The following is a 69,958-nucleotide window of genomic DNA, read 5'->3' as shown; positions in this document are numbered from 1 at the left end:
AAAGAAGGGCAGTTTTGAGCTTCGAGTACCAGCAAAGGACTGTTCAGGTCTTGATGGACTTCCTGTCTTTAACTGAATTTCTCCACACACTGAAGTCTGTCTGCAGTAAGAAGCAGAGGGCTTTGTGTAGAGGGCTGGGTGTTGGGGGTTTTGTTACACAGAATTGCTGCTCCTTATGCTTCCTTCACACTCCTGACTCTGATCTCTTAGGGCTCAGAACAACTCCACTCCTCAGAATGGGCTCCGAAGACATTGTTGTTGGTGTTGCCATCTGTTGACTTGTGTCCTGCTTTGGCAAAAGAACTTGTGTAAGAGTGAGGAAAGTGAAGTGTTTGAAATAAGGCAGGATTGCAGCTGGCCAGGAGGATCATGAGGTGGTGTGCATGCAGCCTCTCTGGGGACAAAGACTTCTTCAGTGCACAATTGCTGGGGGTGGGGGACTGTACCAAATCTATGAGATTTCTTAGCTATGTGTGAGCAGAGCTGACGTCTGCTGAGTTCTAGTGTGCTGCCTCCTCCTGTCCAGAGCACCAGAAAGCTGTTAACCTCCTGCTGGTCACGCTGCAGAGGGGAAGCATTGCAATCTGGTCTCTTAGTGGCTAGCACATTAGTGAGAGTGGATGGTAAACTGGGGTGCATGCTTTCTTTTTACTTTATTTTTAAGTAATGATTTTCCATGAAGTCTTCCTGAAAAGACAGTGACTTGGCTATGAGAAGTATGAGAAGCACTTGCACAAGTTGTTACAGGTTGGGGCTGAAAAATGCTCCAAGATGCTGCTGCATCTGCCTCATGGACTCATGTGGCTCTTCACAGCACTTAGATCCTAGCTGCCAGATTTAAAGCTCTGACAGTTGCAGCTGACTGGTTGTGGAGTTTAGGAGGCAGGGCAGTTTGGTTTTGTTTCCAAAACTGCTACAAGCAGATTCTGACTGGGAGGGACACTGTAATGAACTGCCCATGGAGCTGTCATTAGTGCATGTTAGTGTATGTCAGAAATGGATGGGAGTTCCACACTGCAGCAGGAATGTCCTGGAGAAGCAGGAGGGCTTAGCCACATCCCCCACCCATGCTGTGGGGACTCCCTCTGTCAGGGTGCGATGCAGATCATCTATCAAACGTGGCTTTTTGGGCCACTTGTGGGCTAGCTGGTGGGCCTTCAGTGGCCCATGTGGTGGTCAGCTCCATGCTGGTGAACATTGTCATAACATCTGGTAAAGGAGAGAGGGTAGGCATGTATTGGTGGTGCTATTGAAACAGTTCTTGTTTCTGCTTTGGACAAACAAAGCAATAGGGCTTAAATGTCAACCTTTTCCTCCTTGTGGAAAAAATACATCCTCCAGGGAAGCCTTGCAGTTAAAGCTATTTAAAAAGCCAACCAAACCAAAACCCATCAGCATTCCCCTCAGCAGATGTACTAGCAGATAACAGAGCATTGGACTGGTTGTGCCTTTCATTTTGTGTAACACTTTGTTATCTTCTGTAATTGAACTCTGAAAGGTCACCAGTTTTATTGGTCTCAATCTGTATGCCTTTCTGAAGCCACACCACCACCATGCAGAATCCAGCCACTCTAGGATGTCAGTGTGCTCTGAATCTTCAGGCTAACTTGAAAGGAGTGGGTTTTGTTTGCTTCTGCCAGTAAAAGAAGATACCTCCTGAAATAAAGAGACTGGTACAAACAGGAGAAGCTGAGTGTGTAGCCCAGGATAAATAACAGGGGAGAGCTGTCCTTCCAGCAATTTCACATGCCAGCTTTTAAGTGTTAATCTGCTTTCAGATTTCAGTGCTGCTGTTTATGAAGTATTTGGCTTAAATAATTTCCCCAAAGATGTGTGGCCTACCAGCCCTGCCTGTTGTTTCTGTAGAACAGAGTCTTGCATCAGATCTGAGCAAGCCAGCAGAGCAGTCTTGGAGTCGGAGCCTCTTTGCATACGTTTTCATGAATAGCTGCTCAAAGGGATTTTCTTCTTTAATCACTCTCCTGCATTTGACATGGGTTTAAAGCTTTTTCCAGTACAAGGTTTATGCATTGAGCTGCTGTTGCCCTCCTGCTATCTCTCTGATGAGGAAGACTTTCTCAACTGGTAATCTTTCCTCTTCTCTGTCTGCTTGTGCAATTCATCCATCCGCTTAGGCGCTTGCAAACAACTTTACCTCTCTTGTGACCTAACTGAAGTTTAAGTCTGGTATTTTGGTGCTGCTGGGGGAGTGAACAGAGCTGCACTTTTTAATCAAACAACCTTCTCTATGGATGATGAACAATTTCTATTTCTAGAGTCACAATATTTTAGTCTGACCAATTAATGGAGGGTACAGAAGGAGGGCAGCTCCCCATGGTGCCAGAAGAGTAGGTGCAGCCTGACACACCTGACTTAATTGCAGTCCTACAGAGCAAGGCTAATGAGGAGCCTTATTCTCAGGAGCTGGTAACCTTCAGTTGTTATTGAAGCCAGAGCTTCTTGGTGCTCATGAAGAATGTCATAGCTGTGGGTCTTGAAGCTCTCTATTGGTGAGAAAGTATACAGAGAGAGTGTATAGGAGATTCAGAGAGCTGAAGTGTGTGACCCATGTACCTTAAGCCTTCTGCTTCTCCTCATCTTCTCTGGGGCAGAAGGTGGCTCTGAGCCCTTCTCCTCACGCAGTGGTACACCCTCCAGAGGGGTGTCTTTGGCATGAGGCAGCTCAGCAGCCACATGTGACTGGTTCCACAAAAACCCCTCTGCCCTGCTTGTGTTGTGTTCCTTTTGTTGCTAGAAGGGTGTCTGCTCTCATTGGGGGGCAGCAAGGATGTGCAGTGCCTTTGCTTGTTTCCCTCTGTGGCTATAAAATGGAAGCTGTGCACTGAAAACCCCTGATAGTGAAGATGCTTGGATATGTGCCTTACATGATACTGAAACCAATGAAGGCCACTAATGGGCATCAGGTATAGCTGAACTTTGTCTGACTTTGGTTTGTCACCTGGGCTCTGGACCCCATCTGCCATAGCAGGTCACTTCATTTTGAAGGGTTTCTCCAAGGTAAATACTGATGATTTATATCAATGCATTAGCAGTACTTTAATTAAACCAAACCAACTTCTTCCTTCTGTGAGTTACACAATGCCAGCTGGCCTGTCAGCACAGCAGGCACCGTGGGTGCTACAGCAGGGTGGCTACAGCTGCCCATGTTCAGGGGGTGCCTGTCTCAGGAGCGTATCACATAGGATACCCTCTTAACCTGCAGTGTGCTGACTAGAGGACAGTACTGGAGAGCAGCTGTTATGCTGTGGGCTGGACCTGAATTTGGTTGTTCATCTCTGGTGTCATTGCAGATAGGAGGTAAAGAAAGTAAGGCAAAACTGAGAGGGCAGCCACCTACTCTGCATGGGAAAAGACACACAAGAATTGTTAGTAAAACCTCTTTTAAATTGTTTGCTGCACAGCCTTAGAAAAGTTTGTAACAGCTGCTGCTTTAATGGTGAGCGTTGCAGAGCACTTCTGTGCTCCTCCTGGCCTTGAAGTAGCTGCCTTTCCTGTCACAGTCTGGCTGTGAGTGCTTGGTGTCAGGGCCTTTGACAGCTTTGTGCCTTCATTTGACTAAATGTGTTGGAGCCAGTGATTTTTTTTTTTTTTTTTTTTAATTCTCTTTTTCCTTTTTTCATCATAATAGAGCTCTTGCTAAATTACACAACTGCCTCAGCTGGGAACTTGCTGTGTTAATTTAATAAGCAGCTAGAACAGTCTAGAAAAACCTGGTTTTAACTGGCAGCCCACAGGGAGAGTGGTGGAGTGACTGCAGAGAACTGCCTTTGCTTTGGAAGATGAAAGAAACGGCAGTTAGGGTAGCATCAAATCAAACGGGGTCACTGTCAGCAGAGCAGTCTGAAATGCAGCAGTCCAGGTTTACCTTGCTGGATTTGCTGGTCATGCCAGTACAGTGTTGCAGTTAGTGGAGCTGCTAACCAGGCTGATGTGCTGGCTGTGTATTGGGAGATGCTTTGGTCTCTGACTTAGTTCAGATCATTCTGTTACCTTCCTGGGATGCAGACTTGCTTCCATTGTTCATCCTCTGCCCAGCCTCTCAGTTACCTTACTTGTGTCAGGGTCTATCCTGTACTCTGCTAGATGACCACAGCCAGCTCCTCCCTGCTGAGTCCTGACCTGCAGCATTCCAGTGGTACCTAGGACTGTGCCCCAGCAGAGGCACTCAGCTGGCTGTGCCCTGGGGGATGTGAGGAACAGCAGTATGACCTGCAGCTCTGTGACTTTGAATGGGTTGTGATCTAGGTGAGCTCTTGGTTCAGCACACTGCGAGGGTCTGCATGTTCCTAACGCTGTGTTCTTTGTTTCCCTTGCAGTCTCTGTTGGAAAAGTTCCTGATCCCCAACGCTTCGCAAGCAGAGAGCAAAGTGTTCTATTTGAAAATGAAGGGAGACTACTACCGCTACCTGGCTGAGGTGGCTGCTGGTGATGACAAGAAAGGTATGGGCTGCCAGCTGCTGCCTGAGTGCTGCCAGGGCAGCCTGTGGGGAGCAGCAATGATCTGGGTGCAGACGTTTTATCAAGAGAGATGGTAGGCCATTGGCTTTCATATGAGTTACTGAAGCTTCCATTCACCTCTGCTGTCTGTGGGGTACAGATTTCAGTTATCAAATCTTGAAAGCAGCTCTGAGTTGTGCAAGCATGCATCTGGGTTATCAGCTGCTTCAGCTCTGGGGCTTTTGCATTATCTCCACACACACACAGCAGCCCAGTTTGCCCAGTGCTGCGTGAGGGGGAGCTGCATAGAGATACTAAGACATAGCACAGCAGGGCTTGATTTGACTTGCAGTGCTTGCTGCATGCAGACCGGCCCAGTCCTGGTGCCTGCAGAGTTTCAGGTGTAACCATCACTGCAGACCTTGCACTGGACAGAGTAATTACAGTTTCCTTTGCATCATCTCAGTTCATCTGCAGAGAAAGTACAATGTTTTGAGTCACAAAGTTGTTTGGGCTTTTTTGGGGTTTTTTTTTGTTGGGTTTTTTTGGTTGGTTAGTTGGTTGGTTTTTTTGAGGATTAAATTGCAGGTTCTAAAGTGTGAAGATCTTGGTTTAAAGTGGTTTTGAAGCTCATTTTTACTTTACCCAGTCTCCTGGCAGAGCAGTTTTTAGTGGGTTTCCAGGTGAAGAAGAAATTCTGAAAGCTCTTCTGGCTCGTAGTCACTACAGGTCCTAAACTTCAGATGGTTTTTATTACTATTTTTTATTTTCTTTATTCCCCCTTTTAAGTGTTTGATCCCACACGCTTTTCCTGTGTACTGTCTGTGACCTGGAAGAGCAGCTGATAATTATTGTTTAGGAAATAACGGCCATTTGGCTGGGCAGGAGCCTTTCAGCCTTTTGCAGTAAGTACAGCAAGAGTAGAAAGCTCCCAGCTCTATGAATTGGATTTTGATCTCCATCACTCAGATTGTTTGTTTTACTGGATGGTGCTTTCTTAGCAGCAGCCTAGAGAGCAAGAATACCAAGCAGCTACCTCACCCTGCTGTTTTGGGTTTGAACTTTGGAGCATTACAAAACTTTCTAAGGAATTAATAAAGATCTTGATTTAAAAAAAAAAAAAAAAAAAAACAAACAAACAAACAAAAAAAAACCAGAATACATCAAAGTCCCTTGAGTTACTGCTCAAAAGATAACTATTTTCTCAATAAGGAGAAGGGGTTTTTGGAGTCCTTTATGTTAAAGAGAAATGGTTCAAAACTAAAATACTCAGCTTCATTCTGTGAAGTTCCTTGTTTGTCCTGCTGCTTGGTGTGCCTCCCATAAAGACTGCCCTTTTCTGAGGCTTTTCTGTTGTGAGAAGAGTGAACCCTTCTCACCATTTCTGAGTTTAACTTAGGGCAAACTGGGATCTTCTCAACTGCAGTCTGCCAACTTCTGGTTCGTTCTAGGCACTTAAAAGGTCTGATTTTTCTTAAACACTCCCATTATCAGTGATGAGGGCAGAGGGAGCAGAATGAGTAATTGTTCAGGGAGTGTCCTCCCTCTTGCACGCAGAAGAGCACAACCTCATGCTTTGATGTTTCTGAGTCCATGAAGGCGAACAAACAGGTATCACACAGACATCCTGAGAAGAGGTGTTCAGGTGTGCTCAGACTTCAGTGCTGATGCATTGCTGGGTCCTTAGCCAGCATTGCTCTTCTGGTTTTGAATGCACGTGACTGGTGCTTTTGCAGAGGTCATGCTGGATGCATTTCTGCTTTGATCCAGAAATGTTAGGGCTGGAGTCCTTTTTTGCATCTGAACTGAGTGGCTTTCTGCCCACCTTTTTCTCAGATGCTGTTAACAGCCTTGGAGGCTGCAGGAACAATGGTCCCTTTGTGCTCACTGTCTAGCATGTCTCTTGCCTCCTGCAGTCAAGGACAGAGTGCAGTTTGTGGGCTGTGTTGAGCCATGATCTCTGACTTGTGCAGACATGGTCTGCCCATGAGCTGAAGTGAGAATGAAAACTGCCGAGCTCTGCAGTCCCAGGGCACACAATGGAGCTGCTTTTTGTCTCACAGGACTTTATAAGTTATACACTTGGACCAAGGAAGAGAATGGCAAGAGGATGATCTCTAAAAAAAATTAGGCCAAACTGTTAATTTTTCTTCCTTCAAAGTTTCTAGATAGTAAAGCACAGAGGTGAAAAGGTTTCTTGTAGCTGCACTGGAAATGGAGCTCTGCTGGAAGCTTTAAGAAATGTCTGTTTCAGTTTGGGCTGCGGGGTGCCTGTTACCTTTGCCAAGCAATTCCAGTAGTGATTCATGGGTGCCTGTGGGGTAGGTCAGCAGTGCTTTCTGTGACTCAAAGGTGGGTCTGCAAAGCTCCACAGTGTTCAAAGGCATTTGAAATTGTGGTACCCATCCAGCCTGGGGAGTTCGGGGGGGGTTCGAGCTTGCCTTTTGTACCTTTCCAGGTAGGTGCTGTGGTCATGTTCCCTCAGTGCTGCAGACCTCGTGTAATACAGGGCACAGGCTGGCAGGGAGAGGCTCAGACCTGGTCAATGACAACTTCCTTCTTTTGGTAATGATTGAAAAGTGTGATTTAGTTGAAAGTTCATGAACCAGGAATTTGTTAGGGAAAGCTGTTCACTGCTTTTGCTCCTACCATACTGTGCTCAGTGCTGAGTGTGTCTGAATGCAGTGTGGGAGTCACTTACTTGTGGTGGGTTTTGTGTGTGTGTTTTGTCCCTAAAGGGATAGTGGAGCAATCACAACAAGCATATCAAGAAGCCTTTGAAATCAGTAAAAAGGAGATGCAGCCAACACACCCCATCAGATTAGGTCTGGCTCTGAACTTCTCGGTGTTCTACTACGAGATCCTCAACTCCCCGGAGAAAGCCTGCTCCCTTGCCAAAACGGTGAGTGGGGGGCTCTGGAGGTGGCTGCATCCCCTTTGGGCATGTGGCCAACACACTGCTTTGTTTCTCTCCCCCCAGGCTTTTGATGAAGCAATTGCTGAGCTCGATACATTAAGTGAAGAGTCCTACAAAGACAGCACGCTAATAATGCAGCTACTGCGAGACAACTTGACAGTGAGTATGGCTGCAGCTCCCCGCAGGGCTGTACTCTGGGCTTAGCTGTGGGGCTGTCAGTTACCCACAAGGGAGTGTGCAGTGCATCATGTCTCTGAACTGTGCCTTTTTCTCCTGCCTGGGCTTTGGTCTGCATCCTAACACCATTTCCTGACAGGTGACAGAACAGATGTTTCAGGTGTTTTATTGCAGGGACTTAGCAAGATGAAGTGCCATGGCTTGGACTGTGACTAGCAGGCACATTTGCTTATTGCAAGCTCCTGTCAAGTTCAGTGTAGCTTGTTCTGTGTACTGGAGTGTGTGGAATGGATCCTGTGTGAAAGCCAAGCTAGCAAGTCCTGTGGTCTGGGTTTGGTGTGGTGTTTCAGTGCAGATGAAATTGGAATCAGTACCAGCCAGGCTGTGTCTGTGGCAGCTGTAGAACAACACTCTCGGTGCTCTCTTCCTTGGACTCTTTGCAGTGTAAGGTAGGGGTCAGGATTGTGTTGCTCTGTCAGACTAATCAACATCTTCATCTTGCACGTGGGGTTTTCTAACCTGCTCTGAACTTCAGAACTGGCAAAGATGAGCAGCCAAAGCAAATGAGCCAGCAAATGTGAGCAGCCATGCAGCAGTGTCATTAATGGTGTCCATTCTGGTCTGTGTGGCATGAAGAGCTCTAAACAAGAGGGAAAAATAAGAAGCACCTCTTGCCACCAGATGTAGCCCCTTGTTCTTGTGCTGTGCATCTGATCTCAGAGACAGTGAGAAAACAGCTGGATGTCTTCCAACAAAACTGGAAGGTGTACAGTCACACAAAATTGAGTTGCCATGGTTTCAGCTTTTGTTTCTAGCATTTTATTTCCCTCTTCCTTGGAACCTTTTCCACTGGAATGGCAACTTAACACAACTGAAAAACCTACTTGTGATTATTCCAGCTGTTGCTTACAAAACAAATGGAATAGATTTCTCAACCTCTGTAATGGAGACAGATACAGGCTTGGCTTTGCTCTCAATGTGCTGTCTGTGTGCTGTCCCCTTGAGTGAGATTGCTTAAGAGCTGTGCTCTGAATGAGTGCTGTTGCAGCACTGAATAGAAGCTGGCTTTTCATTGCTGGCTTCCCAGTAAAAATAATGCAAGGCTTGTCACAGCAGTTGGAAAGAAAATGGTTTCAGACAAGCAAAAGTTGGCCTGAGCTACCACAGTGTGTGAGTTGTGGTAGCAGGCTCATAGCTGATGTGAACTTCCCATTGTAAGGGAGAAGGCTGTGTGCAGCCTCAGGATTCCCTTGTCTTGGCTGAATGCTGTGTCTGGGCTGCAGTGCTTGGATGAGTGCATTGATCCTGTGCTTTTCCACAGCTGCTGATCGGTGTGACTGACACAGCCTGCAGTGGATTTCATAGTTGTGACAAAAGGTCTGTTTTGCTGCAAGTCTGTTGCAGCCTGCCAGGGAGGGCAGGCATTCAGCAGCACTGTTCAGTGGCCTGCAGGAGTGGCTTCCTCAGCTGTTGATTGTTTTGTGTGGAGGCTGGTGTGGGTAAAGAAGAGTCTGCTCATTCTCAGCAGGGACTGACACCAGGGCAGTGCTGGAGGGTTGCTCAACAGACCAAGTCAATGTCTGTTTTCCTGCCATCGCTGGATAATTCCTTCTTTGCTCTCTTAGGAAAATATTCTGTGTTCTTAAATACATTTTTTAAAGCATCCCTTGCTCCTAAAGGTGTGTGTTTGGTTTGGGTTTTTCTTTTCACTCACTAGATTCATCAAACTGCTTCAAATCTTTCTTTTGTAGCAGTCAGGCTAAAGGTGTGTGTCTGTCTACTTAGCTGCAGCTATGCTAGAGGTGGGGATTTGGGATAGAGGCCTCTGCTAATTATGTTCTTGGAAGCTGTTCCTCAAAAGAATTGACATTGAGATAATGTGGTATTACAGATGGAGGGTAGTGCAGGGCTAGAAACAGCCCAATGTGCTGTTGTCTCAGGTCAGTGAACTTGCTGCTTGATGCCTCTGGCCAGGAACATTTAGTGCAATTATGGTGCATCATGTTCAGAGCAAGAACAAGGCTGCTGGTCTTGCACAGGTTTCTCTCTTGTCTTGCACTCCTGGAAAGGATAAAATTTTTGTGGTGATGATGGATTTAAAACAACAACAAAGACCAAACAACTCAACCCAAACCTTCTTGTGAGATCTTAGTGGTATAACTGCAGGTGGAGAGAGAATTAGCTGTTGAGCTTTACCACCTTGTGCTGCAGAGCGTGAAGGGTGCAGTTAATGCTGCTGCAACTCCCAGGGAGAGCTTACAAATCACAGGGGGCTGCTAAGCACTCTGGAAGCAGCCAGCCTGGCAAAATACACAGTTCACAGAACAGTGTCTTGGTCCTGGCTATTGCTCTGCAACGGATGCTTTGTTTCCTTAGTTGGCCCTCAGTCTCGGTACATGGCTCCTTAGTATGATTTTGTGGAGCTGAAGATAAGATTTGGTTCATGCTGCATGTTCCCTCCTTGCCTTGCCCTCCAGTTGTGGAAGCTCTATGTTCCAGAGGTTGCTGAAGAGGGGCAGAACACAGAGCCAAGGACAGAGATTTGAGTGAAATGTTGTTTGTTTGTTTTTTATAAACAAACACACACTCGCAATGCCTGCTCTGCAGGAAAGGGAGTGCTCACTGTAAGGCTGGGTGTGCAGGAAGACCTCTGCTGAAGCTCTGCCTTCAGAAAGGTGCCTGAAGCTTGCCCTGAGGAGGAGGTACAACCAAGCAGTGCTAGTTCTTGGGTCCCACCTATCTGCTCTGTAGGTCTGAGTCTCGCCTGCTTGTGTTTGACTGAGCCTTGTGGATATGAGACTTTGGGTTTGACTGCTCAGGAACTTCCTCATTAACAGCAGAGCAGGGCTGGGTCACACAGGACTGGGTTCCCATGCTGTAAGAGCTAAGGAATAGATTTGTGCTCATGGTGCTCTGGGGCTTGCCATGGGGGGTAGTAGGACCTCATTAAAAAGTCATTAATTAAGCAGGCTTTCTTTCTAGTAATGGCTCATGGACTGTCTCTTGTAAACACTAATCCCTTGCATATTTCACTCTGTTTTCTTCCCCAAACAGTTGTGGACATCGGACACCCAAGGAGATGAAGCTGAAGCAGGAGAGGGAGGGGAGAATTAACCAGCCTTCCAACTTCGTCTGCCTCATTCTGAATTGACACAGTAGCCCATCTGTCATCCATGCTGTCCCACCAATAGTTTTTGTTTACCATTTGACAGGTTTATGTTACTTCTCTTTGGATTTCTATATTTCCCATGTGGTTTTGTTTGATATTAGGGAATAGAGCCAGTTAACATTGGGGGAGTTGATCTGTTTCCATCCGAGGTGGCCGTGCCGGGGTGTGACATTTTTATACACGTTTTCCATGTTTGGCATAGTACTCTTGGTACATGGTGGCTTCCCACAAGGCCAGTGTTAGAACAGCTTTCTGTGTCAGGCAAAGACAGCTGCTTGTGTGTTGGTCTGCCATGGGGAAAGGGATGGTCAGCTGCAGCCACAGGTGTGGTAGTCAGCACGGGTCCGAGCTGGAGCGCAGGTGGCTGTGGGCCAGCTGAGGTCCCATGGGTGGTGTGTGTCCAGCCAACGTGTGAAATGTGTGGAGTGTCCCAGCAGAGTGGACACCTCTGACTGCAGCTGAAGTGCTCCTTAAGGCAGTCTGATAGCCCAGCCAGCTTTCTCTAGAGGAGGACAGAGAAACGGTTCACATTCCATTCTTTGTAAAGTTTCCTGCTGTTGCTTTCATTCTTTTTGCTACACATTTTATTTGTATTTAAATGGTTTAAGCAACCTAAGAACAAATGTCCAAGATGCAGTAAACCCCAGCTGCTTGGTATCCATCATGACACTGTATATCGAGCACAGCAGCAAAACAAAATCCCATGTATTTAACTTTTTTAGGTTTTTTGCTTTTGTGATTATTTTTTTTTTGATACTTGCCTAACATGCATGTGCTGTAAAAATAGTTAACAGGGAAATAACTTGAGATGATGGCTAGCTTTGTTTAATGTCTATTGAGATTTTCATGAACAATCCAAGCATAACTGTTCAGAACATGTGTATTAAGTTGATGTAAGTGGAATAAAAGTTTTATGAATGGACTTTTCAACTACCTTTGGTGTACATTTCCTGTCCTCTGTCTTCCCACAGCCTTGAGAGCAATGGCAGTGTTGGACACAGGTTTCACAGGGAAGGGCTTTTACTGTGGAAAAATCCAAGGGCACATTTTGCACTGAGTCCATTTCAGGGCAGTCAAGAGTCAGTGCTTCATATCTGATCTTGAGATTGCTCTGATTAGTTTACAGCTTTCAGATGCCAACCCAGACCATTCTATGATTCTATGCCTGCAGCTTTCTGACTCTCTGGAGACACCTTAACAAACACAGGGTCCCCAGGCTTAGAACAGAAGGCATACAGAGTTCTTTAACAGCTGAGTTTTGGGAAGGGTGGAGTTAGACAGAACCCTGTGGCTTGCTGCTGTTGGCACTTGAGAGGAGACCCAAACAGAAGCCTCCAGAAGAGTTCAGAGGGTTCACTCGTTGCAGCTCAGTTTGTGGACAGCCTTGCCAGGGTCATGATACTGTTCTTTTCCTCCTCCCTCGTCAGGTCTGCACTGATGGTGTTCAGAGTAGCTCTGGCATCTGTCGATGCTTGGTTTGAAACAAATAATTGCTGGGAAACAGACTCCTTTTCAGATAACATCACAGCTCTCTGGAGCTGTGGCTCCTGGAGAAAGGAAGCTGGTAAAAACTTGTTCTGTTTGCATAGCCAACATGAGGGAGCCTTGAGTGGCCTTTTTCTTGACCCAACTGCACCTCTAGTTTTAGATACCATTTATTTGAGTGAAGAGTTACCTTTGTGTCCCCAGGTTAGTCTGGTCCCTGACAGAATAAGGTGAACCAAGGCCCTGGATGTGAACTGCTTTGCTTTACCCTTTGCATGTGTAGTGCACTTAGGCAAGTTACAGGTCTGACAGGAGTTCAGTGTAGACTTGTTCTGGGGTTTGGGGTTGGGGGGGGTTGTTTGGTGTTTTGTGGGGTTTTTGTTGTTGATGGTGGGAGGGGGGGTGGTTTTTAATAATTCAGAGTAGATGATTGCATTGCGGATGTGATGCCTCATTTCTGGAAGCAGCTGAACCCTTTGTCCCAGGATGTACAGAAGGTAGGTAGGATAACCTGAAGTCTGTTAAAAAAAAAAAAAAAAAAAAGCAGCTAAGGACACTATTCACCATTCCTAAACAGGAAAGAATCATCTGTTGGCATGGGTAATAAAAATTGCAGCCTGATTAAAACTGGCAGAAGGGCAGAATCTGGAGGGCAAAGCTTAATGAGGCTTTCTAAGGGAAAGCTTGGTCTGTCCCTCAGCACTGCAAACAGTAGCAGTTACTCTTTGAGCAGGTGGAGGCACTGGTCAAAAGGAAAAGCAGTCATCAAATACATTACAAAGCAAGGGGCTCCTTCCATTCAGGCAGGACAAGAGCTGGCACATTACAGCAAGCAGTAAAACCTGCCTTGCAGAGCATGACAGCAGTGCTACGTTGGTGGTGGAAACGCAAGAACTTCCCTGGTTACTTGAGGGCTACTGAGAGGGTCTGGCACCCACCTTTAGCTGCATCTCTGGTGGAGAGCCTGAGGAAAGACGGGCAGAAGTCTGCCTGTTAGGTAGCTAAGGAAGCAGCACTGAGAAGGGTTTGTTGCTTCTTAGAATTGTCAAAAGCACATGGAGTTGTCTGAGAGAAGACAGAAGTCTCTTGGGAGATGTTTGTGCTGTTGACAGTAGCAACCAGTGCTGTGCTGGGCCCTCCAGAGACACACAAAACAGCGCCCTTGGGGGGCCTGCACTCTCAGCTGCTGTTTGGTATATCTGCAGGACAACTCCAGAGGCTGGACGTGATGCTGGAGTTCAGCTGTCTGTGACTGCCTGGCAGCTCCATCTGCTGTGGAACCTCACTGAAGAACTGTCCAAAAGCCTAAGCGCTAAAGCCTTGTCACCTGCAGTCCACACTGAGACTCCTGAGCTGAAGTGAATGAGCCCCTCCCAGGAAGAGCAGCTTCTGCATGGCTGGGGCAATGACTTGAGGATCAGGGAGACCCTAAACATGTTGGTTCGTGTCCAGGTCCTCGCTGCCATTTAGCAGACAGCTCCTGCAACCCCCTCCAGCTTTTTCTCACTTCTGTGCTTGTGTGGCTGGGGCAAGAGGGCAGCAGAGCAGGGCAGCCACTCCTGATCTCAGCTGGTGCCTCTTCAGGGGCCCTGCCTTGCTCTCTGTGGTCACAGGTATCCTGAGGCCTCAAGAAGGCCAAAATCATCTTGCCAACGTCATAATCTCTGAATGAACAGGGGAGCTGTGCAAACAACAAACCTTTGATGTTTCAACCTGTGATACACAGGAAGCAGAACACTGAAGCCAAATGCCATGCAAAGCTGCTGAGAAGGCGGCTTCAAGCAGAAAAAGCACTCAGCAAATCTGCAGATGAGCCCTGGGCATGTTTTCCTTGTCATTAATGCAAAGCTGCCTGCAGCACTGGGTGGTACATGTCAGGACACTGACCTCATCTTAAGCGCAAAGGGAAGATTCACAGTCCTGCTGTGTTTTGTTCCCAAGGGGACTGGGCTCTCCTACACAGCTCTTCATGTGCTTTGATAACCAGAGAACTGATGCAGCTGCAGCCTATTTCTTATTTCCTGCTGGGTCTGGTCCCTGATCACAAGGACATGAGTGACACCAGTGTCAACACTACGAAAGCGCCAGACCTCCCTTTCTGATCACACCCATTATGAAACCACAGCCTGCATGTAGAGCCTGAGCCTGCAAAGAGCTGCATGCACTGCTGTGTTTCCTGTGAGCATCCATGACCTGAATTGGGCTGGTTCATCCAGGAGCCACCCCTGCGTGGCACAGAGGTGTCAGTGCTGAGTGCTGCCCTGCGCTTTCTGCCCCTGTGTGAGCTCTAAATACCAAGCCTAAACATGTTTGCAGTTTCTCCTGTTGCTGAGAAGAAACCAGGCTGGGCAGTGTAGAAGGCACATTCATGGCTTTGTGTTTCCCCCTAAGGAGAGAGGAAGGTGAACTGTCTATAGACAGCACACATGAGGGGCTTTCATCAGCGAGTTCCTCACCCTCCTGTTACTGCTCGATGGTGAAGGTTGTGCTGAGGAGATCCTGGAGCACTTGCTGCAAGGTTCTGGCTTTGGCAGTGTGCTGCTGTAACCATGATGAGCTGCAGACAGAAGCCAAGTGAGGGAGACAGCAGTAGGTTACCAAGCTGAAGTGGGCACAGCATTTCTTGGTGCACTTTCACTTGAGACTCTCTCATACAGGGCCACAACACAAGGGGAGGAAACGGTTCCTAGCATTTGCTGTCTCCTACCAGCTCAGTTGGAGGAGAGTGGATGGGAAACGGAGAGCAGGGAGTCCATTTGCTTTCCACCTCCCCATGATGGTTTTTTTTTAAACACTTCACCCACCACAACCCTGTTGCTGTGCCCAGACTCTTCCAGAAGCAGTCTGGGACTGTTCCCTTTGGCTCTAATAGATCTCCAACGCTTGCAGCAGTGCCAGCAGCTGTCTGCAAGTGAAGATACTGCTGCTTCTCAGGATGAACCATGGTAACTGGAGAGAAGAAAGGAGTCTCTGGGGGTTCTTAATACTCCACAGCTCTTGAAGTACTTATGCAGTAAGGTAAAAAAAAAAAAAAAGCCTAATTCATTTTGCATTTGAATAAGTCCTTGGCAAATGACTTTGATTCTCCAGATCAAGAAGACTGATGCCAGCTACTGAGACAGTTAAGTGTGGCAGAATTTAGTGGCCCCACTCACCTGAGCCCAAAGGCAGCCTGAGAAAATTGCCTTTGCAAGCACAGGGCTAGAGGGGAAAGTACAATCCAGGCACTGGGCTTTGTTCTTCTTAAATATGACCACATGGCAGCCATTGGACCTGACCACAGCAGTGAGCAGGATGCTCAGCATGCAGAGGCCCAGGGAAGCTGCTGGGATGTGCTGGCACTGCAGGGCCCTCCTTCCCCAGCCACAGCAGCAGCTGGCTTCCTCTGGAGATTTACTGACCCAGGCAAGTTCACTTGGAATCAAATCCAAGGTGCTTTGAAGGTGTTAGTGAGAACTCACTCTGCTGAGAAGAGCTCATGAGCTCAGCTGAAGCTGTCTTTAGTGCAGGTGAATGCAGCTCACAAAGACTGAGGAGAGCACCCAGGAGTTAGTGTGATTAAGATCATTTACTCCTTTTGTAATTGTAAGAAAGCTTTCAGGTTCATCAAGCAATCAGCTTCTGTTCCTTTTATCCTGAAATGGGTACACCTACTGGAGCTCAGCTGCATGTCACTTTGACAAAACACATTTTTCTGAGCCACATCTACATGAAAAAACTCCAGATGATTATAAACATTTCTATTCACATCAAAAACATTTATATTTGAAGTGTTTCTTTGTCTTTTCCTCCCTAGAGTTTGCTGCTAAATCACAGCTGCTGAGGGGGGAGCTGGCACTGGTGCTCAGTCTTCCCACCTAGCACAGCAGTACTAGTGGGGTTGCCATTCCTTTATGCCATTCCTGCTGGAGGCCTAAGGACTGTCTGAGCTCAAAGCTTCAGCCCCAGGAGAGTCAGGAAATGCTGCAGGCTCAGGTGTCCTGGCATTGCTGTGCCCAGGTTTGCCATGGGTGCACGGGGACATCATTCCTCCTGTTCTACCACAAGCCAGTGACTGGAAGTGAGAGACAGTCAACCAGCATCTCTGCAGGGAGCTGTGAGTAAAGTAAGAGCAGGCAGCACCCAGCTCCTGCTGAAACCTCAGCTGGCCTGGTGACACCCAGCCTCCTGTACCTGCTGGGCAGTGACCACAGCCAGGCAGAGGCTGCATGGGAGGTACTGCTGTGAACAGGCCCTGGGTGAGAAGACACCTTGCTGCTGGGCACTGTGCTGCTGGGCGAGGGCACCTGATGTGCCTGTAGAAATGGAGGAGACCTGAAGCTGTTTTTTCAAGCAGGGAGCCTGCTGGTGCTCTGGGAAGGATGACCTGTGGCTGCTGAGGCCACGCTGTGGCACACTGGTACAGGTGCTGCTATGAGACAACAAAGTGGCATCTGGCCTGGCAATGTTACCCCCAAGGTTAGCCATGGGATTGGTTTTTGGCAGCTCTGTGTTGTCCCACCAACAGTGTGCTCGTTCACAGCTGCTTCTGTGTGCAAACCCTGCAGCCACACGAGGTGTTATATAAAGCAGTGCCTGAAATCCCAGCCAGCCTCCGGAGCATCCCCACTAGAGCAGCAAAGCTGGCACGGGTGGGAGGGAGGACAGGAGACCTCCCCACAAGCCTGGCAGAACGTGGGCTGCAGGCAGTGGTGGAGGCTTAGCTGAGACAGTTTCCACCTGCTCAGGATGAGCCAGCAGAAGGAAAAATTAACCCATCCAGCACAGTTTCAGCATAGCTGAGAGCCTTCGGGGCAGCAGGCAGCCAGGCCAACACTGAGCTGCAGCACTCCTCCTGTGACCACTGAAGCCCTGCATGGCTCTTGCTGCAGTGGCCACAAACTCTTCCCTTCTCCAGATCTGAGGCAGGTAGGGTGCAACCTGCCCAGGCAGAGGCAACGCCTTCCCTTCTGTGTGGTTTCTGGGGTAAAGGGAAGCGTTTGATCGTGTCGCTGGCAGGGAGCTGATGCCCGGACAGGTCTGCTGCAGGCTCTGTCACAGAGTGCAGCCAGGGCTTCAGCTTCGCTCCATCAAGGCGATGACCTGCCCTGCATAAAGCACAGGAAGGTTCCCGTGGAAGTCAGCACACGCGGCCAGGGGCTCCGGATCAGGCCACCAGCAAAGCAGGAAGGAGGAGCCACCAAGTGGCAAAGGCTGTCACGGCTGGGTGTGGCTCTGCAGAGCCACGAAGTGGTGAGCCGTGGTCCGGTCCCAGCCAGACACCTCTGCCCTGTCTGTAACACTGCTTTTCACTGCAAACATTCCAATGTGTGCCTCACCCTTCTTAGTTATAGGAATTAGTGAGGAACTGCATGAAAAAAGGGCTTCCTATTAATGCAAGGAAGCAATGACAAGGCAAGAGATAGCAGTGGTTAAAATCAGACAGCTCGCCTAGCAAAACAGCTCTGCTCTTCCCTCATCACCATGGCACACACAGGAAGAATTATAAATAGCAGCAGAGTGCTAATGCCTGCAAGCTGCATCTTGGCAGCGCTGCCCCTGGCCACCTCTCTCTTGCTCCCGTTGCCAGTGACAGATGAGCGCAGGGACAGCAGCTGGGAGGAGAATCCCAGCCAGCAGGGCAGGCCCCAAGCCTGGCAGGGCAGGCTGCAATCCCCACGGGGCGGGCCCCGAGCCCAGCAGGGCAAGCCCTGAGCCCAGCACTCACCAGGGATGCATCAGGCAGAAGGGCCACTGCCACTGGATCCCCATCAGAAGAGCAGAGGAGAACAAGGCTCCCCTGTTGGGAACCACAGATTTTCCCGATGCAGCAGGGGGAAGAGCCCAGAGATGGAGAAAGTGATTGTTGTCAGCTGGCTCTGCTGATCCTGGAGCTGCTAAGGCAGCCTGAGCTGTGCTGATCCCTGCTCACAGCAAGGAGAAGGGCTTTGTGCCATTGCTGTGATACCAGGCTAAAGGAATACAGCCAGGGTGACAGCCAGGGTAGTCTCTGTGAGCAGGTTCTCGCACCAAAGGTGGAGACAGGGGGGCCCAAGCACCACCTCTGCTTGCATATCTTTTCAAACATATTTGAGACATGGATGTGTATGGACACTTCAGTGACTTATATGGATATGGATGTGGCCCTCACCATACAGGACAGACACAGAGCCCTAGACTCAGCTGCTTGTTCCAGATTAGTAGCAGTGGGCCCCTAATTTTGTTTGGGTTCCAGAGCAGCACACATCACTGGCAGGACAAGCAGCAGGCTGGTCCCAACCAGTGGTTCAGCGTGATGGGCAGTAACTTGGGAGCTTTGGTAGCCTAAAAGGAGTTCTCTTGCTCTGGCAGCTGCTTGCAGGTGGAGAGGTAGGGCATGGGAAGCCGTGCTGGGCTCTGAGATCTGGAAGTTCGTGTTCTGCAACCACATCCTGGCCACGAAGCTCTGTGCCAGCAGAGAGTGGGGCAGTGTCCAAGGGGTTCCCAACAGCCCAAGTGAACAGCCAGGGACCTGCAAGAAGCCGAGCAAGGCACACTTCAATAACGAAATTTAAAACCAAAAGAAGCCTAACTCCGGGAACAGGAAACGCTTGGGTGGGGCTTATCTTCTGACCAACGGCGAGGAGGAGGATGAAGAGAAGCGATTTGCAGTTGTCTGTGGTGTGAGCCGGAAAAGGGGAGGAAAGGGAGGCTGCAGAGAACTCCAGCACCAGGAGCATCACTGACGGTGAGCTGAGCGAGGGGTTGCACCCACCCGGGCAGCTGGGTTCGGCTCTCCCCGTTGAACTGCAGGTTGCTCAGAGGGGCTTGGAGATGGCCTGGGACTGTGTCCTGGCTGCCAGCAGCCAGTTGCCTTAGCCACGACTCTGTCTCCAGGAAATCTCCTTCCACTGTGCTCTCTTCCCTCAGAGTGCAGCTGGGGACGGCAGTGTGGAAGGAGTACAGGGTGCCTGGCTGCTCTGACTTGCTTACCTTGGGGTGACAGCAAACCCTTTTCCTCAGGGAAGGGAATTGCACAGCCACTTGTGCAGTCCTGCCTTCTGCTGTTTCTCACCACACAGCTCTGCTTGCTGACAGACTGACACGTACCTGCCGGGGCTTAACCCCCAGCAGTGGGAGGCCTGCCTATAAAAACGCCTAGGGGTATGGGAGATTTGAGATAAATCCCTTTCCAGTGTAACAAAACACAGAGAAAAAGCCTTTCCTAGGGTGCTCCATCCCCAAACAGCCAGCGTGTGGCTGCAGCAGCAGAAGGCTTCATCTGTGGACTGAAGTTGGGACAGAAAAGCAGACACAGAAAATCAGGAAAGCCACAGCTCATTAGCAGCAGAGCTTCCCAGAGAGCAGTCTGTGATGGGACACTGGTGCCTTGCTGGGGTTGGTCCTTCTGGTGTAGGGTACTGGATTGGGTTTGCTCCCAGAATGGTGAGGATTACCCTGAAAGTGAGAAAGATGAGCCCTGGGAAGCCAGCCCTGGTTTTCAGCCCCACATTCTTGTGGCCCAAGGGTAGTTGTAGATACTTCTCCTAAGGGGCTGTTCTCCTTAGCTTCTGTGGAGATTTTATAATGGCTTCGACCTGGATATGGGGAGCTTTTGGATTCTAATCTGGCAACCATGCTGGCTGTGCCCCTGTGAGGAAGCTGAGCTGTTAAGGCTGGGCTGCCCAGCCAGGTTTTATGCAAATGTAGAGGGGGACTTAATTTATGCAAACTAGCAAGCCAAGAGAGGAGCTGGTGTTGAAGCTCTGTAAGCTGGCTGCAGTGGTACAGTTGCAGGAGGTGGAGGTGGTTGTTTTCCTCCGTTTCACTCCAGGGAGGCTGTGTCTCTGCCATGCCAAGCTGGCTGCAGCACTAAGGAGCACAGAACTGCTGAACTGTGAGCCCCACAGGGCAGTGCTGTCAGGAAAGACTTAGGAGGTAGAGCTCGCTTAGTCCTCCCTGCTCAGCTACACCAGCATCAGTGCCCTTGGGCTTCGTGCTCCTCTGGTATAACAGGGAAGATGATTTTGGATCACTGTGCTCATTGATTGCTGTAGATCCCTTGGGAGCCTGCCAGTGCACTGCACCTCTTTATTCATGCCCATGCCCATGCACCACAGGCAATGAGCATAAGAACAGCAGCAGCAGAACTTGGAGATGCAGCTGGAGGAAATGGACTTGTTGGGGGAGGAGAGGGAATACCTGGCACAAAAAGCCCCAACTAGCAGCAGCTATATCCATGTGTCACAGATCCCTGCTGTAGGCCTTTGCCTTTCTGCTGCCCAAATCTAAGTGCCTGTTTCCAAAGACTCTCGCACTCAAGTCCTCTGAAGTACCTGCTCTCAGTGTTGCAGCATCTGACCTGTGGAAGAACTTCACACCTCACAAGAGGCACAGCACAGGCTGAGAGCAGCAGAAGATGGTAGCAGCAGATTCCCACCAGGTGATGATCTGCATCAGGGCGGCTGTCCCCGTGCCAGCTGGGCATCCCCTCTGGTGCTGCATGCCCAGCTCTGCATCACGTTTGGCAAAGCTTCCGAGTGCCTCTGTGCCACAGAATGCATCCTGCCACTGGCAGAGCCTTTCACTACTCTTCTGAGCTCTGGATTAATTTTCAGTCTGAATTTCATTAAGACAAGAGCCGAGGCCTGCATATTCCCGAGGCCGGCGCATTCCCGAGGCCTGTCTATTGGCTTTTGCCAGCACTCTCAAACTGGCCAAGTTCAGCCAAGGTGCCGCAGAGATCCTGGAGCTCCTTAACTTCACTGACGATCTGTGGCTGGGCAGAGAGAGGAAGAGGCTTGTAGCAGTGACCCTGTCCTTGGAGAGGAAGGCCAAGCACCCCTGGTAGGCAGCTTGGTTTGGTGGCAGTAGGCAGGCCCCTAGGCAGGTGGGCACAGCTGAGGTGGCCAGAAGCAGCTTGGCAGGCAGTGAGCTGTGGTGGGCTGGGCAGCTGAGGGAAGGCTGGGAGCTCCCTTTCCTGGTTCCACCACTCAAGAGCTGGTTTCCTGATGCTTTCAGAAGCAGCAGCTGGCAATGCATGCAAAGACAGCTCCCTTTCCTGTGCCCAGGCTATGTTTCTTGGGACTGTTCTGGCAATGCCTGTTGCAGTGGCTGTTTCTGTTCCATTTCCCCCTCTCTAGCTGCACTCCTGGTAACTGAGTTCAGAAGCTGTGGCCATGTCATGGGTCACCTGTCATTGTGAGCATTCTTGTTTACCACTTGCCCACAGGACTTGGCCACATCCTTGATGGCTGACAGCTAAAGTCCTGTGCTTGACCCTTGTGCAGATAAAACCTGGGGGGAAGGCTGCATGTGAGAGCAGCAGGAACTGGGATGGAGGAGCTTGTCTCAGAGCACTCCCCAGGCCATGCAAGTCAAGCAAAGAGAATATCTAACTGGTTTTAAAGTCCTTGCTTTGAGCTAAGCCTGCAGTACTGGGCTAGCTGTAACCCCTGCCATGCTCTCTTTCTTCCATTCCCCTTTTGGATGCATTATGGGCAGCCCTGATGTCAGGCTTTGCCATCCCCTTCTCCTAGCCCTTGTCTTAGTGTGGAGTGGAGCTTGTGCTGCCCCACATCATAGCCATGGGTACCCAGTCCTGGCCTAGGGTAAGCAAGGTTGACATTGCAATAGGCTGCTGGTAGCTGACTCTCCTCTCCAGGTCAAGTCACCCTTGTCTGTCTCTTTCACTTCATTCCCCAAACACACAAGCCTGGGGGGGAGGAAGCCTTCACCAAGCAGTCGCCGAGTGGCTCTTGAGTGGGAACAGAATGGCCAGGCATAGGGAAGGTGTGGATGGACACTGAGGCGTGGATGCTCAGAGCAGGGTGAACATCTCTAGAAAGCAGAGACGCACAGAAAGGTTCAGATGTCCCTGAGCCACCCACAAGCAGCATCTGCCACAGGCTCCAGCAGCCAGCACTCCTGCTCTTTTCCTCTGCAGGGATGGCTGGGAGTGAGGCCCTCCCAGCTCCACACATGCTTGAAAACGGCAGTCTCAGCTGCCCAGTGGTAAAGGCAGGGAGTGAATCCTCACCTTTCCCAGGAGGGGTGGGCACTCTCTAGTTTCATTGTTTGCTGGCTTGTGCTTTACCTGGCATTGTGTTATCTGCCCCGTGGCACTGCGGGCGACTGGACCGGTTTGGTTCCAGTAGCAAGGGGAGCAGAGTCCCTCTCTTTTGGGAAGGGAAGCTGTTGAGGGGCCAGGTCCAAGGTACCTTGGCCCTGTGGTTATCTCAGTGGGCAGGAGAGCTCCTGTTTCAGCTGTAGTCTGTTCTTCTCTTCCTCTGCTCACTGACTCTCATTCCTTGCAGACTCATACAAAGTCCAAGGGGAAAGCACCTGACCCAGGCAGCTCTGGGAGTGGAAATCAAGAAGACCATGGGGGAGGAAGGCTGTCCCCCTCCAGCCATCAGAGGTTAATAGTGGAACAGATATTCACTTGCAGCCCATGGAAGGCCCCACACTGGAGCAGGTGGATGCACCCAAAGAAGGTTGTGACTCTGTGAGAAGTCCACACTGGAGCAGGCTCCTGGCAGGACCTGGCAGGACTTGTGGACCCATGGAGGAAGAGGAGCAGGTTTGCTGAAAGGACTTGTGGTCCCATGGGGATTCCATGTCAGAACAGTTGATGAAGCACTGCAGCCTGTGGGAAGGACTCAGGTTGGAGATGTTTATGGAGAACTGTTTGCTGCAGCAGGGACCCCACACTGGAGGAGATGAAGCGTGTGAGGAGTCCTCCCCCTGAGGAGGAAGGAGCAGCAGAAACAACATATGGTGATCTGACTGCAACCCCCATTCCTGGGCCCTGTGTCACCGGAGGGAAGGAGGTAGAGAAAACCAGGAGTAAAGTTGAGCCCAGAAAGAAGGGAGGGTTGAGGGAAGGTAGGTTTATTTCTCCTGACCCTACTCTGGTTTGATTGGAAGTAATTTAAATTACTTTCCCCAGGCTGAGTCTGTTTTGCTTGTGATGGGAATTGCTGAGTGGTCTCCCTGAGTGGTCTCCCTGCCCTTACCTCAACTTGTGAGCCTTTTGTTATATTTTTCTCTCTCCTGTCCAGCTGAGGAAGGGGAGTGAGACCCCTTTTTTGGGTAAAATAATTAGTGCTAATTGTTCCCCAGAACTGTGCTTGGTTTCACAGGAGTTCACAAGGCCAGTTAACATCATATCAGCATTGGAACTCCCTTTGTCCCTGGGCCACCCACCCTACTGCTTACCTTGTGTCAGCTCTGACTCTTGGAGCAGATTGAAGTCATTCAAACAGCCCAGAATAGCTCACTGCAAAAAAGAAAAACCAACCCTACAACCATCCAGTCCTTGAGAGGGAACTGGGCAGGACTGTGTGGGCTGGAGAAGGGCAGAGAGCCCTGAGGCCAAGGGAAGAGGAAAGGGGAATGGTTCATTTCTCAGTGCCAAGAAGGCACCGGGTGTGTTTGTCCCTGGGTGGAACCACAAATGGTCACTCAGTGCCCTCTAAAGGATGGTTGGGCAGGGCCATGCTCCCAGGCTTCTCCTACTGCACCATGCTTGGCCACCTTGTGTCCTGGCTGTAACCCAAAGTGCACTGGAAGCCACAGACACCACAGAATGCACCTGAACTGAAGAGTTGTCATGAAACAGAGGAAGGGCAAAAGCCTACTACCCACCCCTGACAGGGCAGAGCGTTATTGGAACGCAATTAATAATCCATCATGACCCCTGGGAACTGCTCTGCTCTCACTGGGGAAGAGGGTAACGGGGCCAGCTTTGGCCATGCTGGGAGCCAACTGTCTGACTCCTTTCACAAATGAGGGCCACGGTTTGGTGATGCAATAAATTGAGCTGAAATGTCCTAAATTTGTTTTAAAAGCAGTGAGTGACATGAAGAACTCACTGACAGAAACTTCTCAGAGTGGGTCACATCTGTCCAAACAGCTGTGATGGTTTCACTTCAGGGCTTTATGCAGGCTCTGTCATCACATGTCCAAGACAGGGCTTCATGGAATCTCATAAAGCTACCTTGGAGGTTTCAGCATCTGTTCCTTCTTGCTCTTCACCCTCACCTTTATCTCCAGTGTCCAAGCTTCCTTCAAATGCAGATCTTGCCAGTCCTGCTTGCACATTGTCTCAGCCATATGCAGGTCTCTTCCCGCCTCAGATCTCAGCTCTTGTGTCAGACTCTTCCAGAAGGTGTGTGCCCAAGCCCTGCTGCAACTGATGCAATGCTTTAAGTCGCCTTGGAACGGTAAGCACAGCACAGAAATTGTGCTAGCAGTAGGAGGGGGGAGCCTGGCAAGTGGGTCTGCAAGGTCCTGAGGTGGGGGCAGCATTGTGGAGATAAATATGGTAAGATGATAAGTAAGGGCCAAAGTAAGGGAGAGTTCAGTCAAGTCAGCACAGACTCAGCAGGAGATCATTCAAGTATGGACCTCAAGTTTGAGGGTCCTTTAAAGGCTTATCATCATCACCAACCAACTCCTCTTGGATGAGCTGCATCTCCATGCACTGCAAATGCCTTCTGCAGCAGACATCCTTCCCATGGCCACACTTCAGCAGAGCAGCACCAGGCTGCAAGAGGCGCTGTGTGACCATGCACAGAGACCAGTCCAGCCGTGCCACCCTGGAAGCCACCCCTGCCTCCACCCTGCCAATTTCTGTCTTCTTCCTGGCTCAGTTTCCTGCAGGTCTGTGAATCATTTTCCACCTCAGTTCCATTGTGCCTTTTCTACCTCTTTGTACCTCATTTTCAAACAATCCTTGCCCTTCTCTTTGGCTCACCATGTGAGCTGAGATAATTAGCTACAAGCAGCCAGAGCCTGCAGGGCTGCAGTAGAGGAGCTGCAGGCTGACATTTCAGAGCCAGCAGGGTTTCAGCACTGAGTCAGGAGATGCCAGGCTACTGATTCAAAGGTGGCAGGACTATGACAAAATGGCTAAAGGGCCTAGCCTGAGACCTGTGGGAAGAGTTTAGAGGAAAGCATCATCCTTGGTGTAAGAAACAGAAATAGGCTCTGCACAAGGGCAATCCCAAGTCATAGTGAACAGGGCTTTGTGTAAAGAAATTGCCCAAAGCATCCTTTGCAGTTTGGTTCCTTCTGAATCTCATGGCAACTGAATGGACTGCAGCTGTCCAGCACGGGGCTGTGTTTTCTCCCAGGCAGCACACCCCTAAGCTACTGCCATCAGCTTTTGGTAGAGGGAACATATAGGCAAAAGGGCTGGCACCCCTTCACAGAACCACAGAACAGTAGGGGCTGGAATGGACCCATGGAGATTGTCCAGTCCAACCCCGCTGCTAAAGCAGACTCTTCGACACCAGGTTGCACAGCAACACGTCCAGGCTGATTTTGAAAGTCTACAGAGATAGGCACTTAGCAACCTCTCTGGGCAGCCTGCTCCTGCACCCTCACAGAAAAGAGGATTTTCTTTATGTTCAGGTGGAACTTCCTTTGTTCCAGTACTGGACAGTACTGTGCCCAGAACTGGACACAATACTCCAGATGTGGCCTCACTAGGGCAGAGTATATATGGAGGAGAACCTTCCTCAATGTGCTGGTCACACTCTTCTTAGTGCACTCCAAGAGACCTTCTTAGCCACAAGAGTGCATTGCTGGCTTGTGGTTGTCTTGTTCTCCACCAGGGCTCCTTCCCCACAGATCTGCTTTTCAGCAGGTCAACCCCTAACCTGTACTGGTGCACAGAGTTACTCCCTCTCTAGCTGTGGGACTACACTTTCCCTTGTTGAACTACAGAGGTTCCTCTCCACCCAGCTCTGCAGCCTGTCCCAGTCTGGCTGAATGGCAGCATATCCCTCCTGTCCCTTTGCCCCCTCCACAAATCCACATCTTTAACAGCCCACAGTCTGTCTGTGCAGAAACATGGCAGTAGCCCTGCTTTCCCAGGTACACAGCACTTACAGTCTCTGCATGGCACTCAGGGGACCCTGAGGAACAGCAGCATGGCACTCAGGTGGTTTTGCTGCCAGCACTTTGCCTCTTACTCTAACTGCTGATGGAGGGAGGCAGCCTCGGAGTGCAGTGATTCTGCTTCTCACTGGTGAAGCACGGAGGGAGAGAACACAGAGCTGGTTTGCACAAGACCTTCAACTGGAGCTTTCTAAGCAAGGCAGCTGGGCTGTGTCTGGCAGGGGAACAGAGCAGAGGCCATGGCTGTACCAGGTATGGGGATGAAGCAGTGTGAAGCTCACTCTCAGGGCAGCAAGGAGTGACAGATGAGAACCAGCAGGAGCCCTGGAGCAACCTAACCTGTCCCCCAGGGCAGCTGGTGACAGCACCAAGTCCCCCTGCTCCTGCAGTGCACTGTTCTCCTCCAGACAGAGCCTTCCCAGAGCAGTTCTGTGCCCAGCTCCACACCCTGCTCTAGGACCTCTTCTTCTACCTATCCATCTTTCCAACCCTGACAGCGTTTCCCAGGGCTGAATGCTCACCCTCTTCTTAGGAGTGAGGAGACAGAGTACACCCTTGAGGAGATACCAGGGGGGGAAATGCTGTAGTATTGCTGACCAAACTCAGCTTAGAACCTTCCCATTCCCCCAGCTGTTTGGCGTTGCAGAAAACAATCTCACCACCAAACCTGTTGCTTGCTTTGCTTCAATCACATTACAAAGTAAGTTATTGCCTCCCCCCTGTCCTGCCTGCCCCAGTATAACACTTCTTCCCTTGTTCCTTGCCCAAATGGCTTCTCCTTCACAAGTTCAGTAACCAGACAGTTCTTTGCAGAAGTGAAGAACACTCAAATAGGCCCCAAAATAAAAAAGCAAAACTGCTTTTACCCACATTCAAGGAGATTCAAATACAGAGCTCTGAGGTCTTGCTGTAGGTTTTTTTTTCCCCTTCTTTTCTTTTTCTATTAAACAAATTACTCAGAATTTGGGATTGGCCCTGCTCACAAGATTATCTTGAGCTGAAAAGCCTCTCTGGACCAAGTAGGCTAGCAAAAGCAAACAGTATTATCAGCTGGGCACTCAGCTGAAAGAAGTGGGCACTCCCCTTCAAAAGGTGCAGCTCCTCCTTATCTCCCTGCACAGACCATCAAGGGCTTTGCTTTCACAATGCACTTCAGCACATGGCAGTGCTCTGCAGCTACACAGAAAAGGCTGAGATGTGAAAGAGATCATGCAGCTTCTGTCCCCAGCAACACAGCATGAGCACTCTGAACAATGCCATTTTCTTAAGTCAATTGTGCAGTTTTGTTGCTTTTTTTTAATTGATCTTCAGTGTGAGCACTTCCTAGATATGATTTAAAAATGCTTCCTGGGGCTGACTACAAAGCTGAGTTTGCATCATTTCCAACAGTTTAGTGCAATCCATCACTTCTCAGAAAGTCATAATTCCTAGGCAACAAAGAGGAAATGCATTGAGATCTGAGCACATTTCAGTAACTTCTTTATTTCCATAAGAACCTAGAATAAAAACTAATTGCAGTTACAAATCATAATTGCCAACAGCACAAAAGAGAAGTGTTGCATCTGCTTTGAGCTGCAAGGTCCAAAAGATCTTTAGCTTTGAAACACTAAGCAAGTAGTGGGAGAGAGAAATGCTATGTAAACATTGCTCTTTTTTCCTCTTTGGCAGTTCTTACATTTAGGTGAATGGAGGCTGAAACATGTCCATCAGGTCAGCCATCTTATCTGGGCTCTGAAACACTTACAAGATTTTTAATTAATTATTACCACCCACTCAGCCCTGTTTGACTTAGAGTCCCTGAAGCTGACAAAGGAAATACTGAGTTACTTCTTCCAGCTACACCTCAAGCCTGAGGTTTCAGCAAAAGCAGTTTCTGTTAGGGGACAACCTCCAGAGCTGTGACAGCTGCAGTGACAGGGCACACAGCAGGGGTGGGCAGTAACTGACAAGACAAGCAGGCTACAGTAACTTTTATCAGCCAGTGTGCAGAACTTGAGAGCAGCACAGCTAAAGGGATCTTGAACTTGAGAGCAGCACAGCTAAAGGGATCTTGGAGAGAGCCAAGGAGAGTATCAGGTTGCACTCAGCACAGGCTCTTCTGCCAGAATCCCTTCAAAACCCTAAGGCTGTAGACTGTAGTTCTGGGTGGGTAATCAGCAGAACCCAGGACGCAGCAGGGGTCCTTTATGAGATTTAATCCAAAATGACTAGCAGAATCTGCCACCATCACAAACTTGCTGCAGCTCTTGTGCCTCAACCACAAAACCGTGCTTTCTTGTGGCCTTGCAACACCTAGGTCACACCTTGACAACTAAGTGTAGCATGTTTGTGACAGGAGAAGGACAAGGTAACTGTTCTGGGCACCATCAGCTAACTGTACCCAGCACCTCTTGTGAAGGGGCTTCCTCTACATTTGGATTTCTCTTACAAATGATTATCTGCATTTGGCCTTCTCTTACAAAGTATGATCCGCATTTGATTTTCTCTTACAAATGATACCTACATTTGGGGTTCTCTTACAAATGATACCTACATCTCCCATTTAACACTTTGTGACAGCTGGGAGGTGGGAGTAGACAGCAAAACTTTCCCCAGCTGTAACATCCTTGCTTCAAGTCAAAGCAAACAGAGTGTGATCTACAAGGACAAGACCCAAGCAGCACATTATTTTGTGGAAAGAAGAAATACTGGACTGCAGTGTTTCTGAACAATAAATGTAATGTAATCTTTTGTGGATACCCATCTAAGGTGAAGAGTGCATTGGTACCGCCCCAAGAGCATTTGGTGTAGGAAAACTCTGAGGCCATGTGTTAAGAGGCTAACAGTGAGATCACCAGAGTCCCTCTGCTGAGCAAAACTATTTTTTTTTCCTTTTTTTTTCAATTGAGCAAGAGAGAAGAAACAACCTGCCACACTCTGGGCTCTTTCTTGCCACCATACAGGAGCACTGAGGACAGCAACTAACTCATATGAAAGAGCAAGAACATGCCTAGGTGAGAATAAAATCTAAGAATATGCCCAGGTGTCAGCTACAGAGGAAGTGTGAAACAGCAGCATGAGAAAGGGCACTGTGGGGAAAGGAGATGTGAATAGAACCAGGTGAGGAAGGGAGAGAAACACAGCAACAGTACACAACACATCCTAGGGAGGGCATTAGAACCAGTATTTAAACCACAGATTTTCTTTTGCTATGCTGACCCACCAGGCCTCAGTACAAACACTGACTCGGGCTATTTGCTTCCCTCCCCTGCAGAACTATGGCTGCAGCAGGGCGGGGCCAGTGTCTGTTCTCAGCACTCAGGCAGTCTGTTTAAAACAAGAGTGGAGGGTGGGGTTTGAACCAAGACATCACTTGCCATGCAGCAGATGGGGAGATGCCAGCTCTGCTGTGGGTTGGGTGACCTCCAACAAGAGGCAGTAAAACTGCAGCAGCTGCTGAGTGCAAATGGAATCCTTCAGGTATGACAGCACAGTTCTACAGGTACCCCCTCCCACGGCTCTGTTTGAACCCAAGATGGCTAATGCTGGGGAGAGAAAAATAAAACAAAGACACAAAATACAAGCCAAGAAAATAAGATACAAAAATACAAAGAAATCTTTCTACTGAAGCTATATTAAAAAACATCCCCCACAGCAGGAAAAGCTTCAGGGCTAGTAAAAGAGCTGTTATCTCCAAGATTTCTGCCTTCTTGCTTGACATTTGTACTGATTTGTTCAGCAGAAATGAAGCACATCTGATTTGATTCTGCTCTTTTTCTGAGAATAAAAACCTCAAGAGAATCGTAAACTACTGGAAAATACCTTTCTTTCTTTTTTTTAAATTTCCTTTCGTGAATGGCTTAATTTCTTTTAGGACTGAAGACTACAGCTAACAGCAAGCCAGCACTATGCTTGGCACAAGCTCAGGACTGCTTCCTCCCTCTGACAAATCCTTGATACAGCACAACTCACAACACTCATTTGACAAGCTTGCAGTGGGACATCATTGCCTTTATTTCATACCCCACGACTGTCCGGAATACCTCATATGCATATCAAGAGTACAAAGACGTATTAGCTAATTCCTGGTATCATTCAATCTAGAAGAAAAACTTTAATAACACAAAATACAGTAACCAAGTACGTCAAACTTCAGGAACAACCGGAGCAGCACCTAAACTCTTCCTTTCTACTAAACCCAGGATTGTGGCTTTGCCAGCCTGCTAACAATTCTCCTGGAAACACAGCTTCACATTTTCCTCCAGTGTTTTACTGATCTTGAGCAAATTCCCCAGCACTGACGAAGTGCGGCTATGGCCGGCACAGCTCGGGGGTTTACTGAAGGCATCGCTGCGTTCCCCGTCAGTTTCCGAATGCCGGTGCAAGCGTGTGGCGACACCGCCTAACGCCCGAACCAGCCTCGGAAGAAAAAACAAGTTCCGAGGAAGGCCCGAGCCCACCCGCCGCTGGCGGAAAGCTCTGGCTGCCCTCTAACAAACGGCACAACCACGGCCCCGACGACTGAGTCCCGTCCAGCAGAGACACGGCGCCAGGAAACGCGGCTGCTCGAGAGGCATCGACAAGCCGTCACCGGGAGGACGGGCGTTCGTCTGCCGCGCAGCAGCGCGAAACCCTAACAGGGAACGAGGGAACGCGAGCGCAGCTGCCCCGTCCCGAGCAGGCCCGGCCCTGCGGAGGTACCGTTCCCGTCACGCCACCGCCTCTGGGCGGGAGCGTCACGTGCCTCAGCGTCCCGACCCCTCCGGCGGAAGCGGCCCTGCCGCGCGTGCGCCGAGAGTCGGTCGTGAACAGCCCCTTCCGGCCGGCACGCGACCTTCCTTGCCCGTGGCCGCCCGCTCCCTCCACGGGCGGCCCGAGGCGCGCGCGGGGCGGTGCGCGCGCTTACGGCTGCTGACCCCCAGCGCCCGACGCCGCCGGCCGACTCGGTGTGCACGCGCCCCTTGCCCTGGCCGCCTCCCCGCGGCGCTCTTCGGCCGCGCACATGTGCGCCCGCACGCGCGCCTGCGCGCTGCCGCCGGGCCCCGACGGCCCTCGTGAGGTCACAGGCGCAGACGCGCTCCCTGCCGCCGCTTCCCCGACGGAGGCCCCGGCGCATGCGCGTGAGCTGCCGCCCCTCCTCCCTGGGCGCCGACGCCGCGCGTCTCTCCGCCTCCCCCCACGGCGGCGCCTGCGCCGTGCGCGCTGTCGGTGCGTGGCGTGCGGCGCGGTGGGGGCGGGTGGGGGCGGGGCGGGTATATATAGTGCGCGGCCGGGGCGGCGGCCTCCCCCTTGTCCCCCGGCCGCCGTCGGAGCTGTGTGCGCAGTGCGTGTGCTCCGGACACCCGGACACGCCGGCCCGGCCCCGCCGCACCATTTATTACTAAAAATATAAAAAAGACAAAAAAAATCAAAAAATCCTAAAAAATCTCTAAAAAAACCCCTTCCCTCTTCCATCTTCCGACAACCTTCTACAACCGGCCGGTTTGATAAAAAAATAACCCGGTGAAGCGAAGCCCCCGGACCCGGCGCAGCCGAGAGGAGACACAGAGCGAGCCTGACCCCCGCTGAGGCCAGCAGCAGCCGCCGCCGCCGCCACCTTCACCAGGCCCGGCACAGAGTGAGCCAGACCCCCTCCCACCGTTTTCACCCGCCGCCGCGCATCCGCCTCTCGCGGCCGTTAAGTTTCGAATCCGCCTCCGGAGTGCCCCCTTCCCAGCTCCGACACCGCCGGTCCCTGCCTTCACGGACCGCCGGGCCGCCGCGGCCTCCTCGCCTCGTCAGCGCCCCCCCTTTGCCCTCCAACGCCTGGAGACGGCGGCAGGATGAACCCCAGCGCCCCTAGCTACCCTATGGCCTCCCTCTACGTGGGGGACCTACACCCCGACGTGACGGAGGCCATGCTCTACGAGAAGTTCAGCCCTGCTGGGCCGATCCTTTCCATCCGCGTCTGCAGGGACATGATCACCCGCCGGTCGCTCGGCTACGCCTATGTCAACTTCCAGCAGCCCGCCGACGGTGAGTGGCCGGGGACTGGGCCGTAGGGGAAAGGAGCTGGGATCGGTGGGCGAGGCAGTGAGGGGAGAGCTGGGGAGGCCGCCGGCAGAGGAGCCATGTTTCTCCCCCACCCCCACTTGGGCTCGGCGCGGCTTCCCCCCCCCGCCCCAGTGCCGCCGCCCCGCATCCATTTTCCCCGCCTGGGCGTTCCTGGGGCCGGTGTTGGCGTTGCCGGGACGGGGCGAAGTTGTTGCCGCGCGGGGGGAAGTTGGCGGTGGGGCCGCTGCTGGCTGACACGCGGCCCGGGGCCGCCCGCGCCTCGTGGCGTGGAGCGGGGCGGGGTGGGGAGGCGCTTACGCGCCCCGCCGCCGGGAACCGAAAGCCGGCGCAGGGCCCCGGCCATGGAAAAAAAAGGGCCCAGGCGCCCTCGCCGAAAAGGCCGAGGCCTGGCGGAACTGCCCCAGATGGCTGCGGCTCCCGGAGGCCGCGGGGAGGGTAGGGGTTCTTCACAGACAAGCATATCGGTGCGCGGCCGCAGCAGGAATGCGAAATGAAGGCCAGCTTCGAGAACGCTCACAGTCATTAGCACCTTTTAATGACTGCGCAGGAGCTGGGTGTGTTTGAGTGAGTAAGAGGCCAAAAGAAGGAAGTAGGACATACCGCCTTGGCTCGGGAGTTTCGCAGCCGTCCGGGCAAAGCGCAGGCCCGAGCCACAATACCCTAAGGCACCATGGCAGGGCCGTCACGTGTGGGGAGGGGGTGAGCTTTCTTGGGCCTCCTTTGCCCGCTCTTCGTGCAGCAAGCAGTGTCCTGATCCATTTTTCTTGGCAGTAATCTGCCTGACACTGTGTTTCTTTCCCAAGTTGTGTTTTATTAAACTTGTTTCACATGACGAGTTGTTGGTTCTCTAAACTTGTTATCAGTAAAGAAACTTGTCATGTACTTCTGGTCATGGTTCTGCTTAAGTTCGGCGTCCAGTTTTGTTCGTTTGGGGATTGTTTCCATAGAAGAACTGAAGAGATTCTGATTTTCCTGGGGTACAATCAAAAGAAAAAAATGATTCTGCCAACTAGAGCATACTTGATATAAAGCAAACTGCTTTCCATTGTAATGGCTTCAGTTTTGACCATATGAAAGTGGGAGATGGGAATTACAAACTTCCCAAGCAATTAGATTAAGTGGCTTTCAAGATTGGCTTTGGTCTGTAGCCATTACCAGACTTTGGTGTGCCGATGACACCTGTATGTAAATGGTAAAAGTTGCTGCCCCCTCCGTTTAATAGGCTGATGGTTCACCTGTTCCCAGTTCTCTGCTGGAGAGGGCTTTCAGTTTATTCTGCCGTTGTTTAGGATAAAATTATTTGGATGCTTGCTTTAAAACACTTCCGTTCAACACAAATCTACAGTTTACTCTCAAAGCAAGCAAAAAAGTCATTAGCACCGTTCAGTGCTGTGGTAGGATGGGATCAAAGCAGAAATTGAAGGCGATTCAGATGCTTCTCCTTAGTAATGTCAGAGTCCTGTAAGGGACAGCTTTGGCATTTTGTAGTTGAGCAACCAGTTCAACCCCACGTTTTTGTGACTTAGTAATTATTCAAGTATGGGAACAAACACAGCTTTTTCACCTGAGAACATCCTCTTACGAAAATGCTGCTGCTCCACACGTTGGGAGGATTTTTCAGACCCTGGGAGGCACACTTACTGTGCTCTACACCTAGGCAGGCCAGATGAAAGTATTTCTGCTCTGTATCAAACTTTGCATCTGGCATGTATCTGGCAGCACTAGTTGGGATGCACTGAGATGAGTCTGAATTTGGTGTGCCTGGAAAATGCCTTGGAAGCATTTGCTGACTTTTTTTTTTTATAGATCATTCTATCCATTTAGTGAAACCTTGAAGTAGCTCTGAGGATGAATGGTTATTACAGTAACGCTGTTTTGATTCTGAGCTAGCTGCCTTTTCTTGTTTTAGCCTAACTCTGAGCTGAGCTACACCTCGTGCTATTCTTGTTAGTAACAGCAAGAAACAACTAGGTGAGGCTTGGAGAGGCCTTTGAAGGTGTGTTTGTAGAGGAGGGTGCTCACAGCTCTTCCAAAAGCTGGTGAAGCCTGATGACGTGCGAGGCATGCACATGCTTCACAGCCGTGACACTGCTGAGCTTTGAGTCATAGCCCAGAATGAAACTCAAGGAAATCTTATTTGAAATCACTAACCTAGAAATACCCTTGAGTAATCTGAAGCTGCACTTCTCCCTTTAGATGCTTGAAATATTTCCAGAGGTTTATTATTTTACAGCTGCTGCTTTGTGCCTTTGTAGCACAGTTTAGCAGCAAGCATGTTCAGGGTGCTTCTGAAATTGTTCTAAAGTGGAGTGTCCAGTCGCTCACGGCTGAAATGGGAACTGGTGACTCATTCAATAAGAGCTCCAGCACAATCAGCAGAAGTACAGCAAGGGTAGGTGTGTCCACTTGGTAACAAGTTAACTACTGAGTGCAATTGCTTCCTGCAAACCAGCATGCAGCCTTTAGTGGCTGGAATGTAATGGAAATAAGCCTGTCTTACTAGTTATGAATTTTAATGAGAGTGGCTTGTAGCTGGTTGGAGGTATTACTAGCAATGTTTTAAAATCCATTGTGGAATTATAGTGTGGTCTGTAAAAGAGATGAAAAGAACTGTCCTTGTCTGAGTGAAGCACATGCATTGATTAAAGATAGGTACTCACCCTTAGCTGAGCGTGGTGGTGTATGGGGGCTAGCAGGGACCTGGCTGGAGGCAGACGTGTGGAAATGTGTCCAGGAAACAGAAATTTGTGAGGAGTGTCAGGATTATTCTAGAAGCAATTAGCACAAATTGGAGAAACCTCTTTCCTAGCAAAGGAAGCCCTGTTGCTACTTCTGGAAATAATGAATTGGTTGTTGCTGGCACTTTTGCTGGTGCTGGCAGTAATAATTCTAATGACTTCCAGGACAGTACCAAGGCATTTGATGCTTCTGTTGTGGCCAGTCTGATACTACAGTCATGGGGTTTTGTTTTGTTTAGTTTTTTTTTTTATTCTATAATGTAAAAGATTTTCAGTGCTTTTTAATGTGTCTCTTGCTTAATTTCTATTAAAGTTTGTGAAAGCTTTGTTAACTTACTTAAAAAACTGGCAATGCTTATATTTTATTGGTGGCTTCAGCCTAAATCAATTCTTGACTTGATACTGTTATATGAATATGGTAAGAGTATCAATAGCTGTATAAGCTATCAATAGCTGTATAAGATACCAATATTAGATATGTCTCTCATTAACTTCTACAGATGTCTTTCTCGGATCGGGAAGGAACATAAAAGGTGGTGTTCCGGCTGGACCAGAAGCTGGCTGCTCATTTTCTTCAGCCACCATACCCAATACAGCTACAGATGAAAGCAGTGCTCAACAAAAATGTCAAATGAGGGTTTTCACTATGTGATTAGCCCTTAGTCCCCCTAAGAAAAGCCATTAATTGACATGGTTACTGTTTGCATCATAGTGCTCTGCTACATGCAAATTGCAGTGAAAAGAATTAGTACCAATGGGTGTGGACTTCAGGTCTTTATATTCAGTCGTCTTCCAGACCTGCAAGAGTAGTGATGAGCAGGAGCTAGTGCAGAACGTCATAAATGTTTGCCATATTTGAGAAATGCTCCTGGTTCTTCTTAAACACCTTGTTGACTTAAAATATCAAAGATACTTTGTTGCTTTGAAAGGGCATTTGGAAACTCCCACCGAAATACACTGAAATCTTAAATTCAGGTTTTGAAGAGTTAGTTCTGGAGATCTGTTGGAAAAGTTTCTCCCCTGCAGTAACAAAACCCAGTTTATGTCACTTCCTTTTGTGCTCTTAGTGCTTGCTCCTTCATTGCACTTTGATGTGTTTGAGCACAAGGTTCTAACAGCTGCCTAATGTCAGATTTTCAAAATCAAGTACATGCGGGGTTTAAATCTCTTGGAACAGCCTGTTGCCTGGAAGTCCATCAGGCATCTTCTTTGTCACTCAGGAGAGTTGTGTGAACCAGGCTTGAACTGTATCTAGCAAATGAATGTTGTCAGTTGAGGGGTGTTGGTGTGTGGGGGTTATGCTGGTGTTTGCAAAAGGCCTCATACAGGCACAGGTTTTACCCTTAAAGGCATCTTTATTGAGATACATCCATGTGGCCAAACTTTTCTCCTGTGGAGTGTGTTGTCCCATTGCTACATACCTCTTCTCCATACTGTCTTGTGGGATCCAATCCTTTAGGCTGCTGGGGTTTCTACAGCTCCTTCAGCTAACTTGCTTAGTGCAGCTTCTGCTGAGGAGCATTTTGCCAGTTACTTGCTCAAACCAGTGGGGTGTATTGTGTTGAGGGTTTAGTTCTGCACCTCAAACAGTCCTACTTGAGAAGCCCCTTATGTGCTTGTTAAGACAGCTTCCATGTTTCCTGCTGATCCTGTGGTGTGTTTTCCAGCTGAACGAGCTTTGGATACCATGAACTTCGATGTCATCAAGGGCAAGCCAGTGCGCATCATGTGGTCCCAGCGCGATCCATCTCTCCGCAAGAGTGGTGTAGGGAACATCTTCATCAAGAACCTGGACAAATCGATCGACAACAAAGCTTTGTACGACACCTTCTCTGCCTTTGGGAACATCCTGTCCTGTAAGGTCAGTGCAGAGCGGTGGTGTCACAGCAGCCCCCCGTCTGTGGTGCAGAGGGTCCATGGATGTTACAGCAGGGCTTTCTTTAACAGGTGGTGTGCGATGAGAACGGCTCCAAGGGGTATGGGTTTGTACACTTCGAGACACAAGAAGCCGCAGAGCGAGCTATTGAGAAGATGAACGGCATGCTGCTGAACGACCGCAAAGTGTGAGTATGGCACAGGGACCACGGGCTGCACCGCAGCTGCCGGGCACAGGCAGCTGGAGCTCGCCTAGGAAACACAGCTGGTTGGGAAGAGCGTTTAGAATCCTAGTGCTAGGAACACTGGGAATTGCATCCTGCCTGTTGGAAAGGCAGAGTAAGTTCAGTGAGGCTAGCAGTGGGCTCTCGGGAAAAAGCTGCTATATTAGTTGTCTTACAGGCCAGTGCTGCAGTGGGGATTTGGGAGCTCCTCTGGGTTTCAGATCTTAACTGGTCTGAGGTAAAATACAATGTACAGGGTACTTCAAATAATACTTTGTAAGAGTTGTGAGGTAGGTACGCTGTCCATTTTTTGGATGAAACTGTAAACTCTGGAGTCACTCAGTCCTAAAGAGCAGTCAGATTACCCTGAGGTTTTATATGCATGACTGTTAACAGGCACATCTAGGAAACAGCAGCAAATAAAACTACAGGAACACTGTTCTGTAGGAACAAAAGTTACTTGGCTGGTTGGTTGGGTGTTATCTAGGCTGGGGGAAGGGTGACTGTCCCTCAGCTATGCCTAAGGGATCATTACAGTATTAGGTATAGTTGCAAAAGAACAACTTTGTACATACTTGAGAGGACTTGGAAAAAGGGTAACATAAATCAGTTTGAGTTTGCCATCATGGATTGTTTTTACATGTACAGGTGGGTGATCAAGCCACGTACAGGGAGAAAGTATTTTGAAGCTTTAATTTTCCTGCTTGTTCTGTGTTCAGGTGGCACAGTGTGGAGGTTTTTACTCAACTTCCACCTTATACAATCTTCCTAAATTAATCCTTGTTCAATATGAATCAGGCATTACAATAAATCAAAGGTTAAGAAAGTATTGAGTTACTGTGTGCTACCTTATTGGATTTGTCAGATTTAGACCTATAAAATTGGACAATATAATAAAAATTGAGAGCAAATGTCTGTTACAGTCAGAAATCAACATTAGCCATGTCTGTACTAGAGCAGCTCCTTGGGTTGCAGAGTGTTGTGTTCAGCTTGTGTTCTTTCTCTGATGGTGTGAACCCAGCTTGGGTGTTCCCCAGCCCAACTGCAGTGGGATTTTACTAAAAACCAAGTTGAACTATTTATTTTCCTAAGATTATTTAAAGAAAGAAGCCAACCAAACAAATGAAAAAGCCCCAAGCCCACAATAAAAAAAAAAAAAGAAAAAGAAAAAGGGGAAAAAAAACCTCCAAAACAACACAAACTTGGATAGGCTGGAAGCTGTGTGAGAGTGGGGAGGGGCACATTTAAACATCCCTTGCTTAAACACTTTTCTGGAGAATGGTAGCTGCTGCCAGATTGTCAGAATGGCTATGGGATTGTGCCAATATCCAGAGCTTCTCTTTAGCCACTCTACCTAAAGCTCTTCCATTGCCCAGCTCATGTTGTGGAAGGTTGTTTGGTCTGGGTGAAGAGTCTCAGCACTGGTGACAGTATTGTTGTGCTGGTAGCTGTGGCAGGCACACTGATGGAGCAAAGGACAGCAATGCTCATTTTTCAGTGGAGTTCCATTGTAAAGATTTATCTGAGGAATTTCATGTGTGATATGAACAGTGAGATTGGTTAAATGTGATGCCAGAGGATGAAATAAAATGTTCTCCCTTGACAGAATTGCTTTAATCTACACTGTTCTGTCTTCCTGCAACTAGATTTGTTGGAAGGTTTAAATCCCGCAAGGAACGCGAGGCAGAGCTTGGAGCCAGAGCAAAGGAATTCACCAATGTTTACATCAAGAATTTTGGAGAAGACATGGATGATGAGAGACTTAAGGAACTCTTTGGCAAGTTTGGTAATGTCTTAAACTCTAAGTTTATATAAACATGAATGAACTTCAGGGTGCTCCTTCTATCTTACCTGTACAGTGCTGTACAGTGTACAACAGAAGGCTTCAGCTGGCTGGCTGGTGTTGATTTAAAGATTAGAGCTGTACTGAAAAGCTGGTTCTTAATTCCAGTGTCACATCCAGAGGGCAGTGACATCCACTACAGAATTTTAAAGAGGACAGACAGCAGATGTAATCCTGCCACCAAAACTGTTGCTAATAATGAGCCCAAACAGTCTTTTGAATAGGTTTTGCACGTTTTAAAGTTGCGAATGGAAGTGTTTCAGTACTGGCTGATGTTAAGAATTCACTACAGGATACATGACAAATGAGTTTGCGACTGCTTTGATGACCTGCAGACTTCTTACTCAGAGCATCTCTGCTTTCATTGTCCAGTTGCATTGTTGAGCAAATACATTACAGGGAACCTCTCCAGGCAAGCTGTTTGTTGTGCACGGAGCAGAATTCCAGCAGGCAGATGATTGTGCTCCCTTAAAGTATGGGATGTGTCATCATCCAAACAGGAAATGGCCAACTCCTTCATCTGGTTTGTAGGGTACAGTCCCTTCCAACCCCTGACATTCTATGACTCTGAATTTCAGCCTCAGCTGTTTTGTTGTTTTCTTTCCTGCATGCCTTTGTTGTTCTCCAGTGGATATGGTGTAAAGCAAGACAAAGGCTCATGTAGGAGATACTCTATAGCAGCCCTAAGCAGCATTTACCAGAAATTGCTTTCCAGTGCTGGGGTCTGTGGTTGAAGCGCTAACAAATGCAGCTGGTAATACCTGTCTCAGCTGAGGCTGGGAACTGCTGCTTTTGAGAGGTGGCTTGGTAGGCTTAGTTGTAATGGCTGAAGTTCAGCATCAGAGCAAACTGGCAGTTGTGTATTAATGGGTCACATTTGCTGGATGCTTCCATTGATGCAGCAGTGCTTTGTAACGCAAGTGAAACGTTTAAACTCAGTGTTAAGTCGTGTGAACAGGATGTTCCCAATACACTCTGTATACTAAGCATTAGCATTTAATTCTCTTTTTGTAGGTCCTGCCCTAAGTGTGAAAGTTATGACCGATGAGAGTGGAAAATCCAAAGGCTTTGGCTTTGTTAGCTTTGAAAGACATGAAGATGCTCAAAAAGTAAGAGTTTGGATTTCGTTTTAAGAATTCTGTAACTGAGACCCAAACAGTCTGTTTCATTGAGTGGTTTTAAGTCTTGTCCATTTGTTGAAGAGTTTTTCATTGGTCTGGGACACTGCAAAAACATGTGTCCACTTCCTGAATGACTTGGCATAGTTTCTGTCATTTAGAAAGCTTGCCTATGAGCAAATGTCAGCTGATTTGAGGAGCTTCTTCAGTCAAGGTACTCTGCAGAGCTGGAACTAGTGTAGAAACAGGGAATCCTGAATCATTTAATAACCTGTTGTAGTTAGGCTTAAAGGTCTCAATGAGATTAGGACTCCCTCGTGCTGGGCAACATACAAGCACGGTACATTATTACAGCTCTGCAAAACCCAGGTGAATCACTGAATCCAGAGTGGTTGCACAAAATATTTGTGCAGGGCAGAAAGTATTGTGTTTTCAAACTTCAGCACTGCAAAGTCAGCAGGAAAGTTACTGGGTTTATGGCACATGTTTGTCACAGCTGCAAGAAAATAGCCACAGAGCCCTGTCATGTTGCTTTTACTCTGAAGAGTATCTTTGGAAGATACTTTGAATTCATGTCGACAGCATGCCAGTGTGCTGCATAACTTCAGCCTTTGTCAGCTGGCTGCTTTGAGGAAGCAGTTGGCTGTGGCAGTAGGGGGCATAACATCAGGAGAAAAACTCAGAACAAATCGAGGCAACAAATGAAGTTTGCTTTCAAAAGGCATGTTTGTGGTCTGTCAGTACTGCAAGTACACAAGCAAGAGATTAGAACAAATCCTGTCTTACATCTACATTGTTCAGTCTGGTACATACGCACTGATGAATTGTTCATCTTACAGTAGTTAGGATCCCAGGATGGGTGTTTAAAAATAACATAAAATTCTAATATCTCAGTAAATGTGCTTAATGGCTTTAATCAGGAAAATACACAATGAACTGGTGACTTCTGGGTTTAAATGAATTGAATATATCTGCGCCAGAGTTTCACATCCTAGTGGTTGTAACTCCAAGCAGCACAAAGGAAAAAAGTTCGCATTTTCTTGAAGTGTTTCCTTCATGAAGATTTTAAAAGGACAAATATACCAGCTGTGGCTTAACACAGGAGAAACTCTTGACAAGACAGTTTTAGATGTTACTTTACAAAACAGAAGTCATGTTGAGTGGGTGAGAGCTCTTCAGCTTCATTTATGTTCTTTTCTCTGCCTTTAGCAAGGTCAGGCTGGAGAAATAGTTCCTCATTCTGTGACTTGCTGTTTGGTTTGGTTTTTTCCTCACTCTATAACAAAAATTTCTCCGCTACTTATGACTTTTCTTTACCCGCACAAAAGCACACTCAAAGTGGGCAAGGGGGAAGCCTCTGGGTGTTTGGTCTCAGCTAGATGGACTGGCTCTTTTTCTGGAATCCTGTTGTCACTGTATCTTTAAATTACCTTTTGTTTTTGTATGCCTGAACACCCTGGAATACAAAACAATGCTAACCTCTTGTTCATTAATTAAGGCTGTGGATGAGATGAATGGGAAGGAGCTCAACGGGAAACAAATCTATGTTGGCCGGGCTCAGAAAAAGGTGGAAAGGCAGACAGAGCTGAAGCGCAAGTTCGAACAGATGAAGCAGGACAGGATCACCAGATACCAGGTGCAGTGTCAATGCAAGAGGGCTAACTGATTATTTTTAGATTTACAATGGCTGTTTGCTTTCAAAAATCACTTGCTTTTTTTTGTAGGGTGTCAACCTTTATGTGAAAAATCTGGATGACGGCATTGATGATGAGCGTCTGCGGAAAGAGTTCTCGCCGTTTGGAACAATCACCAGTGCAAAGGTAAGGCTTGGAACTTGTGCTTCTTCCTCCTCTAAAAGTGGACAGGGAAGGGCCGTTTATTTCATTGACTAACAGGTGTGACCCACTCACTCAACCACTGCTGCTCACTGCAGTGTACATGGGCATCTGTCTTCTGGACAATTGTCCATCTCAGGCTAATCTCCTATGATTATTCTTTCTTGAAATAAGCTGAGTGCTGATACTAGTGAGAGGAAAAAAGCATCTTTGCACTGCAGTAATGTGCTCATTGCTGGCATTTTCATCTGCATTCAAAAAACAGCTATCGGTGATATTCCTTGTTATAAATCAATTCAGAAAAGAAATGTGTGGTGTCACTTGCAGCAGGCTGCCAGAAGAAACTTGTGTGGGTCTAGCAGATAGGGCATTCTTCTGTTGTAAAGGTCCACTTTGTGTTGACAGGTCATGATGGAAGGTGGCCGCAGCAAAGGGTTTGGATTCGTGTGCTTTTCATCACCAGAAGAAGCCACCAAAGCTGTCACAGAAATGAATGGTAGAATTGTGGCTACTAAACCATTATACGTAGCTCTAGCCCAGCGTAAAGAAGAGCGCCAAGCTCACCTCACCAACCAGTATATGCAGAGAATGGCAACTGTGAGAGCAGTACCTAACCCTGTCATCAATCCCTACCAGCCAGCACCTCCTTCAGGTTACTTCATGGCAGCTATCCCACAGGTGGGTGTAGAGATCAGGAGCAGAACTGTGCTGTGTGAAAATCTGCTCAGACTGAACAGTAAATACAGTTACTGGCACATGCCCAGCATTTCAGCAGTCTGATTTCATAGCAGAAACTGTGGAGTGCTGAGTGTGCCCTCCAAAGCTAAGTGCCACATTGTGTTTTGTGACAGACTCAGAACCGTGCTGCATACTATCCCACCAACCAGCTCGCCCAGCTTGCCAGACCTAGTCCTCGCTGGACTGCTCAGGGTGCCAGACCTCATCGTAAGTCCTCTCCTTCCTCCTCCCAGTGGTTGAAATCAGCTCCAGAGCTTTATCTTTTGCACTTTTGATGCAATTTCAGTGTCAGTCTTGTGTCATGTTGGTGGTGGCACTTCCAGACTCTTCACCAGTAGGTATTCCACCATGTGACTTTTGCTGTGCTTTCTGTCCAACACAGCATTCCAGAACATGCCTGGTGCTATCCGCCCAGCAGCACCCAGACCACCCTTCAGTACCATGAGACCAGCTTCACAAGTCCCACGAGTTATGTCCACACAACGTGTTGGTAAGTTCCCTTTATGCAAAATGAAGTATTAGATTTTGGGGGTAATATTGACGATTCCACATGGGCTCTCAAAAGCATTTAAGTTCAACATGACATGTGGTAACACTTCCTTCCGTTTCTGGCTCTTACTAAATGAGTGAGCTAGTATCACCTTCTAGTAGCTGTTGTAAATACTGGCCCAGCAGTGATTGCTGCTGCAGTGCCATTTCTTCATCATGAGCCTTTTTTTGCTTTTAGTGTGCATTTTAATAATACCCCAGGATTGTTACTGGCAGCTGCTGCCAGCCCTACGCATCCCTGAGGCACTTGTGATACCAAGATGAGAGAATTTTAGCTCTCACTATTTGGTCATGTAACAGTGGGAGCTGGTGTCAAGTATGAGTATCTGCACATCCCTGAGAGAACCAGAGCTGCTTACTGGGCACTCTGCGTTCTCTGGCTGTGGCAGGCAGCAGTATTTTTAGCTATCTCCTTCATGAAAATACCTGTTTTAGGACACCTGTTAATGTGCTCAGGAAATAGTGTTGTTTGAGGTTGGAGTTCAAGGAATGCTCAGCCGAGGTGGATGTTTGCTCACATTTTTCAGTAGCATGAAAGAAAAACAATTAATGAGTGAAGTGACTGGGAGGTGACACCCAGCAGATGTCAAGGGTTGACCTTTCAGCTGTGAGCAGTGCTGTGACAGCTGACAGTGCTACTGAGAGGCATCTGTAATGTAACTCCCCCACTGGGCACCCCCTGGGGCTGGTTGCTGGGTTTTGGTAGCTGGTGCACGCTAACTGCAACACTGCCCTGTGCTTGCAGCCAATACATCGACGCAGACCATGGGCCCGCGCCCCGCAGCAGCAGCCACTGCCGCCACTCCTGTCCGCACAGTCCCGCAGTACAAATACGCCGCGGGCGTCCGCAACCCTCAGCAGCACCTCAACACGCAGCCACAGGTTGCCATGCAGCAGGTGAGCCCTGACAGCAGCAGCTCTGTGTTTTTGCAGAGGAAGCTGCTGGAGGGGGCACTTAACCCTTAGAGGTTGTCTTTGTTATTGTAGAATTGAGGCTCTATGCTGCGGCAGCAGAGCCTTGGGGGAGGTTTAAGTACAACTCAAGTTCACATGGGACAGACGTGATCCTGTGTTGCTTCATGTTTGCCAGCTGCTTGATACCTTAAGCCTGAACTCTGTTCTGTGTGTTCCCCAACAGAGCAGTTGATGCTAACTTCCAGCTATAACCAGCACTCTTTGATTACAGTAGTTGTAACTTCCTCTCTGTTCCTGACAGTGTGGGCAGTGTTTATGCTGAGCTGTGGAGTGCTGGGTATTTGAAGATGGACCTAATTGTGAACTAGAATTTAATTTTGAAATGCTGTTCGTTTACAGCCTGCTGTCCATGTGCAAGGTCAGGAACCCTTGACTGCTTCCATGTTGGCTTCTGCCCCTCCACAAGAGCAAAAGCAGATGTTAGGTATGTACCTGACACCTTTCTCCATGCCTCGTAGCAGGAGAGGGACGTACTCTTTTATCAGTCTTCAAGTGCAGAATGAGTGGCTGCTTAAATCCTAGGCTGTTTGTCAGATGAGATTTGTCAGTGATGATCTTTCTTCTCTGCAGGCGAACGTCTCTTTCCTCTCATCCAAAACATGCACCCCACTCTGGCGGGTAAGATCACCGGGATGCTGCTGGAGATTGACAACTCTGAACTCCTCCACATGCTCGAGTCTCCTGAGTCTCTTCGTTCGAAGGTGGGTGGGCTCTGCAGTGAAGTCTGCACTGGTTAAACAGGGGTCTGGTGGCACAGTGAAGCTGCAGCAACGCAGTGCTGGCCCAGGGCAAGAGGGTACATTACTTGGATTGGCACCAACTGGCACTGCAATGTTGTCCTTGTACCAGAGCAGGCATTGTTTATGTGCAGCATTTAAACTGGCTGGAGTTGAACATGCAGAAACTGCAAACTTCTCCCTACTGAGTGTTCTTTTTCACTTCACAGGTTGATGAAGCTGTGGCCGTACTACAAGCCCACCAAGCTAAAGAGGCTGCTCAAAAGGCAGTTAATAACCCCACTGGGGTTCCAAGTGTTTAATAAGTAAGTTCTGAGCAGTGTGCTTTGGGCTGGGACAATAGAGCTTAGTCTAGAGCCTTGGTAGCATCGTTGCTGCCAGGCTCTATCATTTGCAGCCTGGTAGCAGCTACAGTCACAGCTGTAAGCACGTTTTGTGCTGAGGCCTGTAGCTCTTGGTTAGAAAATGCTTGGCATTTTGGCTTGCCTGTATAGCTGGCATTAAAGCATTGCTTCTAGCAGCAAATGTAGCTGCAGTTGCAGGCACGTGTGCAAAATGGGCAGTGGTGTCAATTGGTCTTGTTCATTCTGTTGGAGAGGAACTTGGGGAATTGGTGTAAGCTTAAAACCCTGGGTTTTCTTAGACTACCATTTGGATATGAATGCCAGAATACAGAATGACACAGTAATTAAAAGCTAAACTGCATAGTGTCTGTCTTCTAATATCAATTAAAATACTGTTTTTCACCTTCTGTGGGGTTAATTAATCTGCATGACAGAGGCACAAGGTGATACCTGTACAGTTGTGAAAGGGAGAAATGTTGTGATGCTGAGGATAGCAGGAGTCTTCTCCATGCACTCCAGTTACATTTTGTCTATCAACTTCCTTTCCACATCTGTAGCTGTCAGTTGAAAGATTCCCGCTTTAACATTAGATTACTTAACATCTCTTTTCTTGGTCTTTCAATTTCTGAAACCTCCCTTTTGGAGACAGAATCGGAGTTGTTTTTTCCAGAGTTCATTCTTTTGTAATGCTTTTTGTTTGTTGGTAGTGATACTTTCACACTAAGATAAATGCTGGATAAGTTGTCTGTCCTGAACTAGACACTCAGACTTTGAGTTCATTACTCTCTGTGCTCCACAATGGTTTAGTCTTGGTGTGCTGGCCTTGAGCAGAAGTGGCCTGCAGTTGAGTTAGTTGCAGTACCAAATGACACATTGTGCACAGCTGTTGTCAGTGCTGTGCAGGGTGCTGCTTAGTTCCAGACTCGGTTTTGGCTTGCCAGATGTCACAGACTTGGGATACTTGCGTGTCTCTATAAAGCTGGGGTACCTCTGGTTCTGCTTGTGAAGAGCTTTGGTTCACTCGAGTGCTGCAGGGCTAAGAGGGGCAGGAGGCCTGTCAAAAGAGAAGGTGCTGCTTTGATTTCCCAACCTAACACCACTCTTCTTGTTTGCAGAAAGATCCGGGACTACAACCTAGAACTTCGCTTCACCGAAGAAAAAACAATTTAAACATGGAAAAATATTAAATATTGAGAAAAAAACATTGCAAAAATATAAAATAAATAAAAAAAGGAAAGGAAACTTTGAAGCTTATGTACAGAGCAACGCCGGGGCTAGTAAAAGAAATGCTAGTCCTAGATTACTTATTGATTTAAAATGAAAAAAAAATAGTAAAATTAAAAAAGACAAATTAATGTTTTATAAACCCGGGGAAAAGAATTTTCAGCACAGTACAAAAAATTTAAAGCATTCCTTTCTTTAATTTTGTAATTCTTTACTGTGGAAAAGCTCAGAATATCACCACTGTTTTAGTTGACAGTGAGAATTGATAGCTGAGCAAAGAACCGTAATTTGGATTATAAAATTCTTGGTTTAATAAAAATTCCTTAAACACTGCTTCACTTGTGCTGCTTTCCTGTGTCTACTGCACCTGCCAGGAGGCTGGGGTTTGGAAGGCCAGTTCAGGATCCCCATGTAGAGTGCTTCAGCAGTTTTAGAGTTTAGCCTACATTTAGCCACCTGTTACCGGTAACGGGAACTTGGGCAGTAAATCAGAACAGCAAGGGCTGTATCTGGGGTTTAAATTCTTAGTAGCATGGTGTCTGAGCTCCTCTCATTGTCTAATTAGAGACCTTTAAACACCCTCCCTGATAGGCAGTAAGAACTGTTACTGTCAAAGGCTTGCTTGTGTGCTGGAATTGTGTAACAGATCAACATCCCATTTGACCACCTGCACAGGTTTGGGTGGAAGAAACTCTCTCTGCCAGGTTTACAGATGGCAAAGGAACCCTGAGATGATGGCAGAGTCATCTGGGCAGAAGCGAATGACCAAGGATTGTCTGCAGCAGTTCCAAAATTCCATTACTGTGGACATGAACACAAAGTATTCCTGAAACAGAAAAGGTGCAGCTTCAGGTGGGAGTGTGCTAAAAATTGAATAGCCACTAACCAAAAGATCATCTATTTACACAGTAAGAACCCTGCTGTGAACAGGACTGCAAAACCCTCTGAGTCAGGTATTTCTAGTGCCGTGTTCCCTAACAAGTGGCTGGCTGCTGTTAGCTTTTTCTTTTCCTTCTATTAGAGACCAACTGGTTTAAATTTAGCTTTGCTGCCCTTGGGGTTTTTCAATGTACTGAACAACTGCGTAAGTCTCAGCTAGCTCCTGGGTAACTCAATCAGAGAATTCTTCCGGAGAATAGTTGGGGTGCTTTAAATCAGCAGACTTGAAAACAGAAATCTGGAATGAAAAGCTGTAGCTTATTAATTACCATTCACTGCAAAGATCTTGTAACTCCCAGTTGTGATGTTTCACAGCTCTGCATGCAGTAGGCTCAGCAAAACTTGGTGTGGTTTGTATCAAATTTGTGAACGGGGGGGAAAAAAAAAATCGGCAGTTCGCTGGCTCCAGAAATCTACTTTCTGCAGAAGGTGACCTTCCTGGTTCATCCTTATCATAGAATCAAGAAGGTTGGAAGAGACCTCAAAGATCATCAAGTCCAACCTGTCACCCTAAACCTCATGCCTATCTAAACCATGGCACCAAGTGCCACGTCCAATTCCCTCTTGAACACCTCCAGGGATGGTGACTCCACCACCTCCCTGGGCAGCCCATTCCAATGGCCAACCACTCTCTCTGTGAAGAACTTTCTCCTCACCTCCAGCCTAAACCTCCCCTGGCTCAGCTTGAGACTGTGTCCTCTTGTTCTGGTGCTGGTTGCCTGGGAGAAGAGACCAAACCCTCCTGGCTACAACCTCCCTTCAGGTAGTTGTAGACAGCAATGAGGTCTCCCCTGAGCCTCCTCTTCTCCAGGCTAAACAGTCCCAGCTCCCTCAGCCTCTGCTCATAGGGCTTGTGCTCAAGGCCTCTCCCCAGCCTCGTTGCCCTTCTCTGGACATGCTCCAGCAATTCAACATCTTTCCTAAACTGAGGGGCCCAGAACTGGACACAGTACTCAAGGTGTGGCCTAACCAGTGCTGTGTACCGGGGTACAATGACCTCCCTGCTCCTGCTGGCCAAACTATGCCTGATGCAGGCCAGGATGCCCTTGGCTCTCTTGGCCACCTGGGCACACTGCTGGCTCATGTTCAGGCAGTTGTCAACCAGTACCCCCAGGTCCCTTTCCACCTGGCTGCTCTCCAGCCACTCTGACCCCAGCCTGTAGCTCTGCATGGGGTTGTTGTGGCCGAAGTGCAGCACCTGGCACTTGGACTTGTTGAATGCCATCCTGTTGGACTCTGCCCATCTATCCAGCCTGTCAAGGTCCCTCTGCAGAGCCCTTCTACCTTCTAACAGATCAACTCCTGCTCCCAGCTTGGTGTCATCTGCAAATTTACTGATGATGGACTCAATCCCCTCATCCAGATCATCAATAAAGATATTGAACAGGATGGGGCCCAGCACTGATCCCTGGGGGACACCACTAGTGACAGGCTGCCAGCTGGCAGTGGCACCATTCACCACCACTCTCTGGGCTTGGCCCTCCAGCCAGTTCCTAACCCAGCACAGAGTGCTGCTGTCCAAGCCACAGGCTGCCAGCTTGGCCAGGAGTTTGCTGTGGGGGACAGTGTCAAAGGCCTTGCTGAAGTCCAGGTAGACTACATCCACAGCCTGCCCCACATCCACCAGGCGGGTCACCTGATCATAGAAGGAGATCAGGTTGGTGAGGCAGGACCTGCCCTTCCTAAATCCATGTTGGCTGGGCCTGATTCCTTGGCTATCCTTCAGGTGTGCAGTGATTGCTCCATGATTTTCCCTGGCACTGAGGTCAGGCTGACAGGCCTGTAGTTCCCAGGTTCTTCTGTTTGTCCCTTCTTGTGGATGGGCATCACATTGGCCAGTTTCCAGTCTTCTGGGACCTCTCCAGTGAGCCAGGACTGGTGGAAAATGATGGACAGAGGCTTGGCCAGCTCATCTGCCAGCTCTTTCAGCACCCTAGGATGAATCCCATCAGGTCCCATGGACTTGTGAATATCCAAGTGACTCAACAAGTCTCGAACTAATTCCACATGGATTTCAGGAGTACAACACTGCTCCTTGACCCCATCAACCAGCTCAGGAGGCCAGTTATCCTGAAGTCCTCCTGCCTTACTGTTGAAAATGGAGGCAAAGAAGGTATTTAGAATCTCAGCCTTCTCCTCATCCTTAGTTACAATGTTACCCTCCACGTCCAATAAAGAGTGGAGGTTCCTCTTGCCCCTCTTTTTAGCATTAATATATTTATAAAAATGCTTTCTGTTATCCTTCACGGAAGCGGCCAGTTTAATTTCTAACTGTGCTTTTGTCTCTCTAATTTTTCTTCTACATGATCTAGCAACATCCTTAAACATATCACTAGTTGCCTCCCCCCCTTTCCAAAGGCGATAAACCCTCTTTTTTTCCCTTAAATCCTTCAGGAGCTGCTTGCTCATCCAGGCTGGTCGTCTTCCCCGCCGGCTCGTCTTACGGCATGTGGGAACTGCCAGTTCCTGTGCCTTTAGGAGCTCCTGTTGGAAGTAGGTCCAACCATCCTGGACCCCTTTCTTCTTAAGGGCTGTTACCCAGGGAACTTTCCGAATAAGTTGCCTGAACAACCTGAAGTTTGCCCTCCAGAAGTCCAAAGTGAGGGTTCTGTCACTGCTCCTCCCTATTTCCCTGCATATTGAAAACTCCACTATCTCATGGTCGCTGCACCCTAGACAGCCTCCAACCATCACATCTCCCACCAGCCCTTCTCTATTTGAGAACAGCAGATCAAGCTGTTTGACTGTTGTCTAAAACACAGAGTTGAGTGGGGGGTGCCTTTCAATTGATGCTTGATCTAAGTCTGCTCTAGGGCATGACACCATAGTAATAATCCTGTATTCACCTGGGGCTGATAGGACCCTCAGTTCAGCTTGTGTGTTTCTCACCACAAAGCATCCAAGCAAACCACCAGTGGCAGCAAATGTAAGAGACCCTAGCACGAGCTATTTATTTGCTACAGGACCTTGAGAGGTTGGCAGTTTTGCAGGATTAAAACCATTAAGTGCATAATTGAGCTAACCTAAATGCATGATCAAGAGGGACAGTAATAAGGTTTTTTTGTAAAACAGACTTTCACTAAGTTTGAAGTCCATCTGCAGTTTGGTTACCCTACAGCTGCTGCTCTGCTTTCTTTTGCCCTTCCTTCAAGGGAGTGCTTCTGCTTGAGGAATAAGAGGCATTTCCTACCCAGTTTAGCCCCGTAAAGTGCTTCATCAAAACTGATAATGGCAGGGGAAGAGAGCAAGCAGTGGAGATGGCATGTTCTCCTTTAACAGAGGAGAGGAGCCTGGCAGGCTGGCATGGGGGGGAACCATGAGCCTTAGCCACTGCAATCCCCTGGGCTCCAGTCATTGCATTCAAAGGTTACGGTTCCTGTGGAGCCACAGCAAGGGGTTCATGAGCTCTTCATGAAAGGCCCTGAAATCTTGCATGGGGGCAGTGCCAGTGTTTCCAGAACCTGTTGCAGTCTTACAGCCCCACAGTATGGTTGCTGAACTCCCCCCAAAGACAATTTGAGCACTATCAATTTCCCCCGTGTGCAAAGTTCTGCAGATGTTTCAGTTCAGCTGAAGTTGAGAAATGAGCGCAACACAGAGAGGGGAAATGAGTCTGGCACAAATGAGTCCTCTTCAAAACCCCTCACCTTACTCTAAAGCGTTAGGCTAGGCTTGTATGATTCTTAGGCTTGGTCCTGTTCTGATAAGGGCAGGCTGGGTTAGCCTTTAATTTGCAATCCTGCCAAAGTGGACAACTGCGAGAATATTTGAAACTGGGTGGTAAATCCTCCAAAGGAGGATGTTCAAACAAGATCTCTACGTAAGAGGCTGAATGTACAACCTTCAGTTTAGGTTGTGTGGACTATAAAAGCATTCAAGCTTTGGAGACGGTTCTAAAGATCTAAAAATATTTAGTACCCCAAGAAAAGTGTTAAAATAATTGGATAATATTAAAAGTTTAATAGAAGATTTAAAGGTTAATATAAAGCCCTAACTATGTGCAGGAGTTTTGGGACCCTAGCAGGGAAGCAAGAACCTCCCTTGTTTCTCAGTTATGGTGTCTCTGCAGTTCCACTGTGATGGAGTGAGGCTGAACAGATGCTTATGTTTTACAAGTTTCTTAACCTCTTGCATATGGGGAAGCTGGGCAAGGAGGAAAAGTGGGGTTCTGACAGCTTTGCACAAGGGTTTTGCAGGTATGTCAATCACTAGCACCTGCAGCAGCCTGAAATACCAGGCAGCTTTTGTGGTGGAAGGAAGCAGTGAGGCAGTTGTACTGAAGTGATCATGATGGCTTAAGAAAACAAAACTGGGTTGGTTGGGTTTATCTCTTCCCACTCAAGATGATGTGGTGAGTCTCCACTGCATTCCACAGAGCCTGTTTAGTCAATGTCTATGGTTTTAATCTCAAAGGTAGTGAACAGTGTGTTTGCGTTAGTGCCCCATTGATGGATCTTTAAAGGCCTCCTGTAAGCCAGTGCACCACACAGACAAATCCATGTGTCCAGTAGTGGTGGAGCCTTGTCCCTGGGTTAACAGGCAGCATAACTGGCAGTCACTTCCTCCTGCCACACGCTCCTCTAGCATGTGTCACAGGCTTACATTGATCCTCTGCTGCCCTGCAGCCACCCAGCGCTAAGCTGATTTTGTTGGATCCTCTGGTATTTCATTCCTTCAGTCCTTCCCTGCCTTCCATTCTAACCACAGCAAATGCTTCAGTTCAGCAGCAGCCAAAAGCCTGCTCCTGAAATGACTGCTTTGAATGAATTGCTGCTGCTGCATTCACCACCTGCTCACCCAACCAGAATGTGGTTTGTGGGCAGCTAACTCAGCAGAGCTAATCCAGACTCCTTGTGTTCTCCTTGCTGCTCTGCACTAGTCTAGCAAATCTGGATTTCACTGGGGAAGGAGAGGACAAGGTGGTGGAAATCAAGATGTCCCCAAGTCAGGTAATATCATTACAGTTGTCAGGTTACGCTGGTTAGGTGTTTACCCTTGAATAAATGAGATCTTCAGGCCTTGCACCTAAACGCAAGGAAAGCGCCGGGGTGTGGGTGCCTCATCTCTGAGGTACAAGAGGGCAGCTGTGGCACAGGGAGCTACAAAGCTGGCTCTGTAAAAGGGTGGTTGTGCCAGTGCTCCAGAAGTTGTCAGACTGGTTCTATCTGGCTGCACAGATGAGGAAAAACAAACGGAGCTATCAAACATGTTATACAATGCTATTTGACTCCCTTTTCTCCAGAATGCCCCCCAGTTAATCCTGTTTCTTGAAAAATACAGACAAGCCTCCTTCCCCTGGGCAGGGATTTTCCCAGGGTGAGTCAGTGACTCACAGCCTTCCTGAGGTGACTCTCTGACAAGGCCTTTTGGAGAGGCACTGCACTTGGGTCCCTGTTTGCAGGGGAGGCAACTCAGCTGCGTTATTTCCACGCTGATGAACTCAGTTCACATCCCCAGCAGCACCGCTGAGGGCTTCCACGATGACTCAGAGGAGAAGGCTGAGCCCCCGCAGTGCTTTTCCCCAGGGTCACCAGAAATAGGCTGAAGAAGTTGTGAGATACAGACCAGAGATTAACCATAGCAAAAGCCCCGGGACAGAGACAGACACTGCTTGACCTCCAGTGAGGCGCTGGGTGGACAAAGAACTTGCTTTTCTTACAAGCCTGCTGCACGCCCTTTCGGCATCCCAAGTTCCTGTGTTTTAAAAAAGTGAATCATGATTACCTCGTAGTGCCCTGCTCCGTGCCATCCGCACCGCCCCAGGCTGCTGTAACAGCCTTTCCTCCTTGCTCAGCACCAGCTCATCAGTGCCGCGAGTCTCCCCTACCCTTCCCAGCCAGGCCGCTTCCCCTGCGGGCACTGCCTGGCGCTTGCAGCCCGTTAATGTCACCTCCTCTTGCCCCTCGCCCTAACGAGGCCGTGAAGGCCGAGCAGCCGCCGGGGCCGCGCCGTCGGCACCGTCCCGCCGGAGGGACCTGTGCCGGGCCGGGGGCTGGCACAGCCGCAGCGCCCCCTGGCGTCACGACCGCTACGAGCTGCGCCTCTCGCCTCAGGCACGGTCCCGCCATGAAGCTGCACTTGGGCATCAGCGCCGCCGAGGAGCTGCGGGAGAGGTGCGGCGGCCGCTACGTGCTGGGCGCGGGCCGGTTGGACGGCGCTGTGCTTGCAGCTGTACTTGGTGTGCCTGGAGAGGGCTTCGTATCTCGGCACGTCGTCGTACCGCCAGCTCCGCCGCCACGACACGCAGGTGAGGGCCTGTCGGGGGGCGGCACCTTGAAGAGCTCCGGCGGCGGCAGCCAGGAGGGCTGCGGGTTGCCTGTCGGCCTCCTGCCAGGCCCTGCCCTGGAGGGCTCTCCTGCCCCTCGCAGGGCTGGAGTGGAATGGGCTGAGCAACTTTTTTGTGCCCAACTCGACGTTAGCGTCCTTGGTGCTCCTTAGTCTGGAGAAGATTGAGAGGGGATTTAATAAATTTTATAAATATCTGAGGGCTGGGGGTCAGGAGGGAGGGGACAGGCTCTGCTCACTTGCTCCCTGTGATAGGACAAGGGGTAGTGGATATAAACTACAGCACAGGAGGTTCCATCTCAACATGAGGAGGAACTTCTTCACTGTGAGGGTCACAGAGCACTGGAAGAGGCTGTCCAGAGAGGTTGTGGAGTCTCCTTCCCTGGAGACTTTCCAGCCCCATCTGGATGTGTTTCTGTGTGACCTGTGCTGGATTCTATGGTCCTGCTCTGGCAGGGGGGTTGGACTCCATGATCTTGGAAGGTCCCCTCCAACCCTTAACATCCTGTGATCCTATGCTGTAGGCAGGATGCACCTGGCCCAGCCTGGCTCTCAGAGCCAGCCCCATCCCCTCTGTGCTGCACTGTTGGAGGAGCGGAGCAGCTGCTTGTGGGGCAGCTGTGTTTGCAGCGTGAAATCCAGCTGCAACTGAGAGGCAAATCCAAAAGGAACGCCAAAGGATGTGGCAGAAGGGTGCAGTGAGCTGGCTTTGTGGAAAACGTTGGCTGAGCAGCTGCTGTGGGTCCTGAGCGCCCACAGCACTTGGCCCCAGGGGAGAGGTGCAGCTGCTTCTCTGGGGTGTGTAATCCTATGAACAGCTCCAGGCAGTGTGTAGAAGTCAGCCCAGGCAAACTGTTAATTGCAGGGTGTTTTTGACAAGCTAGGGGTTAACAGAGTTGGATTCTTTGGCCCAAGCTGCCAGACACCTCAGGAGTGACCCTTTCTACACAGGCAATTGCAAAACACCGGGAACAAAGGCCTGGAATATTCCATGGTGCACTCTGCATCAATCCACTGGAGCCACACATTGTTGCAGGGTGCACCTGCCTGGTTCTCTGCTTTTTTTTTTTTTTTCTTGTTGAGTTGCCTCTGTCCCTTTCCCCTCTCTTTCCTCTGGTTTCTTAGAAGGCTAGAAGGCAGCATGTGGTGTTAAGCTCTTCCATGAAAGCAGAGTGGCCTTTGCCAGCTCTTGGTTCCACATGAAACCTCTCCTACCGCAGGAGTCTCATTTTGCTGATCAGATGCTGTTTTGATTCAGGTGAAGGGATATTTCCAGGCAAACTTGTTGTAATTTGCTGTGTTCAGCAAAATGCATGTCAGGAGGATAAACATAGCTCATCTTTCTCTTGAGATAATTTGCCTATAGTGGGGCATTTCTACACTTCAAGTGACCAACTACCCTCAAACCTATATTGGAGCCCATCCACAAAAAGGGCCTGAAGCAGGAACCTGGAAATTACAGACCTATCAGCCTGACCTCAGTGCCAGGCAACGTTATGGAACAGGTCATCTTGAGTGCAATCACACAGAACCTACAGGATGGTCAAGGGATCAGGCCCAGCCAGCATGGATTCAGGAGGGGCAGGTCTTGCCTGACCAACCTGATCTGGTTTTATGATCAGGTTACTGCCTGGTGAATGCAGGGCAGGCTGTGGATTTAGTCTACCTGGACTTCAGCAAAGCCTTTGACACTGTCTGCCACAAGAAGCTCCTGGCAAAGCTGGCAGCTCGTGGTTTGGACAGATTCACTCTGAAATGGGTCAAGAACTGGCTGGAGGGCCGGGCCCAGAGAGTGGTGGTGAATGGTGCCACATCCAGTTGGAGGCCAGTCACTAGTGGTGTCCCCCAGGGATCAGTGCTGGACCCCTTCCTGTTCAATATCTTTATTGATGATGTGGATGGAGGAATTGAGTCCATCATCAGTAAGTTTGCAGATGATATGAAGTTAGGAGCAGGTGTTGATCTGTTGGAGGGTAGGAGGGCCCTGCAGAGGGACCTTGATAGGCTCAATGTGTGGGCAGAGGCCAGAGGGGTGAAATTTAACAAGGCTAAGTGCAGGGTTCTACACTTTGGCCATAACAACCCCATGCAGCACTACAGGCTGGGGACAGCGTGGCTGGAGAGCAGCCAGGCAGAGAGGGACCTGGGGGTGCTGGTTGATAGTAGACTGACCATGAGCCAGCAATGTGCCCAGGCAGCCAGGAGAGCCAATGGCATCCTGGCCTGCATCAGGAGTAGTGTGGCTAGCAGGACAAGGGAAATTATTCTTGCCCTGTACTCAGCACTGGTCAGGCCACACCTTGAGTACTGAGTCCAGGTCTGGGCTCCTCAGTTCAAGAGAGATGTTGAGGTACTGGAATGTGTCCAGAGAAGGGCAACAAAGCGAGGAGCCTGGAACACAGCCCTGTGAGGAGAGGCTGAGGGAGCTGGGGGTGTTTAGCCTGGAGAAGAGGAGGCTCAGAGGTGACCTCATTGCTGTCTACAACTTCCTGAAGGGAGGTTGTAGCCAGGTGGGGGTTGGTCTCTTCTCCCAGGCAACCAGCAACAGAACAAGGGGACACAGTCTCAAGCTGTGCCAGGGGAGGTACAGGCTGGATGTTAGGAGGAAGTTCTTCACAGAGAGATTGCCCATTGGGATGGGCTGCCCAGGGAGGTGGTGGAGTCGCCATCGATGGAGACATTCAAGAGAAGACTGAATGAGGCACTTAGTGCCATGGTCTGGTTGATTGCTTAGGGCTGGGTGATAGGTCAGACTGGATGATCTTGGAGGTCTCTTCCAACCTGGGTGATACTGTCCTGTCCTGTCCTGTCCTGTCCTGAAATGTCCTGTCCTGTTCTGTCCTGTCCTGTCCTGTCCTGAAATGTCCTGTCCTGTTCTGTCCTGTCCTAAAATTAAACCTCAGGCACAGTGTGTTACTGGCTGAGGGTAACTCCATGAGTTATGAGGATGAGAGCCTCACTGCAGCCTTGCTTTGGAAGAACAGCAGCATGACATTGATTCTGCACTGCTCATAGCTTCTGTGATTTGACAGCAGCCTGGTAAAGGGAGATGTGCAGAAGCTGCAGGTTGAGTGAATCAGCACTGACTGTTTAATTAGCAGTCCTGTTGTATGCATCTTGGGTTTAGACGCTGGCCACGTTTGCCATCTTTTGGTTAAGTTTCATTTCTTCCCTCCCTGTTTTCCTCTAGGTTTTCAGTTAGTTTGGATTCAAATGTTACCAACAGTGATGTCTTCCTAAGTTCTTTTTCCAGAAGCTGCAGCAGGTTAAGTTTTGAATTTTTTGCCAAATAGTTTGTTGTATGAAAGAGCTGAAATACTGTTCTGCCTCCTGAGTTCAAGGCTCCCTCTGTTGCTCTCCTCTCCTTGTGTTCTTAGTGCATTGGTCTGTCTTGTAAAGCAGCAAATGCTGCTGACAGAGTGCTCTGTGCAGCCTGGATGGCAATGACAATAGTGTTGCTATTGTTTGTCCCTGTACAGACTTGTTTCTCACATGGAAAGAACTATTTGCTTTGTTTTGATATCCTGTGGCATATCTGATGAATCTTTTTGCCCCCAAATGGTTCCCAGGAGAGTCTTTGTGAGAGCTCAATAGAAGGATTACACACATTCTTGGGTTCTGCAGCTGTAAATGCTTTTTGGTCGTGTCAGTGCTTTGCTCTGATAAGTGCATTGATGGCTGCTGTAAAAATGTCATGCTCTCTTACCTTGCAACTGCAGTGATGGGCAGAATCTGGTAGGTATTTGGGTTGTTGCAACCTAGATGACTTTACAAATCCATTTTAATGTCCATGAGATGTATGATCTTTCTTTGGCAGGCTTGGAGCCTGGACAGCTCTTGCTTGTCTCTGACTACTGCAAGGTGCTGTCTGTCCCTTTTCTTCCTTTCCCTGTCCTCCAGCTGCTGTGGTTCCTATGAAGACCGTAGTGTTTTGGAACAGGTGGGTGCAATGTGACTCCCAACAGCATTTTCAGGGAGGGGGTGATGCTTAAGTTTTCTGGGAAGTGCTTGGCATGCTGCTAATGCTGCTGTAACCTTACTTGCAGTGAGTTGTTCTGGAGAGGGGGAATACTTTGAAGGACAGAATAAGTTTGGTTTCATGAGCTCTTCCCTTGCGATTTGTGAACGGAAGTATTACTAACAAATTCTTCTAGTCTTAAATAAAGAGATAGTTTATTTACAGTCTCTTAAATTCAGACCTTCTGAAGTGCCTCAAGACAGTGAATGAAAAGCCCCTTTCTGATTTGGGGTTTCTTTCGGAAGAAGCAGTCCCAGTCCTGATCCAATGCCTGTACAGGCATTGCTGCTGAGTCTTAATTAGTCTGGATGAGACTGTTAACAGTCTGCTAAAGAAAATTAAATCCACCAGGAATGCCTGCAGTTTGCCCTCAAATACTGCCAGCTGACTTTAGATGAACTTCTGGCAGGCAGTAACACTTGGAAATGGACATTTGCAGTGTTTAAAGCTGTCTTCTTGGCACACCAGTACTGCAGGTTTTCAGCATGCTGTCAGAAATGCTGTTGTGTATTGAAGCTTTTCTTTGCTGGAGGCCTTTTTGCTCTAGAGAGTAACCACCACGCCACCACAAAAACAAAACCAAAAACAAACAAAACCATCCACAGTGAAACAAACAAACAAACAAAAAAACCCCACAGGCAAATAAAACTGCAACCAAACAACTCCCACATCAAACCCAAAGGCAATCCCTCAGCAGCTCTAGCATTCTGCATTCTTATTCATGACTGAGCTGTGCTTTCAGCCTGCTGGGGCAGGCAAGTGGAGAATAGGCACCAGCTGCAGGTACCTGAGGAGATTTTAGCACAGGTAGCAGTGACAACGTTAGGGGAAGTTTCCAATGGGCAATATTAAGGGACACAAAAAAGTTTCCAGTTGTTGTTCCATGTTCCCCGGATTTCAAGAGCAAAATGTGTAGGAGGTGTGGGAAGCACCCCTGACTCTATGCTGTTGCCAAAATGCAGAAGTTTTGTGGTGCTGCTGTCTGCTTCAAGTAGGTGAGACAGTGACTCTCCTGCTTTCTCCAAAACGAAGATAGCAGCTTGGGAGCTGATTTGAACTTTTTTGACTGCTGCAGTTTTCTTTCGAAAGTATTTTTTTCTGTTTTTTTTGGGGAGTGGTTGGGATTGCTGTGTGCACTTAGCACTAATTCTGATCAATGTTCTTCCCTTTGTATTAACTTTTGCTGGAGTCTCTTGTGCTGTTTTAGGGACATGTCTGTATTCCACTTCTTCACTTGACGCTGCCTCTCCTGCCTTACGGACTGCACGGCTTCCTCCTTTTGTTTTTATGTAAGTTTGGGGTTTTTTTTGTCTCAACAATACTTTGCTGATAGGAGGCTAAACTCAAATGTTGATAACCCTGAACAATGTGTAGAGCTTCTGCCTGCATTTTTAATTAAGAGGAATGGCTAGACCTGTCCCCTGGAAAAGAAGGAAGTTAGTCTGGGGATAAAGAGTAAATCTGTGTGGATACCCAGAAGGATGTCAAACAGAGCATTGGCTGACTCCTTGTTCTTTAATACATGCAAACAGATGTGGAGGCAGGCAGCTGGGTGAAATACTGGGTGTCAGGGAAGTCTGTGGGAAGCCTGATTAAATAAGAAAGACTGTTTTGGTTTGATTTTCCTCAAGATCTTTTCTCCCCCCCACATATTCCATAAACTTGATAACATATTCTTAATGTTTAGATGTTGTGGAAGAAAATACTTTCTGTTTGCAGTTATCTTACCTTGAACTAACTCTTCAGGCAGATTTACTGGAAAAGGTAGTCTTGCTGAGCCAGAAAAGTTACCATCCTGAGCTGAGTGAATTGCAGTCACAAGCCCTACCATGTTTTCTGGGGTACCCAAAAAGGGGTAGTGGAGTATACAGCAGAAGTGTCTTGCTCATACCGTGGGAGGCAGGAGATGCTCCTGTGTACAGGCATCACAAAGACTCTGCTGCAAGATACTGAGAGTGCTTGAAACCTGAGGGCCCCCAGGCAGGTTCCTGTATTTTCCAAACACAGGTGTAAGAAATTTTAATGTTGTGTGCAGTAAGTACAATTAGAGCATTTTTCTCCACTGCAAATCTTAAAGGAAATGCATCTCCTTGATAAAAATGCCAGAAGGACCACTGTTGTCCTTTGATACAGGACCGTCAACAGGAACAGAAGCTGCAGCAATGAGTTCCTGCCACTTCATCCAGATGCATCCCCAAGAGGGGTCTTAAACTAGTCTCCAGCCTCTTGAAACAAGTACCTGACTTCTCATGCATAGCAAGGCATGGAGCTTTCTGAGTTTGAGCTCAGGAAAGTTTTTTACAACAGTGTGAAGTTTTGGTATACAGCAGTGGAGAGTTCCCCATTGCTGTGCACTGTCTCACTGTCACAGATGTGTCCTTTGCTTTGAGTCTGCCTCTGTCATCAGCTGACAGCCAGTGGGCCTGGCTCCTGTACTTCAGTTTTCCAGACTGCAAATCACCCCTTTCTGTCTAGACATAAGACAGTTCTTTGAGGTCACTTACTCAAGGCTTGTTTTCTCATGACCTAAATGCTTCTATGTGTTTTCCTTCCATGCCCTCTCTGTTTGCAGTGGTTTGACACCTCGGGCACTGGCAGTGCACAGTGCTCCGGTAGTGGCTCTGCTGTGTTAGGACACCCTGGCCCATTCTCACTGGAGGTTTTCCTGGCTATAGGGACAGGGGTGCATTTTTTTCCTTTTGGCAAGATGGTTGCTTCGGAGATTCGCATGCAGCTGTTTATCCACCTCCTCTTTTTGCAGTCTCTACCTCCTAGGACAATGACTGGGTCGTTCCTGCCAGCACTGAGGTGTCAGGTAAAATGTGCTTGGCTTACTATCAAAGTGACCCTCCTCTAATTCTGCAGCATGTTCCCACCTGCTGTACTGCATCCGCTGCTTTTGTCATCTGCAAGCTTCAACAGGAATTCCAGTAACTTGCTTTTTGGCAAACAGTGATCACAATTGTTTATTTGACTTAATAGGTAAATAGAGCATCAATATCCTCCAAAGGGCTCCAGCGATTCAGAAAGCAACAAAGCAGTGTTATGTTTTTTCCTAACAGGATACACTTAGGATCCAAACCCAGAGAGCCTTCTTGGGTGTTTACTTTGCTGATAGAAGTGATCTTAGACTTGATATCCAGACATGGGACCCTGCAGGAAGAATATTGGAGGTTTGTAGAATTGTGCTGAAACTTTCCATTTGTGAGATGTGGGGGGAAAATGAAGATCATTTCAGTCATGAAAGGAGAAAAATCCCTGTCTGAAGACAAACAAAAATATCTTCTGAGTTTTTTGAATCAGGGCAAGGGGAGTGGGGGCTAGTACAGCTTTTGCAGATGAGCTTTTCTGGTTCTTGCATTTGTCTCTTCTTAATTTGCCTCTTCTTAAGTGCCCTCTGCTCCTATGGCAATTGGCTGCCAAGTTACGTTTCCTTCCTGTGTGATGGTATCAGAAAACACGCACTATGGGGACACATTCCTGATTAACCCCCTCTTTGGTTTAGCATAGTGAGGGTGGAAGTGCTTGATGGTGTAGTCAGAGATGCTCTAAGTCTTGGCTTATGCCTTAGCTGGTGCACTGTTCTTAAAATTGAACTGTGCAGCTGATGTCTTGAGTTTTCTGCACGGTTCTCCTTGGTGCTGAGAAACTCTAGATGCAAAGGTGAGACACAGCCTTGCCTGAATTTTCAGCTTGCTCCTTTATTTATGAGAGTAGCACACATGCAATCGCGGGCAGAAAAGCAGCCTTGAAAGGCAGAGCTTTGACAACTTTTATTTAATAAAAACAGCCAGCTGTTAAAGTCAGAAGCCGTGGCTGCGTTCTCGTTTCCGTTTATTTCCCCCATGCCGCTGGGACCTTCTCCGAGTCAGCTGGGGCAGTGGTTTCGGGCACAAAAGCAGGATTGTAAACAGCTTCGTATCGGAGCCGGAGAAGGCCGCGCCTCGCCCAGCTCGGCCCTACGGAGGCGGCGGTGTTACCGCTGCCGGCTGTCCTCCCTCGACCGGGACCGGCCCCGTCCCGCTGCTCACTGGTCTGCGGCCCACGGCAGCTGCCTCGTGGCCAGCGCAGGGCAGGCAGTGCTGCACCTCTGCCCCCGGCCCCAGTCCACCCTTGCGGGGGGCGCTCCACGGCCGCTATCGGCAGCAGGCGCGAGGCTGGGGCGGCGGCCTCCGCCCAGCAGGGGGCGAGCGCGGCCCCTCGCCGCCTCCGCTCTCCCCGTTGCGTGGCCCGAGCACGGCGGCCTCTGCGTGCCCAGCCGCCGCCGAGTGCAGGTAGCGCGGACAGGGGGGCGGCGTGCGGCCGTCGGTCCGGCCGCGGGGTGAAGGGGTGCGGGGACCTTCTGTTCGTGACGGGAGGGGCCATGTCTGTCGGCCAGTCTGTGAGCAGAGCCCGCCGGTGTGTGTGGCGGGCCCGGGCTCTGCTGAGCGATGCGCACGGCGCAGGGGATGAGGGGCAGCGTCGAGGGAGGCAGCGGTACCAGCATAGCCTGCCTAGAGGCTGTGACACAGTCGCAGGAGCGGCGGCGGGGAGGGAACCGCCGGGGCAAGGACGTGGGCAGGGCCGGACGGCGCCGCCGTAGGGAACCGGTCACAGGGCAGCAGGAGGGCGGAGGGCCCGGCGGTGACGGGCACCGCAAGAGGCAGCAAAACCGACCTGGGGCCTGGGCAGTGCTTGGCCCGGGACCTGCAGAGGGGCAGCGTGGTCTGTACTGGCTTGGTGGGAGAACCGCGGGCGCGCTGCCCGCCGTTAGCACGGGAAGGAAGGGCAAGGGAAAGGGGAAGGCGGCTGCCCTGGCTGGGCGTCAGCAGGTGTGCAGCCCCGGTGCCGGGCTGCTTCATAACGTGCTGGTTTTTGGGAGAAAACAATGAAGAGCGGTGAAATTAAAAGATCGTACATATTTTTGCCAGAAGAGATTCCTTTTTTTTACCCCCTTCTCAAAATTCTTTACTGCGGTAATTGCTGTTTTTGAGGGAATGGAGTAGTTCTCTTTTTACTCTAGACAAGACTTGAGTTTTTGATCAGGGGCTGCAGGGGAAATTGTTACTGCGTTGAAAAGATACAGGGATAACGCCCGAGTTGTGAAATGAATGGGGGAGGAACTAGGGACAAATTATGGAAAGTAATATTATAAAGAAAATTCATCAAATCTGGGAGTAAAAGATTATACAATTATTTTTTTGAAGATCTGTCTTGAGACCAATCTTATTAAATGCTTAATAAATATCTTGATGTAGCTGTTAAACCTTTACTGTTGTAATTTGGGGGTGATGGAGAGCTGGTAGGTGTTGGCAGTATAGAAGAGAAAGAATTGGGTGATCCTGAGAACTGGAGTAAGAAAGAAGTACGATAAAAATTGAAGGAACAAGTGCAAAGTTGTCAGCACACAGTTTACTCAATAGAGTCTTACTAGTTGAAAGGAACACAAACACCAAATACTCGTTAGGTAGTTACAAGACAAGCAGTGAATGCTGACCTTCGATGATCCAGAAATGGGAGTTACTGTTACCCACCATCAAAACTCTGGAATACTTTCTGTAGCATTAATCACTCTCAAGTGAAAACCTAAAGTAGATAAGATGTAGGGAGATGTGCCTGGGACAGGTAGGAAAATTAAAAGTCTGTTAGAAGAAGCGTTTGGCTTTTTAAAATCTTGTAGAATAAAGGCTTTTTTCACTTTCTATTGAACCACCAAGGGAAGGGTATACATTGGGCTAAAAAATGATGTTGATACATGAATAATTTGACATAAATTAAAAGATTAATAATGTATGGAAATGTCTTACCATCAGAGAGTACTGATGTTGAGGAGCAGCCTTCCAAAAGGTCAAGGAGCAAAAGCCCAATGGGTGGAATGTGACTGGTTTGTAAAAGTAATGTTCTTGTTTTCTGCAGCACGGGAATAAGCTCAATGTTACCTGTAGACTTTAAATATGGGTTTTGTTTGTTTGTAGAATAGATTTGTAACAAGAACTTGTTAAATGTGTGTTTTAGAAGAAAACTATTTATAGACATGTTTGCAATCTAAATAGTGGGATTGGTGACAATCACAAAAATGATGCTGGCTAATTGCTCTCTTTCTGGGTGGAATAGAAGATGCTGGAGAGTAAGCTGAGATGAGTCAAAGGCTGAAGTGCAGTTTGTGCATCTGCTGTCATCTTTCCAGAGGAATGTTGATTGTCTTGGCAGGAGAGTGCTATACAAATCAGTGCTGATCTGCCCTCAGGGGTAGATTTTGATACCCCTTATCAGCAAGAGCAAGGGATTCAAAATGGTGCATTAAGCTGACTGTATCATCCCACCTCATATTCTTTTGCAGTTTATATCTGAATACATGTGGCCTTGAAGTCTTCATCTGCAGCCCAGGGCCTGGTCATTGAAGGATTTAAACTAGTAGTGGCTCTTCTAGGGATTTGGGTATGCTGGGATTTTGAGAGTTGTTTTTTCTTTTAATCAGTCTGTCAGTTGTTTGCCTCCAACATGATCTCGGTTGTGAGTGCTCCACTCCACATGGGTCAGTATTTCAGAAGGCGTTGGTTTATACCTGTTGTGTGAAGTGCCCTCAGTTTTCTGTGGAGACTTACATGGCATGCTCTTAGTGCAGATAAAAGGCTAGTAGGCCTGGCTGAGTACATGGCCTGCTCCACCACAGTGCAGTTGTTGATGTTTACTGAGATTCTTCTGCCATCTAACTCAAGAGCACAAATACTGATGTGCTCAGCTTTGTTATGGTTTGCCTTGCTATATAAAGATTATACCTTCTAAACACGTAGAGAAAAGTTTGATCTTGTGCGGTACCCCACTGAAGCCCTATCCGTGCTTGTGGAACTCAGATTCTGGCTTCAGTTCATGTGTCAGAATCGCTTTTCCTGGTGGCATTTTTTAGTCATAGAATCACAGAATGTTAGGGGCTGGAAGGGACCTCGAAAGATCATCCAGTCCAATTCCCCTGCCAGGGTAGGATCACCTATGCCAGGTCACACAGTAACGTATCCAGGCAGGTTTTGAATATCTCCAGAAAGGGAGACTCCACAATCCCCTGGGCAGCCTGTTCCAGTGTTGTGTCACCTTCGCAATGAAAAAATTTTTCCTCATGTTTCCATGGAACTTCCTATGCCTCAACTTGCACCCATTGCCCCTTGTCCTGTCATTGGGCATCATGGAGCAGAGCCCGACTCCATCCTCTTGGCACTCACCATTTGCATCTTTATAAACATTAATGAGGTCACCCTTCAGGCTTCTCTTCCACAAGCTAAAGAGCCCCAGCTCCCTCAGTCTCTCCTTGTAAAGAAGATGTTCCACTCCCTAATCATTTTTGTGTCTCTGCGCTGGACTCTTTCAAGCAGTTCCCTGAGGTCCTTCCTGAATTGAGGGGCCCAGAACTGGACACAATAAGTAATACAGCTACACGAGCTGAATCGTGTGACCTAAGCTTACAGGAACACATCTTCTAATGCTAATGGATGTATTCCTAGAGGTTTGCTACATATAAGGCTTGTCACATATAAATTGGCTACATATAAAGCTTTTACTGGAGTTTACCAAGTAGGATTGCAGTTGCAGATGTGACTTGTACAGTCTACTTGGATTTTCAGGAAGCATTAAGAAAAAAACAAACCAAACAACCTTATAGCATAAAAGGGATTTGTTAGTGAAAAGCAGACATGGTTTTATGTATTAATTAGAATATAACCTTACTAGTTTTACCATTTTACCTTACCATGTCATACAACATGATCCAACTGAGTATTTAAAGTCATGCTGTGTCAGTAGACATTTGGAATATCTGAAATTGGAGAATTCTGAGCAGAAATGCCTGTACCCAGCAGGCATAGTAAGAGCCCTGTATCTGACAGTGTTAGTTGTCTTGTCAGTGTGTTACTTGTTGACACAATAAACTAGTCAGCAAGCAGAGCAGTGTTTTATTTTGAAGGTAAAGTGAAAGCTGCAGTTACATATCAATGACTTACACAGGTAGGAGATGTCTGCTTTTTAAAGTGCCCTGCTTCTTGTAGCCATGAACCTGGCTGTGCTGTGGCATATATTACTGAGGCCTTGTCACCAATGCTGTGTTGCTACATGCATTGTAAGGAATTAAGAAAAAATGGGCTGTATTAATATGTAAAAATATGCTTGTATTAAACAAGCAGCTCAGTGATAGGTTCTTGATTATTAGTTTTGTTGCTGGAATAAAGCTGGATAAACTCTGATTTGTGATGGTTCCTGCTGGATGCAGAAGCCTTTCCTATTTCAGTGAGCTTGCCATCTCAGACTTCTTGTTTGCCTAGGTAAGGATTGGGCCTTCTGTGTGTATGTGTTATTTTGGATTTAGTTTTTGAGCGTTTTAAAGAAACAGCTCTAAGTGCCTCCTTTGTTAAAGGAAACAGCTTTGTCTTCAGAACTGGAGCCACACACCGAAGTCCTGGTTTCACTGATAGAGGGGCTCAGAACTTAAACAGGGCTGCTGCTCCCACACGGGAATAGTGCTTTGGATTTCAGAGTCTTATAAAATCTTATTTGCATGCCTTGCATTGATTTCTTTCTCAGGAAAGCAGAAAATACCAGGAAATGGAGCAGAGATCGATTTGAGTCCAGGGCTGCCTCACCCTTCCCTTCAGCCGGGCAGGGGCCTGGCAGCCCACAGGGTGGCGGTGCTCAGCCAGGCACCGCGGCGGGGCCGCCGGCAGCTCGGCGCCCACAGGCTCGTAACCGGCTCTGTTGCTCGGTTACTGTTCTCTTCTTTTCCAGGAGACGGCTTCAAGGTCTGCAGCAAATGTAAACACAAACGATTCATGAGGATCGGAACGAATGCTCTCTTAAGCGGACAAATAAACCAACAGCAAGGAGTATACTGATGACCTTTGAATAGTTTCTTGACCAGCACAGGTTAGCGTGTTGCGTGTTCCCAGGAGGAACAGAGAAGGAATTTGAGCACAGATTTGTGAAGAGGTTGATGATTATGACCAGTGTAAGTGATTCAGTAAGTTCCTGTGAAAGCAGATGTATGCAAACTGACCATAGTGGTCAGGGAGCTACTGCAGTTACTTACTGATTCTTCTGAGCCAGTTGTGAGGGAGTTACAGATTACCTGAAAAAATCTGTGAAATGCCTTTCTTCCCAAGAGTTCCTTTGCAGAAGATGAAAACTGAGCATGGTTCAAACATACTTTGCTGTATATTTGATGGAAGTTAACTGCACTGAAATGTGGAATGCAACTGAATTGCCAGTTAAGTGTATGAAGGATAAGGATAAAATGTTTGTGACTGCTTGTCAATAAAGGTGTTTTAGCAGATTGATCTCTTTCCTATCATTGTGTACATAATATAGTACATGCACTGTGTGTTTACCTGGGGAAGTATTCTGCAACCTTGGATGGGCTTTGAGATCTTGTTGATTTTTTTTATCTTGTGCTGTTGACGTACTGCACAGTGATGGGCAAAGCTCAGTGCCTTTGTCTGCTGATTTCTGAAAGAGGAACATTAATTTGTATTTTTTTTTCTCCTGAAGCACTTGGTAGCCCATGTGTGTAAAGCACAAGCTGTGTGTAGCACACTTACATTTCTACTTCCAGGACGGTCCTGACATCGCTGTGTGATGTCTGCAGAAGGAAAGGAGGATGGCAGAAAACAAATGGCATAAATGATGTTCTTGTCTTTCCACTGACCCATGTGTCTGGCTAGAGACATGAGGGAGAGGTCTTACAAACATGCTGTGATTGCTTGGATTCAGGAACTGCTGAAAAGATGAATAAAGTTAGGAAGGGAAGATGCTGTATAAAACAAACATGACACTGTGCTGAATCTGAGATGCTGCTCTTAGCAGCAAATCCAGCAGCAGAGCCAGCTGGACTGAACAGGTAAAGGTTTTTAATAGAAGATGCAGAGCTCTTGTGGAACTTGATGTGGGCAATGAGATTCTTTGCCAAACAGAAATGACAGTTGTTCATGTGACTTTTGAATTAAATGTAGCATTTGTTCAGTTAAATGACTTTTAGTAACTTACACCTCAATACGAGCATGTGTGACAACTTAACCAGGGATTTCTCCCTCTGACTACTTAGAAAAGGAATTAATACTGCTGGGTTTACATTTCAAGAACTGCTCAGTGTTCAGAGGGTAGACAAGCAAGGCAATGTGGGTTGGTTTTAATCATTAAATTGCACATTAAAAAATTTTTCTCTTCCATATCCAGAGAGAGCTTATGTTCACGTGGTGATTTTAAGAGAACAGTCCCATCTGATTGGATAGCTGCCTTCAGAGATGGGGGCCTGTGGTATAAGCAAACCACTGGAATGTTTCATTCATTTAGAGACTGAAGAGGAAGAGCTCTGAAAGCCACTGCCACTCTCAAAGCATGTTACTGAAAGAGGAAGCCACAAAGGAATTGGCCAGTCTACGTTTTAAGAGTAACACCTTTTGTGTTCTGCTGGCATGGAGTGGTAGCTGTTATTTGGTCTTGGTTTGGTTGTGGTCTCCATTGCTGGACTGTGGCAGTCTCTCCAGTGGCGGTTGTGCTGCTGCTTAGGATCCATGTGTCAGCGTGTCCTGATACTGAGAAATGTCAATTACTGGCCAATCTGATACTGTCCTGATGTCATTCTTTGAAACAGGGACAATTCAGGTTTCCTGACTGTTCTTGGAAATGCTGCAGTTTTGCAGAACTGTAGCCTGGATGATTAATTGCAACTTGTCGAGTTCATTAATATCTTTATGGTGGAGAGACTGGTCCCATTAGTGATTTTGCCTCACAGTATAGGTGTTCTTTTCTGGAGCTGTTTGGTAGCAACTGAACTAACCGAGACAACAACATGCTTACTGTAAAATAGAACTGTCCAGAGTTAGTGCAAATTTAGGGCTGGTTTAAAAAGCAATAGAACTCACATATCGCTCTGTGGTTTGAAGTATTCAGGATCCCTCCTGGCTTCTGCAGGTGTGAACATGCTATACAGCAGATCAGTGTGTGACACTGAGTTACCATTGTGCACAGGACAGAGAAACAACTGACTTCTAATAAACAAATAGATAATTCTTACAGGATCGCTTCGTATGAGCGCTCCTTTTGGAAACAGAACAGCTCAGTTAGATTTTCTCATCCTGTGCTTCACCTGTCACTGAAGAAGGGACTTGCAGCACAATTTCTGAAATTATTGATAAAAGCACACTATGCTCAGGCTATATCCACCATGTATGAATGCAGGGAAAAGCTATTCTTACAGAATGCCTTTCTAATGGGAAGGATATCTTCGAATGTACTTTTTCTTTTTTTTCCCCCCACAAAACTAATTTTCTATCAAAGTCCCAAGTTATTAACAGCAATTTAAAAAAAAATTATTTTAAACAGAATTGTCATTTAAAAGGCACATTTTCAGTAGATAGTGATGCGTTTCTGGGAGCAGTCACTTACTGAACTAAATTAGATTTATTTAACTTCAGCAGCAGTAATTTAGAGGGATATTCAGAATGCTCATTTTGCAGCACTTCTGTATCTTGTTACTAATGCAAGTCCGCTTGTCCTGATTTGTGCCTATGACATTGCTGCTGAATGGTAGGTGTGCCAGCTTCTAGGCAGGGTCAGAGTTCCCTGAGTCACCTTTCAGAAGCAATTCAAAGAGAATGGGTAATACTTTGGAGTTTTTGTTTCTAAATCTCACCAGAAACTCGTTACAGCAATAAGCGTTTTGATCCATCCTATGCTCAGAAATGTAACCACAGTTTGTACATTCAAAAAGATCTGATTAAGTAGGCTATTGTCATATTTTGCTGAGTTTTATTAGGAAAATTAGGTTAAATTTGAGGCAAGAACATACCATTTGGTGACTGGCATTTTAGAGCTGGGGCACAGTTCAGCTTTGCATGCAGCTCGTACCTGGCAGAAGTTAGGCAGCCATACATGGAATGGAATTGTCTTTGTAGAAAAAGCCTTTTTCATTACAAAGATAAATCAAACCAGATGGTTTACTTTTTTTTGTGTTTGTGTATGAATGCATTTGCCTAGTCCACAACTCCAAGCCTTGAAAGGAAGGATTTGTTGTTTTTTTTTTTTCTTTACTGTAAAATGCTAAGGTTTCAGTTTAGTCTTCTACACTTCAGCAATCAATTCTAAAAGATTCTAGTGATGATACCTTCTGAATCATAATTGCTTCCAGTTACACTTTGTGACAGCTGCTAAGCTTTTGCTTCCTTTCCTGCGAAGATAAAGAGCTTTTTCTTGGTTTTTTTCCTGGTACTATGTGGTGATATTTCAGCAGAGCTGTGTGAGGTGGTGGGGAGTTCTGTAAGACTTTAGCAGACATACACTTCCAGTCTGAAACAGAAACACTGGCTCGCATTTACCAGGGCATGCCATAGTGTTTCTCGAATAGCTTGCATCTCTTGTGATCACCTCTGGTGGATTTCTGTTAGGCCTTGTTGG

At 48.1% G+C, this 69,958-nt stretch overlaps 2 protein-coding genes across 4 annotated transcripts in view; both read left to right on the top strand.

The window, feature by feature from the left end:
- Window positions 1–11,638, top strand: part of YWHAZ (tyrosine 3-monooxygenase/tryptophan 5-monooxygenase activation protein zeta) — a 24,195-nt gene extending 12,557 nt beyond the window's left edge. For both annotated transcript variants that reach the window (XM_054385630.1, XM_054385629.1), the window contains exons 3-6: window positions 4,338–4,461; window positions 7,197–7,360; window positions 7,439–7,534; window positions 10,607–11,638. In XM_054385630.1, coding sequence (XP_054241605.1) covers window positions 4,338–4,461; window positions 7,197–7,360; window positions 7,439–7,534; window positions 10,607–10,666 — 444 coding nt within the window. In that variant the 3' untranslated portion in view covers window positions 10,667–11,638. The remainder of the gene's footprint in view (window positions 1–4,337; window positions 4,462–7,196; window positions 7,361–7,438; window positions 7,535–10,606) is intronic.
- Window positions 11,639–31,357: 19,719 nt separating this feature from the next.
- Window positions 31,358–46,632, top strand: PABPC1 (poly(A) binding protein cytoplasmic 1). 2 transcript variants are annotated; one of them, XM_054385624.1, is made up of 16 exons: window positions 31,358–32,066; window positions 35,344–35,376; window positions 36,511–36,704; window positions 36,791–36,906; window positions 38,589–38,728; window positions 39,800–39,894; window positions 41,402–41,539; window positions 41,628–41,723; window positions 42,144–42,416; window positions 42,590–42,683; window positions 42,859–42,966; window positions 43,771–43,922; window positions 44,340–44,424; window positions 44,571–44,701; window positions 44,947–45,042; window positions 46,197–46,632. In XM_054385624.1, the coding sequence occupies exons 1-15, from the start codon at window positions 31,874–31,876 to the stop codon at window positions 45,037–45,039; spliced, it is 1,941 nt and encodes a 646-aa protein (XP_054241599.1). In that variant the 5' UTR covers window positions 31,358–31,873; the 3' UTR covers window positions 45,040–45,042; window positions 46,197–46,632. The 2 variants fall into 2 exon arrangements, with proteins under 2 accessions (XP_054241599.1, XP_054241600.1); XM_054385625.1 differs by lacking the exon at window positions 35,344–35,376.
- Window positions 46,633–69,958: the final 23,326 nt, after the last annotated feature.

The sequence above is a fragment of the Indicator indicator genome, chromosome 12 (genome assembly GCF_027791375.1).
Source record: "Indicator indicator isolate 239-I01 chromosome 12, UM_Iind_1.1, whole genome shotgun sequence".
In the NCBI taxonomy this organism is placed as follows: domain Eukaryota; kingdom Metazoa; phylum Chordata; class Aves; order Piciformes; family Indicatoridae; genus Indicator; species Indicator indicator.
Note: the sequence above shows the minus strand (reverse complement) of the source record. Positions and strands in the feature narration are given on the sequence as shown.

Coding starts and splice junctions, on each gene's coding strand:
- PABPC1 (XM_054385624.1), top strand. CDS start 31,874: ATGAACCCCAGCGCCCCTAGCTACCCTATGGCCTCCCTCTACGTGGGG. Junction 32,067..35,343: donor CTTCCAGCAGCCCGCCGACG/GTGAGTGGCCGG, acceptor TAACTTCTACAG/ATGTCTTTCTCGGATCGGGA. Junction 36,705..36,790: donor GGAACATCCTGTCCTGTAAG/GTCAGTGCAGAG, acceptor TTTCTTTAACAG/GTGGTGTGCGATGAGAACGG.